The sequence below is a fragment of the Gobius niger genome (assembly GCF_951799975.1).
Source record: "Gobius niger genome assembly, chromosome: 18".
Taxonomy (NCBI): Eukaryota; Metazoa; Chordata; class Actinopteri; order Gobiiformes; family Gobiidae; genus Gobius; species Gobius niger.
The window spans coordinates 11,092,450-11,164,538 of NC_136869.1; the positions used below are offsets into that span (position 1 = coordinate 11,092,450).

Below are 72,089 nucleotides of genomic sequence, written 5' to 3' on the forward strand. Positions count from 1 at the left end.
TTTGGCCCACAAAGTATTAAGCAAACTCTCATTTACTTCTCCAGTATCACGTAAATGGTCAGGGTTTCAGGCCCTGCCTCCTGCCTGAAATCTCCACCCACAAACGGTCAAAGCATCATGGACACCAAACTGTGGCCCATTCTCACCTATCCGCTGCTTGACTGTCTGGACTGCACTACTGGCAAAACCCTCATTTGATTTATCAGTTACCTTGGCTAACCTATTGCTATATGATTTGAACAGTAAAAAAGAGGTTCATTATTCATGTTCCAACAGATGAGTTTCCTTTCCCACCGAAACAAAAAACAAGGTTAAGTTTGCCACAAAACCCCAAACTTTAGCCCTTTCCTGTCCTAGCAGTGTCCATAATCCCAGTCAGTATCTCTCCTCCTCCTCTCGATGGTAGAGTCCAGAGGATCAGATGTCCACCGTTCCTCCCATCACCTGTGAAATTTCAGAGCCGGGCCACGCTGAAAGGGGGTATTGTGTCCCCCTGATGAGGAATGCCCTTGCGTCGCTCCTCAAAGAAAAGGCTTCATTTGGAAAGGAATTTGGAAGCACCTCGAGAAGAAAAGGGAGAGAGAGTTGGTTGACGGGGAAAATGTAAATGTGGAGGAGGATTTTGAATAAAAACGATTTTATAAGGTAAAATTGATTAGAAAACAAAGAAACTTACAATTTGAATAGGATGCATTCTTGCCTAAAAACAAATGCCAATACTTCTTGACAAGTTGAATGTGTTTGTCTACTGAAGTTTAAGAATGAAGATTCATGCATAGTTAAAACATGAGATAACAGTCAAAAAGTTACAAATGAATGAAGCCTGCGGATAGTTAAAACTATTTTGTGAGGTGAGGGTGACATCTGGTGGTCAAATGTTACAACAAAATGTTGGCCCTGTGACAGTAAGGGCCAATAGCAAACTATGTTTTTGTATTTGTCTTACCAGTATAACAACAAAGCCTATATGTAAGTGTATACCGAAAAAGAAACATTTAAAAAGTGCATGGGTCAAAATTACCTCTCCCATTTGTCATATTCTTTCTGTAATTGCATATTAATATTATTATTTATAGTCTGTTTGCTTTTCTTTCTTTTTATACTATATATATAAAAAGGATTATTAGGTGAGTTATGGACATAGACTGTAAAAAAAAAAAAAATGGATTTCAGATTAAAATGTTGGATCTCTCTTGTCCACGTGGTGGCAGTGTTGCGCTTTCTTTACTAAGCAAAGCGGAAGTTGGTTTGTTTTGAAGCCGTGTGTTAGCATCATGGTTAGCTTAGCATAAATCCATTCATCCAGAATTTCCCCTCATCTGCCTTTGATTCAAACTGCAACTTATGCATGAGGTGCAAAATACAGAAAACAGATGTTATTTGTTGTCCAACCCGCTGAAGGTAAGCAAAGGTGGTGCTCGCGCTTGCTGTTTGAGGCGAATACCTGCATCCTCTTGCTTTGACTGTCATTTGTTCAGAATCGCTTCTCTCTAAACTTTTAGATATTTCACTAAAATGGAAACGACTGAAGAGACCAAAGCCAGTCGGACGCTGCTTGTCCGTCACCTTCCCGGTGAACTGAGCAAAGACGAGAAGGAGGACTTGCTGAAGTATTTTGGAGCCGAGTCCGTCCGAGTATTTCCGAGCAGCGGTCGTATGGTAGGATCGTGGATGTGTTATATAAAACGGGAAAGCTAAAATATACAAGCTTGAGTGTCTATTATGCAGGCATCCTTATGATATTTTTCTTTTTATCAGAAACATGCTGCATTTGCAACTTTTAAGAGTGAAAAGTTTGCTGCAAAGGTAAGTCAATGCCTACACGTTTCCCCCTGTAAAATTAAATAATATGTGTATTTCTGAGCTCCTGCATTTCTTTTAGGCACTAACCAGGCTACACCAGCTGGAGGTCCTTGATCAAACACTTGTGGCAGAGTTTGCAAAAGGGCAAGATCGATTCACAGTTTTAAAAGATCCACGTGTAACACTCAGGTAATAAGCAGGTGTAGATGTTATGCATCATATTAAATAGCATTTCATAATCCTGCATTCACACAACATAGTTTCAAAATGCACATTTCATAGTCGTGTAATACATGAAATGCTGATTAATCTTGTCCATTCTTCAAGTTACCAAATCGATATATTTTTGTTAAATGTGGAAAACATTTGTCAAGTATCAACTTTAATAAAAGCTGATACTAAATAAATTCATACGATTCTTATGAGTGGGATGAGGTGGGGGAAAAACTGCTAGTTTTATTGTTCAATACATACATTAATGTTCCTTCAGCAGTGTATTATGCTATACTCTTGTTGTTAGATATCCAATAAGTTTTTAATCTGTCCAGCTTTAATCCACTCGTGCATTTTTTGGTTTAATTTTCCTTTCATTTTTCAGTGACAAAAATACCACACAACAGAAGAAGCAGGAGCCCAAGCAGCCAAATATCCCTCTTATAGACACTGGCATTGCATCAAGCCTTGGGTAAGTGCTGCACAACATTTCACTTGTGTTGATACGCAGTCCTTGTTGCATCGCTCTTACTCAAACCCGCTCACAGAAAGCTCCCCCTGGACGAGCTTCCTTAGACGGATGAGTTTGCATTGCTCTGCCTTGAGGCTCACTGGCAGCCCTAACCTGGTGCAGTGAGAGCGGGTGGTCAGGAGGTGTCAGGCAGCTGCCCCGTGTCCAATTAGACGTGTGGGCTGAGGGGAGCAGCTGACAGGCCGCTGTCTGCTGCTGGAGAGGGGAGCAGGGCCTTTAATACATCTCATTCTAAAACAGACAGCTTCTCAGGCTGTTGCAACCCTCTTTCCTCTTTACAATTTATACATGGCTGTGTTTTTATTGAACTAAAGACCTAAACGACTTTGTAATGAAACAGCATGTAATAGCGATCTGTGCACATGAGTGGGAAAGAAAAACTCACTTCTCTGACTTTTCATATAGTGAGTTGATTACACAGTGGACAAATATACAAAGACAAAGTCAGGTCTCCCCTACTCTGTATTTCATAGAAAAAACCCCAACAACAATTCAAACACCGATAAAAATGGAAGTGTTACATGATACAATATCCCAGTGAGCTACAGTAATAGTCTTTGCTCTGCTCCTTCGCCGGCGCCAGTATGGAGCCTTGTGGCAGGTTAAATTTCATGTGCCCACTCCTTATTAGACTGGAGCACATTCAGATTTGCTCTCCTGTGCCGCGCTCGGTCTTATGAAAGTTATTATGAAGACAAGCCGTGGTGCTGACATGGCAAACTGGTCCCAGTGCCCCTTAATAGCCAGATTTTACATTGTGTTAGCTGGGGCACTTGTCATGTTCGAAATAAGCTGTCCCGCTAACCACTTACTTCGTGAAGCACCTATTCATTATTGTGGCATATGCTGTTAAAGTAAGGGATCATATGTGCTTCAAAAGCAGATTGCAGAGTAATCCTGACCGTGACGTTTTCTTTCTCTTTTTTTTTTTTTTTTCAGATTGAAGTTTCAAGCAAATCCCACTTTAAAATATTTATACCCTCCACCTTCAAACAGCATCCTCACAAATATCGCACATGCCATCATCAGTGTGCCAAAGTTTTATGTTCAGGTAAGTTCGGGAAACAGCTTTGAGCTAAATTGCAAACTTCTAAAAAATATTGTTTTATGTGAGTGTCCAGTGTCTTTATGAGGCCATTAAATATTGTCAATGCCCATACCCGCTATTCTTCAGGGACAGTCTGAACAGGCCACATAGACAAACAAATACATTGACACTGACGAATGAGTTTCCCCTCAAAAGGAGAGCATTCGGGATTAGTCCAACTTGCACCCCAGTAGAGTGAGTGGAGCATGGTGCGAGTGAATAGTTAGTGGTGGTCTGAGGGTCTGTTGGCGCAGATGTGTACAGCAGCGCTTCGGTCAGTCCTGCCCAAGGCCGCTTTATTTATTCACTCTATACTCAGTGGTGGTAAGCTACACATGTGAATAAATAAAATCTAACTCGGTGCTTTGGGAGACTTGTGTCTTGTGAAAGGTGCTTTACAAATAGATGTCCTTCTCAATCGCTACAGACTAAATTATATGACAAATACTGCTTCATGAATAACTTAACATAAACATATGAAAACATGTAAAAATGTCCTCTTCTCAATGGAAAAAAGTTGCCAAAATAGTACCAGTAGTCATTTTGTTGTTTATCTATTTTACGACCAAGTCCGGGCCTGTAAAAGACATACAGACAACAAACTAAAAACATCAGTAGTTATAATTAATTCATTTTAAGTTGCTATTAGAACTTTTTTGTTTCTTCTGTTATTCTTGCAAACTAGGCTCTAAACAATAGCTTTGCAATTTGAAAGAAAGTTGACCACAACCACAAATAGCAACACTATAATGAGTTCATCAATTTGCACCATTCGGGGGTAGGCACACCTATGCCCTACTCCTTCACCTTTTGAGTATCCATTACTGTGTCATGTTGTGCAAACTAAAGAATTAAACTTTTTCAAATAACTACCTGGGAGATAAACCACTGTTTACGGCATTATTCATGAGCTGTCCCTTTTATGTGTAGATGCAGGCCAAGCGGCGTTGTATTGACATTCATACCTTGTTTGAATTGTGGCTGTGAAAAAGGAATTTGTGCAACACATTCTGATTTGCATGCGGTTTTCAAACCCTCACTTATTATATTGTTACTTGAAAAAAAAGAAATTCCGGAGTAAATGTCCCAAGGGGAGTTTGAATTGCATCCAACCTCTGCAAGATCAAACGGCAAACATTTGACTTTTAAATTTCAATTTGGGGCGTTACGCAAGTATTAATAATAAACCATAAGTGGGAGGCATGAGTTATGGGCTTAGCATTTCCCTGAGAGCGGTGAACCTTGGGAGTTTCACCAGTGCTTTCTCCTCCTCTGGCCGCTTGGTGGTGCTAGTGAGCTGTATAGAAGCTGCTTTATTTCTTTGTAGCATTTCACCTCTTTTCTGATCTTACCTTAAAGCCCCTGTTTTATATTCAAATGCACACAGACTGCAATCTGTTTCACATATGGTCTGCAAGTTCACGCTGCCTGTTGGAGACAGCGTGTTTGAGTTTGGATTTTGAGATACTCTTGTCATTATTGTTCCTCGGCACAGGTTCTCCATCTGATGAATAAAATGAATTTGCCCTGTCCCTTTGGCCCCGTCACCGCCAGACCCCCGACAGTAAGTAAAGCTTACGTCCATGGTCCAAACTAATGTTCAGGTATTATACTTGTACTGTGCAGTGTGTGTACGTAGTGAGACACCGTGGTCACACACTCTTAATATTTAATTGGATTGCCTTTAGCTTTGATTGCACCACACATTTGTTGCATTGTTCCAGTAAGCTTCTGCAATGTCAAAAGATCCAGTGTTGCCATAATTTTTCACAAAGTATTGATGATGGGAGAGTGTGACCACTGTGCACAGTCTTCTCCAGCACATCCAAAAGGTCCTCAATAGGGTTGAGATCTGGACATTCACATTTAAAGACATTCGTTGTGTAATAAAACTACATTTTGTAATAATGTGCTGTCTTTTGTAATAAATGCTTCTATTCTGACATGCTGGTCATATTACGTAAATAGTAAAGTACTCAGAAGAAATAAAGTTGCAAGTTGAACACAAGTTGAGTAGCTTTACAAGACAGATATAAGCAAGGCCACTGTTTGTGGTGTTCTTAAGTGCTCTTAAATAGAAAGCTGGTGAATGCTGAATGTTTGAAATACTCTAAACCTTTATGTGTGTGTGGCTTTTTCCACTCAGTATGAGATGGTGCATCCCGCACCTCCCACGGCCGTGCCTCCTCCACTGCCCCCTGGAAAGCCCCCTCAGCCCGGGCAAGAGAGCGGCGAGTCAGAGTATGAAAGCGAAGATGATGAGGAGAAGGAGAGGTGAGCAACCAAATGCTTAATGCTTTCTCAAATAAGGACCACTTCATTGAAATACTGAAAATATGGATGTACCAGAGATCAGACTCGGCAGGTGAAATGAATGTCTAATGAATGAAAAGAAGAACACATTCAACTCCATTGAAAATATATGTATTTAATATATGGTCACATGGCATAAAAGAAAATCCCAATAAAAGGTTTCAACAGGACATTAGATTAATTGTGCCAAAATCATGGCCTTAAATGTCATTATCCTGGTCATTCAGGTCGTCGGCTGATCTCATTCTCTGGGCTCATACCTACAATAGTGTTGCTGATCATAACAGTTAGTTAAATCCAGGTGCTGTTTTTTTTGGTCAGTGTAGTATTTGGGCATTAAAATAGCTTTAAAAAGCGATACATTTGTCTTTCGTCTGCCTGTATAAACCTAGTAATAACAGCTTCAATCGTGTTATTTCAGGCTTGCTCGTGTGACGGGCCTAGCCAACCAGGCGTGCAAGAGACCGCTGAGACAAAAGACATCCTCCAAACGAAAGAAGCCCCGGATCAAGGATCTCCTCTACGCGCCTAAACCAGACTCCCAGAGGTACCACAAGCCAGTCATGCATGTCACTGTCCTCGCAAACAGCTCATCTGCACACCGCATTCAAAAGGCATCCAAAAGGAGAACAGCAATCTCCAGACGATAAGCCGTCATAAAGGCAGTCTTCTGTAGCCCAGAGACTATTTGTCACACCTTAACGATAGACCACAAACTCTTGCCTCTGGACTATAAATGCACAGTAGTCTCAGCTGACTTCCGTGTGCCAGGATGTGTTGGGAAATCTCCTCCCCGCTTGACCAGAGTGAAATATCCCAGGACATAAACGGGCCATAAGGGAAGCTGGCTTTGCAGCGGCATGGTCTCCAGGGAACTAGTGATTTTTGTCTATTTTTGCCCACAGTGCTCCTGTGCTGCAGCCATCAGATGTGTTCGAACAGCCGCAACCAGGCGGCCCCAAGAAAATTGAGTTTAACATTGCGGCTTCAGAAACCAAAGTGGAGACAGGTGGACCAAGTGCAGAGTCTCAATCTCAGCAACAAGGTAAATATGTTATTATTATTAAAGCCTATGGTTTATGCCAAAGGTTACAATGTAGAAAGTAATCCATAAACTTGATGAATAAACTTTCAACATTGTAATCTTTGAGCAGCAAACGTTTCATCTGATATTATGAAAAAGGCAGTAAAAAATGAAACTTACATTTATTTTAACTTTTGACCAATATTATCTCAACTTAAAGCAGTACTAAGTAATTCATGTCCCTAGAGGCCATAAGCGCCACTGCAGGTGTCGTAGCATGTTGCGGTTTTTTACTCATTAATTGTCCGTGAGAGTAAATACTACGCTGATAGAAAAGACAAAGGTGGAGAGGGATATTATACATCCAATTATAATGGAGATCTTATTTTTTCACTCAAACTTGGCTGTAAATACTGTTTTAGTGGTGTTAGCCCACAGTTAGCTTTGCCCGTTAGCCTGTTAGCTTCTTGTTGGTGATTCTATTGGTGTGTATTGGTGACTCTGACCCGGTGCAGGCAAAGTTGCAATTGTGGTTTTCTGGCCAGAGACACCAGGGGGAGATGAAAGACCCCCACAATCATCCCATTAACACTTGTATTACCCCCAGAAGGACTATGGAAAGGATTTATTATTGTAAACAAGTTACTTAGTACTGCTTTAACCCATTTGTTAAATTGCATTTACAATAGTTTTCTCCATATTTGAGGCGAGCAGTCACAAAAGGAAGTAATCTATTACAATGTCTCTCAAACTTTGCCACCTCCACTTTACCAACTCCTTTTTCAAAGAAACGATTCATTATTGAAGTCATGCAAGGTCTTTTCAAACATAAAATACTGTGTTAAAGCTTATCCAGTTGTCAATATGATTTAACTTTGAAATGAAACTTAAATGATTCCCTCTTACAAATCCAGCAATGACATTTGATGATTGATGGACCACATTGACTAAAACATTAAGAAATCCCTTGAAGTATATTATGCAAGCAACTTGTGAAATGTTTAATGCATCAGGTTACAATAAACATTTTAATTCATTGTGAACCTGTACAGCATCGTCCGCACATCTGCAAAACGCAGCCATCTTTCTAGTTTTAGTATGGAGCTTTTTTAGCAATCTGTAGAACTCACATAACCTGACCATTGGCTCAAATAAATCTACAGACAGTATCTACTTATTCATATCGTTTAATGTGGCAGTGAACTTTAAGATCCACCTCTGTGTTTCCATCCAATATTGGCAAGCTTCCCCTTTAGCTTGTGATTTGAATGTGCCCGGATGTGGATAAAACCCTGTGGACCAAGTCTTGTTATTTAATTTCAGCATCACACGCTCATATTCGGCTCTGACGTACTGTATAAGTTATAGCCACTACTACCACAGAAGTCAAAGCGTGTAGTGCTCAGTTCATCAGAGAAGAAAAAACCCGCCGCCAAAAGCCTTCAACTTTATCTCCATGAAAGGATGTCATTGGAGGAGCAGGGGCCGCGTTACTTGTCAGCCGCGCAGGTCCCCATTTGCCTTATCTCTCTTCTCCCTTGCTTCGAACTTCACTCACCGGCAAAACCCCCGAATAGTAAAATAGATCTCAAAGTGCGGCACAAAAGATTCCGTAAAGGCGAGGGGGGGAGATAAACTTTTGACAGGTGGCTTTTTGGATTAGTCTTGTTTTGGGGGGGGGGAAGGAAAGTGGCGCCGCTGCGAGATCCGATAAATAAGCTATTTAAATGAAAAAGGGGCGAAGGGGGAGCGATAAAGGTGCGGGATAATTTCTGGGAGCAGTGATCTAGTAGTTCTGTGTCGTGAGTATCAGGGAAGCTGCACACACACACTTTACGAGGAGGACGAGGCTTTTCTTTGTGTGGATTTGTAGAGGCTCACTGCTCTTGGCAATTCCTTTGACAGTGTGCGCGCAGGCCTGGATCGGCAATACACGAGTCTATTAAAGTCATACAGATATCTTCAATAAACATTTGGATTTTAATCTAGTTATTCTGTTTATTGCAGCCCACAGTTTATTCTAGTACAATATACAGAAATCCATGAATTATGTGATTAAAAATGACTGGAACTATTAATTTGTACCTTCGCTGAAGCCGTGGTCTTCCAGAATGCAAATCCATAAGCATCAATATCTAACCAACCCGTTATGTGACTGAAAGGATTTGCCTCCACTTTTCTCTGTGAGCCCGTGTGGTTTACTGAAGAGGATAAACAATGTGCAAGTGATTATTCAGCCATCTGCTACTACGGGATAGTTAAATAATTCCACCTGCTTAGATGCAGAGAGGGGAAAATATGCTTTTCCTGTCAAGAAGCACAAAGCAGTGCGCTCCGCTGAAACATGGCAGCGTATAAAGAGTGTCACATTCTGAAATCTGTCATGGTTTAGGAAATCTGTTGGATATGGTGCAGAGAAACTATCCGACTACTTGTTTTTAGCAAATTCTTTATTGTTGTAAAATACAACCATTTATTCCAAATTTTAAGATGTAGAAATTTAAATTGGTAGACAACTTTTGAAAATGATGATGGCATTTGCAAACAGATTGTGAATTTACATCCAGAAGCATGAACATTTCAATGAAGACTGAAATATGAACTGTTAAACTAGAATCCCCATTCATATCAAAATATTACTGTGGAGGTCTAAACTACAGAGAGAGACGTTGGATGTTTTGTTCCACTCAGAGGACGTGATAATCCCACAAGCATCAGTCTTTGCTCTTTGCTCCATATTGTATTGCTATTAATCCCTCTGCACTAATGAAATGTCTTCCTCTATACTCTATTAGGAGTGTGACAATTTATTGATTTTTCGATATTTTGCGGGATTCGATAGTTTTTATTCTGATATCAATACTTTTGACGATGTCATGCATATTAATGACCGACGTCATGCATATTAATGAGGTAGCAGTGGTCCACAGATTTTACAGTGAATAGAGGCCAATAATGTCTCACACAGTTATTACTTTTAATGAGTTTTATAATTATAAATAAGATTAATTTGGGGTTGAAGTCACTGACAGAGCTATAGATCATTTATTTATTTATGGAAAAGGGTTACAAGGCACATGGAAACAAATATATATGCTGAAGAATATGTAGTGTTAAATGTATGTTAAATTAAAGGTAAAAAAAAATCGCAATGCATCGTAGATTATGTTTGTGCAGTATATCGATTATCGCAGTATCGGCGTATCGTGAGATTATCGTTATCGAGATTATCGTTATCGTGTATCATATCGAATCGTGAGGTACCCAGCGGTTCCCACCCCTATACCCTATAGTCTATATCAAATTTTAGATATTGTTATTAAATATTGTTGTTTGTGTGTCCCTCCAGGATCCACTATATTAATGTTTATTTCCTCTTAATGTCTCTTAATGTGCCCTGCAGAAGCCGAGGACATAGAGGTCATTTCCAGCACCGCACAGGAGGTTGCGGAGGCTGCAGAGGTAGTGGAAGGCTTTGGAAAGCTCTATCCCAGCACACAGCCTTCTGAAAACCAAGACGAAGACAGCGATGATGAGGAAGAAGATGTGCCCAAAGATGTAATATCCAGGAGGGAGCTGGATAAGGGACGGTTATCCAAAGACGGTGGGTACATACTGGACCTAGACAGTTACATCCAAAATAACCGAAGGTAAACTTCAGTGGAAAATACTTGAAAAAAAAAAAGATTCTATTATGCAATATACGTTTTAAGGAAATGTGCATGTGCAAATGTGTTTTACAGATTGTGGTTAATTTCACTCATTGAGCTAAAACGGGGATACTTTACAACTTCACTGGGTCTTGTCGTTGTGTCTGGAAGTGCATCTGGCCTTAACTTTTTGTGAATCATAATGTTCAAAGCTGTTTTCATCATGTGACTGATGTTGCAAAAATATTTACATGTCACTTTGGCCTCATACTGTACACGCCTTTGAACCTGATCACTTAAAATCCCCAAATATTAATATTACTGTTAGTTTGTGATGACTATAAATACAGGCTATGAGGTTCAGAAAGCATTAGCATTCCCTACTCATACAGTACATTGTCTCCAAAACAAATCCCCTTTTCCCTGCTGCCGCAATGGAAAAGAAAAAAAACAAGCACAACAGTCTTTGAAATGCATATTGCATAAAAAAAACAAAAAGAAAGCTGGCAGTTAGAGTGGGCATGTGAGCCGTGAAAATAGGATGCCGCTGCAAAAAAAAAAAAAGGAAAGAAAAATTAAATACCAAAAGTAGGAGAACAGAAAAATGCAGATCTGAGTGGGGGACTGCAAACCGGTGGACGCACCTGTTGACAATGATGCTGCGTCTTGTGTTCATTCAGTAAATGAGTAAACTTGAATACAAATCAGAAAGAATAAGATTCACTGGTCTTGCAAACATAAAAACTTCACATCCCAACACTAAGATAAGTAGATAAAGCGCTCAATGTGGATCCTATTTATTGAGACGTTCATTGCTTGTCACAGAGCCGCCCTTCAGCCCATTTTAAGTAATACATTCGCGTCTACTCAGAACGACTTTCAATTCCCCTTTTTTGTGTGTACGGGCATTGGTGGAAGCCTTTGTACCTGTTTTTTTTAGTGCACTGGGCTTTATTTGCCTCCTCTCTCCCTCTAAAACAGAGATAAAAAGGATGTCTGTGTTTAAAAATTACGAAGCGGGCGAGCCGACCTGCAGGCTGTACGTGAAGAACATCGCTAAGCAGGTGGAGGAGAAGGTAGGAGCGTCGGCGCAGCTTGACCCACTTGTACAATACCTGTTCCTATTTTTGGTAACTTCAATATTTGTGTCTCAGGATTTGAAGTACATCTATGGGAGGTATATTGATCCTTCATCTGACGCCGAGAGAAACATGTAAGTGGATGTTTTTTTGTGGCACAGAAATATCGAATGAAAATAAGGCTGGATGAATGAGTGTGCTGAGAAAATGCTGACAAACTGGAGAGGCTTAAAGTGATAGTCTGTAAGTTTGCAAAGTAAACAATCAAATTCCTCACCTCTTTAACCAGAAAGCCCTTCTTAGTTTAGTCCAAACTTTTCAGAAGTAAACCATCAAGCTCCTCCCCCCTCCCTCCTGATTGGACCTGACAGGCTGGCTCACAGCAAAAGCTCGTCTCATTGGTCATCGCAGGAGGATACTTGAGTCTGATTAGTTGTGGAGATTCAGGAAGAAGGGTCTTTACAAAAAATAAGACTTCCAGAACGTCACTTTAAGTTAAATTTTAAATAGAGACAATTTGACACACACAAAAAACGGCACAGTATGTAATTGTGTTGGCCACATGAGAGGCCCTTCGTGCTACTTTTTGAATAATATTGGAACTTTGTGGTGCTCCAAATTATAGTAAAATTAGTAAAATTATCTCATTGCTAATATATTGATTGCTCTTAGACTTTCATTTTTAATATATGGTCTACAAGATTATATAGAAATTGCTGTTATTGGAGTTATTAGGTAGCAAAGACAGCGGCTTAAAACACTGTTTTTTCGCACTTTCATCATCTATTCAAGATAATTATCTTTTGAGGGTCAAAGCAATGTAAATTTAGATGTTTGGCAGCGCATTTTTACATATTTCTGATGGTTTGAAAAAATATCACATCATCAAAATATTGAGATATTTTAATTTCTGTCAATATCTCCCACGTTTACTGAAGACTAATTAAGTCTAAATGTAATGGAATCTGAACTGTAATACCTAATAATAGTTACTACACTATTTGGTGGTTTGTTTGAATATTACAACATTATCACACTATCAAAATTTGTGGATTTTTCATCTGCTGATACATTTCTGTGATATTCAGCTGTGTTCATGCTTTCTCATTCAACAGCCATTGTGATTTACTCGTTCCCCCTCCACTGAAGCTTATTGACACAGTTTTCGTGCCACTCCACCACTTTGTATCTTCACAAGCTATTTTTGACTCTGGCAATTTGTCAGCGCCTCCTGGGGATTCTTGGGTAATTCATGCTGACTGCACGTTAGGATATTAATAAGTATCTAACCTGACGCAGAGATCATGAGGGACGTTTTGTGTTTTGTGCATCAGCAGCACTTCAAATGAATTTTCCTCCTGACGCATCAAGCCCCCCGTATGTTGAGTAGACGGGGCCAGAGACTGAACACGTTCAAGTAGGTGGCAGTCGGTGAGGTGCGACTCCGTCAGGGAAACAGCTTGTCCTGGTTAGAAGCAGTTTTGTCCGGGTTTTTTTCCAAGTGGGACAGAATGCGGGGGAAGAAAGCAGTAGGCACTTAGTGAAGAGCTGCAATGTTTGGTCATTGTGGGCAGGACTAAGGATTAAGATTAAGGATTAAGATCTCTTTCTTACCAGGGTGTAAACCAGTTCAGTTAATCATTGCAATTATTAAAAAGCTATTGAATTGCTCTAGCAGTAAGAGTTATGTTTTTGAGGAGGCACTGACCACCTAATCCTCTGTATAGTATAGTCAAGCATCCTGCTCCGTACAACTGCACTGAGCTGTTTCCACTGCTTCCTGCTTTTTGTAACCAACTGGCATGAATAAAAAAATATTAGTCAGCTTTTTTCACTTGTTCTTTTCCAAAAGGAAGAGCAAAGACCGAGCTGCATTATGCTACCCGTTTCTGGACCTTATGGTATATCCATAAAATGCTGTTTGAAACATTGTATTTCAGTCAGTTGGTTTTTAGAGGTTGTTTGATGTTCAATGCTCTCGGTCAGTGGTTCTCAACTGGTGGCTTGCGGAACCATTTTCAGTGGGTCACAAACCTGTCCCAGGAAAATGATCATTCAATATATATCTTCTAAAATATTTCAAAAATACTACTTGAGTCTGTTAATGGCACTGCTGAGATATTTTATCATGATTTTCAGCTCTATCGGTTCATTCATCCATCCATTTTCTTCCACTTGTCCGTTTCCGGGTCGTAGGGGCAGCTGCCCAAATCACATTGCACCAGCCCTTATGGCTCCTCCTGCAGGTGGTGGGTCCACGGGAGGACGGCCTTGTGATAAACCGGGCCTGTTGGTCTCTCATAAGGAGCTTCTGAACCGCTCTTTGTCTGAACTGTCACTTAGGACCTGTTTGCCATGGGAGACCCTACCAGGGGCTCGAAGCCCCCGACAACAGAGCTCCTACGATCATTCGAGTGCTCAAACCCCTCCACCACGTTAAGGTGGCGGTTCCAGAAGGGGTCGGTTCATTCAATGTTTATTCATTTTTTTAAAAGCTGTGTTTTGCGATATACATAACAACTTAAATTCTTATTTAGGTCGTGGTTTGTCATCCTAGGGTAATAGTGGGTCTCAAAGTTCATACCGGGTGAGAACCACTGCGCTAGGTGACCAAGATTAGTTTATAAAACATGAAATGGTCTCCTGACCTTTGAAGCCAATTCTTTTGTTGTGCTTTAATTCCCCAAAATGAAGATGATCAAGCATTTTTCCTTTTGTGACCATCCTATGAAGATCACAGTTGTACGTTTTTGTACTGTATTTTAAATAATATGAATAACTTTTACATCGTGCAGTGACCATACCAAGTCACTATTTAAAATGTCTAATAGATTCCTGTGATCCGGTCTGGCCCTGTGCTCCTGGCCTGCAGTGATAATGATGTGTCTCTTTGCTGTTTTTGTGCCCCAGGTTTGACATCGTGTTAATGAAGGAGGGGCGGATGAAAGGGCAGGCCTTCGTGGGGCTCCCCAGTGAGACGAGTGCACAGAGAGCCCTGCGGGACACCAACGGCTACGTCCTCTATGACAAACCTCTTGTTGTTGTATCCTTTCCTTCTAAGATCAAACAGGGACATGGGGCAGTTTGTTAGTTTCTGCGATTTACACCGTAATCATGAGATGCATCACAAAGGTAAAGTTGAAGCAGGGGCGGTCAATTGAATGCAGCTCAATCTTTGTTCAGTATTAATTTATTGCTCATCCTGTTGGTCCTGACCTATTATGGACCTGATTTAGCCCAAGAGTTGGCAAGGGTTTGCTAAGGTCTTTGAAAGTCTTTTTCCCCTTTGGGGGCACTTGTGTGACAAGAGTACCGTATGCTTATTTGGGCAACTGCGTATATTCAAATATACAAAATGCTGAAGAAGATCAGACCATAGACTGTAGAATTAATAGACATCGTCTGCTCACTCCTCCCCGTTTACCATAATGACGACGTTCGAAAGGGAATCTATGGCGGATTTACAGACTCCTCCTACACAGCTCTGATCGAGCATGTTCCTAAAACGGGCATAAGGGCAAGATCTTCACTGTAGACGGGGCACGTTGTTCGGTCTTAACTATGCCCGCGCCGTTAGTAATCAAAGTCCAGCCCTCATTAGCATACGAGATTTCTAAAATGTTTCTTACGTAAAACAACCTGGTTTCTTTACAGTTGCTTAGAATGTGTGTAAAGTGCAGTGCTTTCTACTGGAAAACTAGCTTGTTTTGCCGCCCATATATGGAGGTACTACAGCAATGGCGATGGTGATGGCGACCCCTATGGTCGCGATCACAAAGGAGAGCAACCAGCGGCCATTGGATCAGACAAATGATTGCATATTCTGGCCCTGGTACAAATGGCTGGTGAAGATACTTAATATCGTCTTAAAATTTGATAAACATTCAGTGTAATCAGTAAGAAGATAGAAACACTAACTGAGGTATTCTATTGGTTATTGAACTTGCCAGGGATGTGGGGCATTTTAAACAAGCACATTTCTCAAATGGACTGTAATCGCCTAAATCGCACTGACAAAACTGTAACAAAATAGCAGCAGTTATGTATTATCTTTCTTTATGTCCTTGAAAACAATAGTTGTGTTTGCTGTTTTTAGTCAGCGCAAATCCATCATGTTCTGCGGGTTAAACGGGCCGCCTTTGGTCCCCGGGCCTTTGTTTGCCCTGCCTTGTTCTGGGCTAAGGCAAATCATTGCTAAAATACAGACTGCATAAAGCCTTTCTGTTACCCAGTAATGATTGGTTGGTAGCATGAATGGAAGATGTTCGAGACACACTGTACTTCCTAAAAAGAGAATACTTTAGGATCTGGCTGAACTGGTAGTAATTAGGAGTCATTGTCTAAAAGTTATTGCCTCTAACATAATAAAAGTTATAAAGCGTGGAAGAATATGATTAGGATTATTATTTAGCCAGCCATCTTTCGCATATGCACATTTGGCTGTCCAACTTTAAATGGACAAGGATTCATTTCTGGCAGCCCAAATAGGCCAGACCACATGCTCTCCCTGTCCCAATAGCATCAAATATAGCTCATTTAAAAAGTTAATGTAGCCACTGCAAGAAGTTAACTATACACGGCCTTTTGTAACAATTGTGAAAAGTGTAGAGTGTAGCACAAACTGTATAGGGCTTCTATAGGGGTTCTTGCGATATTCAAGACCGTTATCAAGTATTGTAATTTTCTTTTATTGTGCAGCCTTTATCTGTTCAAAATGAATATATAGAAAGGCTGCGGTTTCTCCAAAGCCTAAGCAAAGTTCATTGAGGTAAAGATGTTTTGAAGTCGTCCTAGTCAGAGGACAGTGGCTCCCAGCTCGCCTTCCCTTTTTAATGATTATTTTAGTGCCGGTGTGAGACTGCAGTATTTGCACGTAGCGACGAATTTTCTCCGTCTACTACACAAATTAAGAGGACTTTAGTGAGCTACTTTAAATTTTATTAGCCCACACCGTGACAACTCCACATCTGGCTTTCGGGCTGATCTTTAACCTTTACACGGCCAATCATCTCCTCTGTTTGTGTGAATGGCACGAGACTACAGGCCTGTCACTTGAAAATGAGTGAACTTCAGAGAGAGCCAAGCGCCTATGAGGTCCGATTTTTCTTTTTTTTTTTTTTTGGCCACTAGTCTTCTGGCATTTATGAGGGAGCAGCTGCGACCTTTTCTCAAATTAAATTCATATGAAGCAGCGAGTGTCTGAGGGAAGACGGTCCCAGCGGCTTGAAGCTACTGCCGCGGAGAGAGGAAGACGCCCATGGCTGTACTTCTGGGTTTCAGTAATATACCATAGGGTTGGCATAATAACGCAGGGGCTTGACTGTCCACAAAGTCATTTATAGAGTTTTGAATATTATGGGAAAAGTGCTGGCTAATTAATTAGTTCTTGATACAACTGTGGCGACACTTTCCATATGTCACAGGTAGTTAGAATTTAGAAAAAAAAAATAGTAATGATGAGAGTTGTGATCGACACAATGATGACCTTGTGGCTAGCCTGGAAACTTCCATTAGAGATTAGAGGAGACAGGATATACCTGTGGTGCTACACAATGGCCTAATGGTTTTGACAGAATCTCTCCTCATAATTCATCCCTGAAACGTAGACTGGTAACTTTATTTTGAATGTCATGTACAGTATATGTGATGAGTAGGGCTGGGTACCGTTCAATTTTTTTCCAATACAGGTAGTTTAACACGATAGTTGGTTTTCGATACTGATACTGAATTATTTGTCATAGAACCAGAAAACAGATTGATATTGTTAATTTATTCCTTTTCCTTCCATTTAATTTATTTTGCATTTGTATTGTTTGATTTGTTTTGTTTTGTTTTTTGTATACTTTATTGTCCCCGTAGGGAAATTTGTCCTCTGCATTTAACCCATCTTCCTTTAAAGCAGCACTAAGTAACTTGTTTACCTTATTACATCCTTTTCGTAGTCCCTCTGGGGGTAATACAAGTGTTAATGGGATGATTGGGGGTCTTTCATCTCCCCCTGGTGTCTCTGGCCAGAAAACCACAATTTCACAGTCGCTGCCTCCGGGTCGGAGCCACCAATACACACTAGTATAATCACGAAGAAGAACTTTTACAGTATTTACAGCCAAGTTTGAGACACCCATTTTTTCCCAATTCTTCTTGTGTTTCTTTTTTTTTTTCCTCTCCCCCCTCTCCATTTCACCTTCACTTTTTGACAGAAATATTAAATCTTTATTTTCACGTTTTTGTCAGTTCAGTTCCTAACCTGGCTAACACCATGCTGCTGTGTGCGCTCGAATTATTTCGAACTGCACAACAGCCTGGGGACCATGGCCGAAATCTCCGGTGGATTTGGGAACCAATCACAGAACGAGGAGGGACGGCAAGACGATGACGCGCTATTCGATATATGGAAGCTTGTAGTTTATTTACGGATAATAAAAAAAAAACTTTATTTACGGATCCAACGTGACAGCAGCAGACACGATGGTATTTTTTGATCAAGCTTTAGACCTTGTTCTAAATAATTTAGCTCAAAAGTTTACAGCGGGTACGTCATACGTCATCTCATACGATGATACGATTGGCCATGGCTACGTGCAGACGCATGAGACTTTTTTTTTTTTTTTCGTATCGCCCAATAAACGAGTATGGACAATCGTAAACCACACCTCTCCTACGAGAAAATGAATTGGTGGTCCCCAGACTAAATATCACTTGTGATTTTAGTCTGGTGTTAGCCAGGCTAGTCAGTTCCTGCATTTGCTACTTTTTTCAATTCCAGTAGAAACTAAACCTTTTTTTCTTTGATACCAGACTGGTGTCGTTCAACAGTACCCAGCCCTAATGATAAGTATTTTTTTAATTATCTCCAAATGATGTCTGATGAAGTCTGAAAATGCGTTCACTTTCTTCCTACATCGAGTCCTTAACATAACCCCGCAGCAGTTTGCCCGGTCAGCCAAACCTAAGGACGGCGGCGACACAAAGAAAGGATCGAGGCAGCGCTGAGCAAACCAGGTGAGTCTGACAATACAAAAACTGCAGAGCCGCTGCCGAATAATCCTCAAAGACTGGATAATAACACTTTTATCATTGTAATGGGGTTTTCTCTTTGCATTTGTGTTTACACTTTATTTATTCAAGATGCCATGACTTGATACTGTGGCCCAGCGGAAGCTTTTGTATCCTTATTCTGTTTATATCCTTTGAAAAAAAACAGGGCCGTTACTTCGCAGCCCTTTTGCTCAACAATTGGAAGTTTAAACTATTCGACCTGTTTTTGTGTATAACTGTAATGTAAATTTAAGAACTAGGAGCATTTTTTTTTTTAAATCTTTTTTGTACAATGGAAGCTTCTGTTCTCTGCAAAGCCAGTAAATCTGTTATTTTAATGCCAATGTCTTTACAATGCTCTCCACTTTTTGTACTTTTTAGGTGATGGTCATCAGATGCTGGCATCTTTTTTTATCGTCAATAAAATATTGTTTTGAATGTTTTTCTTGTAGCTTCCTTTGTGATCACATGTAGTACACAAATCACAATAGTAATACTGTATGTAGCACTGGGCCTGGAATTGTGAACATTTTTGACTAAAATGATCGTTTATTGGGGCATGTGCAACATTTTTCTTCTGTTGTTTTATCAAAGCGGTTTACAGAATCCCTCAAAAGCCCTCCTGGACTTAAACCTAGATCTAGATCCACACCAGAAATATTGAGTTTGTCTTTCGCCCAAACCCTGACCTTTCTTCCACAGAAAACCAATCAAATTCGGTCTTTTATTAAAGCATTTTTCACAGCTTTTCGATAACTTCTGCTCCATGCAGGCTGCTCCCATTTGAGGGTACACTTCACTCACACTATCACAACTGATTATGTGCGCGGTCCCAAACTTAAAGCTCCGACAGGCGAGTAAATACAGAAGTTATATGAGACAGGGATGGGCTCGGCAGCAGATGGTCGGCTGTCAACACAGAGCGAGGCAAACAAACCCAACAGACTGCAGTCTGCGCAAAATTACAGCCACTGGGTTAGCTTACCTTTACAGTTCCTGGCTGGCCCCATCTGTGTTGTTATGGAAAGCGCAGCTCACAGGTGAACCGCGGCACACATCATATCAGGAGGATCTTGAAATGAAATGGGTTTTGATAGGTTTAAGGTCTGAAAAAGCACTTATAAGCTTGTCGATCACCTAAAACTTGTGTGCACTTCAAAACACTTGACAATTGATTTTAAGCAGGTTTTGACCTTGCAAAGCCAAATGTGCTCCACGTCTGTGCTGATTAGCATGAGTGGCTTTTACAGAATTTGCAATTAACAAAGATGTGAGGCGTTGACATGGGTTGGTGTCAAGTTTCAAAAAGCTATATTGTAGTTTAAAGGAACAGGCCACCGTTTTTCCATTCTGAGATATGTTCTTACCTGAGTTTAGACGAGTTGATGCGTACCTGTCTGGTCTTTGCCCGTGGAAGAGCTTTGTTGCTTCTAACTTCACCCCGTTTGGAGCTATGCACGCACAAAGACCAGACAGGTACGCATCAACTCGTCTAAGCTCAGGTAAGAACATATCTCAGTATATGTAAAAACCATGGCCTGTTCCTTTAAGACATCTTTGCTTTGCACATGACTCGTGGAAACAAACAATCACTCACAGGTGATGTTGACATCTTTATATGAAAGAAAAAAAGAACAAATATAAGACCCCAAAAGAGAAGATTAGTTTGTTCGATGCTTACATTCACTTGTTTGTCTTCACAATTGAGAAAATTGTACTGAATCAGGAATGCTTACCTTTTTTTTTTACCTTCTTAACCCTCACCTGAGCCAATCACATTGCTTCTAGTTTGGCTTTACCCAAATCTGAAAGCTATTTTGGAAAAAAAGTGTCAAAATAGTAACATATGACAAAAACAAGAATGAAAATGCAACGAAAATGTGACCTAAAAAAGCCACAAAAGTGCAACAAAGAAGTGACAAAAACATGACTAAAAAAGTGATGAAAAAACTACAAAAGAGTGACGACAATGCAAGGAAAAATATCAATTTCAGTGAGTTTTGTAGGTTTTAGCTTTCAAATGAGGCGTCACACTGGCGTATAGGCTGTGACCTTGTGTATTTGGGAAAAGCGGGATTGGAGAAAATGCACTGGGTTATTGCGAGGGTGAACAGGTTAAATTATGCAATGTACTTTGTGGAAATGGTATAATAAAACATAACAATCTCTGTATTCAAGACCATTGAATATAGCATGTTTTTTTCCTATTTTCCTGCCTTCATCAGTGTTACAAACACTGTTTTAGAGATGTGTTCATATGGCACTTCAATAATGGAAAATCAGGACTGTTGCCATACCACTTACCAATTCCAAATAAATGGATGGTCTTTAAAATGGCATTCATAACAAGAAAAATGATGAATATTTTTCCACATTCTTGCAACATCTCAATATACATGATCAATAGAGGAGAATTGTTTACTTGCCAAATCAAATGAATCTTCAGTGTAAAACATGCCTTGCTTCATTAAGTCCCATAGTTGCTGCTGATGAGAGCTGCTCCTGGTTGAAGTCCCGGAGTGGGGGATCGATCCATCACACGTGTTGCTCTGGTCTGACTCCGTGGCTCATATGTCACTGCCAGAGAGAGGCTGAGCTCCCATCTGTGCCCCACTCTGCCCGCGCCCCCAACCATGACAAATGTGCCTCCTGCCGCCCAAATATTGAGACTCACCAGGACATTTATCAGCGAGCGTTTGAGCAAAATGAGAGATAACCTTTTGTAAGTGGACGCAGATAGAGATGTATGTTGCGCCGCGGCTCTGTCTCGGCTTAATACCCACAGCGGCCCCCAAGTAATGCCACGATAATGTGTTTCTCATTTAGGGTTCAACCAGGTGTGCAAGAGCTGAGCTGGGTCAGATCTGTTGGAAGTGGAGAACAGTTTAGCGTTGGTGAGCAACACTGAAGGCCACAGAATGACTTAAAACCACACTAACATTTCAGCTGTGACTCCCTATATTGCCATGTATAAATCTACATCTGTATTAGGACAGAATAAGCTCTTTTAAAATCCCCTTTTTTGCGATGTTGTTATATAAACTGCAAGTATGGCTACAACCCCACAGTTTCTCAAAATCCAATGCTGTGAACCTTTTTCGCACAAATCCCAGGCATTTTCCATTGATCTCACCTCACATTTCTGGTGTCTTCTCCTCAACTGGATATTATGTTTACTCTTAGTCGATCTTAAACTGTCAGTGAAAATACCATTCAATCTCAAGACAGCATCAGTTCGCCCCGAGGCTGGAAAGTGTCTCCAAATACCTCCGATGATGACACCGATATGTGATTTTGCTTGTGGGCTTTTTTTTTTTTTTTTAACTGCTATTGTCAGGAGTCTTGTTGGGCCTGATACAACAGTGCACAGGCTGCACAGGCGCTATCCAAACTGAATCCTAATAAGACTGCAAGCCACAAGCCGCCTTAAATCACTCACGCACATGCAGTCTGTAGACACTGGGGAGTCAATGGGGTTCACTGGCACGCTTTACTAAAGAGAGTGCAGTGCAAAGTGAGGTAAACAAGTTGGGAAAGTAAACAATGGGCTTTATCAGTGCCTTCAAGTGATCATCCTTTAGAATTCAGACCTTTTTCATTTTGGTTATACTCTGCCATACCCAAACCAACAATAATTTAAGGTATCTCAAGCTTGTTGTAGAGATAGCAACTTCCGCTTTGTTACAAGACATAGTATTTGAGGGACACAAGCAGAGCCGGCTCTAGCAAATTTGGGGCCCCCGGGCAAGGTTGGGCGTTGGCCCCCCTTGGCCTCCCAAAATTTCCCCCTCAACCTTTTTGACCCCAGTGATGGAAGTGTCCTCTGGTGATGAAAGAAAATATTTGATTTCATTACAAAAAGTTACCACTTCCAACCAGTATTAAGCCTACTGTCAGTGCTAAATGTTGCTTTTCACGCAATTTTGGCTTTAAAATCATAACAAATTCCTTTGAATAGTGTGCATTGTTGTAAGTGGGGGGCCCTGAGAGATTATCAAATTGATAAGGGGGGCCCCAATGTCATTGACCTTTGGAATGGCTGCAATATGTAATTTGGTACCCAATTAAAGTGCCTTGGTGCCATAGGGGAGATGTATATTTTACTCACCTCACACAACTCATAGTCATCATGTGAATGGCAACATCTGCTTTAACTTAGAAAAATAAAAAAAGATCCAGTTTCGAAGAGTTTTGTTTGCAAGTTCTTTCGCATTTAAAAAACAACTATTAAATTAAAACCACATTATGAATATTCTACAGAATTGTTCAAAGCAATAGAGCAGCACTGATATTGCCCATTTGTTTATGGGCTTCCAGTGTCTCATTCATCTTGTAGGTCATGTCTTCTTTCCTTTATTGTGAATACAGCAGGCAATAATCCCCAATTTGCCATCTGCCTCTCCCCCACAGCCACAGCTCCTGCCCCTGACCTCAGCTGCTCTGCATGTAATAAGCAGAGTCATCAAAGCCGTGTGGTACAAAATGGATTTTAGAACTTTTTATTTTTCTTCATTCTGGACCCTTTTTCATTGCCAGAATTTCTATGCTACGGGAAAATGTTCCTCGTGTGCTTGATCTTAATCCGTGACTGTATCAATATAATATCTCAATTTTACAGCTGCACCTCAAGCCAGTGTGACTTTAATGTCAGTTCAAAGCCTGGATAAGGAGGACCTGATGATGTATGTAAAGGATCCACCATACACCGTAACACAGGTTTTTCAAAAATGTTGTAACATTTAACAAACACCTGAACATAGACTGCTAAAATGAGTTATCCATTTTTAAATTCAATCAACTATTTCACATTATGTGCTCAAAGTGCACAGCAGTAATCACAGCACGTTTATGGAAACACTTAAACCCCCTTGACCCTGCGGAGCCTCCAACCACACACGGACATCAATAAACAGCGCGTTTGGAGAATGTCGATGGTTAAAAGATGAATCCTGGTCCTGGGGGGAGTTGTTTCCTGCAGATTGATAATGCAGACAGCCACACAGGTCATCCAGGTGTAATTGTATTCACCGCACGATAGGGATGTGTCGCCATTTGCCAGTATTAGACCAAAATGAGATTCACTGATTGAGTTCCTTTTAGGTGACTTGCATGCAATGAGTAAAATGTGGATGGTGGATGCGTCGCAGGATATAGGCTTTAAAATAAATGAGATCGTGGAAACTTTGACTACATTGCATTGTTCAGGCGTGGACAAAAACAATGCTTGTTAATGCTCATAATAACAAAATAATAAAATGACAAAAAAATAACAAAATGAAAAGCCATATCATATTCATAAGATAGATAAGATATACCGACAATCCTTTTATAGGGTTAATCTTTCTACCCATTCTAATGATTTGACATAAGAGTTTAATTAGGAGTAGGCTATTGAAGAGTGTATTATATTATATTGCTTCTAAAATTGTGATCATAAACAACAAGCATAGAGGTATTGTGCACTTGAAGTCGTGAATCGGATTCAAGTCAGTCTTTTTGTCAGTGATTTGATGACTTGAGATTTGACTTGCTAAAGAACTGGACTTGACTTGAGCCCAATGACCTGAGAAGACGTTATGCACCTCAAAAAATAGGTCTTAAACAACTTCTTTTCACATTAACATGCATTATCTGCATATCTGAGTCGAGAGTTCTTGAGAGTTACCAATGCTAAAATATTTTTGAAGATGGAATAATGTACCTTTACATATAGCATTTGCTTTGTCTGCAAAAAAAACAGAAAAGGGAATCCAACCCAGGACTGTGCAATCTTACTGCTCACTTGAACACGTCCGGAATTTTTTTTGGAACCTGTGACTTGCATAACAAGGACTAGTTTAAGTGAATATTGTAGTTGAGTTTGTAGGGTAGCACTTTATAATAGAGTAACTACACCTTATTTAGCCTTAATAAATGATGAGTTAACCCTTAATTCATCAAGAGCAATTCATTAGTTAAGTGTGACTAAACATTTAACTCCTTAACAATGAATAGTGAAGTATGTGAAGAACTATTCAGTAGTTATGTAGTTATTAAGTGTTTGTCACACTTAAAGGAATATTGAGATATGTTCTTACCTGAGCTTTGACGAGTTGATATGTACCTGTCTGATCTTTGTGCGTGCTTCTAATTTCACCCTGTTTGGAGCTATAGGAATATACTGGGAGAGGCCAAATGCTAGCAACATCTTCGGTCGTTTTGCATGACTGAGGGCACGCACAATGACCAGACAGGTACGCATCAACTCGTCTAAGCTCGGGTGAGAACATATTTCAGTATGTAAAAACAGTGGCCTATTCCTTTAACTAATGTTCATGATGAATTAAGTGTTAACTCATCATTTATTAAGGCTAAATAAGGTGTAGTTATTATAAAGTGTTGCCTTTTTAAGCCGAATATCAGCAAGCATATTTTTGAGTCATATAAAACATTACAAATGTATGATGTATGAACCATTATAATGTTCTATTTCTGGGTGGAAAAGAAAATTGTGCTAATGCAAGGGGGGAAAAAATATGACAAACTACTTAAAAAAAAAAACACAGCACCTAAAAGTCCTCCTCGTGACAGAAAATGTGGGCCACAACATAGCACCGTCAACTTTTGCATCTCTCGCTGACCCCCAAAGTAAAATAAAGGGACATAAGTAGCGCTACTTTCTGCTGACTCTGACGGAGCTGAATCGCAGGAAGAGCCTGAGTGCTTAGTCGACCGGACAGCTACACGTCGCAGTCAGTCACACTTCACTTTAACCACGCCAAATGTGTCAATTCGTAGGTACGCTTATTCATTATAGAGAAAGTGATGGCCTAACTATCTATAATTTATGCTCTGAAACCCTGCAAGTTTTATGAAGTTGTCCGAATGAGTAGCATTTATAACTCCACTGAAGTAATGCACCTGAATTATTGATCACTAATGTCTTTGATTAGAACCACCCCCAAGGTCATCATCGGTTTTACTTACGCTTTTGCAGCTTATTTACTTATTGTTTTCTCATATTTTCACCTTGTAATATTTGATTGGTATATTTGGACTGCTGATAAAAGATTAAAGGAACAGGCTACCGTTTTTTCCATACTGAGATCTGTTCTTACCTGAGCTTAGACGAGTTGACGTGTACCTGTCTCTTTGCGCGTGCCCGTTGAAGAGCCTGGTTGCTTCTAACTTCACCCCTGTTTGGAGCTATAGGAATATACTGGGAGGGGCCAAATGCTAACAACATCTTAGGTCTTTTTGCGTGACTGAGGGCACACAGTTCTTCCATATTGAGATATGTGCTTACCTGAGCTTAGACGAGTTGATGCGTACCTGTCTGGTCTTCATGTGCTTTGTGGATAAAGTATAGGCAGGTGCATATACAGCAGATCCTCCAGTCTAAACTTTTGTCACTACCTACACATGCCGATAAGCTACAGTTACAGCATTGGAGTTTAGATTTAGCTGCATAGCCCCAGCAGACACTGTAAAGGTACGCCCTGCTATAAAGCGCTCATCCAGAAGTGAACCACTGCCTCCCCGCGCTCCCACATTATCCCTCCCCTCTCTCCGCTCCGTCCGGATATCGCCAACTAAATCTCAGCCTCATCGCGTCGGCCCGTAACCTTGTTTATTCCCAGCCGTGGCATTAGCAAAGCTGTAAAAGTATTTATGGAGGTACAAATGCGGGACAGCCAATCTAAGGTAAATCTATAAATCCCGGCGCGTTGATTTCTCAAGGCCGGAGAGGTGTTGCTTGGTGATCAGTGCAAGTCCGAAGTATTCCCCGGGGCGCTCCTATGTGTCCGAGGCGCAGCATGCCAAACAGTGCTAAGGCCATATACAGTGGGGATACTGCGGGGCTTTTATTGTGGCGGGGTTGGTTGGCCTTCGCCTCTCAACTAAAGTGCCACTCTGACGATCCATCTCACCCCGAGCAGGTATCATTAGCCCATATCCCACTGGGAGCTGAGAAAGCACAAAGTCCACCAGTGCGCGTGCATATGTTTCTGTTTGAGAGCTGTTTTTGTCCTTGGTTTGTTTTAGTAATCTGTTTACAAGGGAAGCCGAGAGTTACCATTAAGAAGGGAAAAGTATCAATAAACCAAAGAGAACTATGGCCGATAACTTTATTTTCACAGAAGTTTGGGGAAGAAGGGAAAATGTGTGAGCTCAATATTGTTCTTAAAATGTGAATGCAGCAAAGCTTTAAGGTGGCTGTAAAGAACTTTAACTTCTCTGTCCTTGCGGTTTGTGACATTGGAGAGTGTGGATAGTTTCTGAATCTTAAAATTCTGCTTCTGAATATCAAATACATAACACCTTTCCATGAATATCCGTGTTTTAACTGCCAAAAAGGAAACACTATAAAACACTGTATTCAATAGGGCTGAGACGACGCACTTGTATGTCACAATCTGATCATGATACTCAGGGGCCGATCCGATAGTTATTGTGATAAGTAATTATTATAAGCAATATATTTACCTTAAAATATGTAAATAGAAAACATGTGTCATGTGTTCAAAAGTTATCAACCACATGCCATTTCACATTTATTTAAGTGTTAAGATTGAAAAGTGCAATCAACACAGCAAGAATAAGAGAAAACACACAGCAGCACATAAACGGAGACCTATTGCAAATTACTTAATTTCAACCAAAAGTTAAACTTTGTTTCTCATCGTAAAACTTTTCGAGAAACAAAAGTTTGAGGAATTGCATCTGCACATTGTGACTAGTAGTGCAAAAATGGCAAGTATTTAAGTATCTTACTTGGTATAGCGGCAAAAAAGCATTAATATATATTGCAAAATGATATTTTGTCTCTCCTAAAGACTCATTATGTAATCTTTTTCTCTGCTTCTGCTCTTAACATGAGAAAGCATGGGTGTCTTTTGAATTATGAGTCTTATTTTTCATGGCAAATAGTAGGTAGTTGTATTGGGGGGCCTGGGAAACTTTTTTGCCCCAGGCCTTGGCAAGTCTATTCAAGGCCCTGCTAGTAGATATTTTTATGATGTACAATGTGGACTGAATAATATTTTTGAAAACAATAGCAATTGCAAAAATCAAAAAAGCAATTAGAAAATCACACACCCCTTGTCCAGTGATTGATATTTGGTGTAGAATTTGGCTCTCTGTCCTCAGAAAAAGCATTTATTGGGACTTAATCAGTACCTTCTTTAATAAGCATTATATAGAGAATTTTTTTTCTTCATCAAAATTTGGAATAAGCTTTTGCTTTTACTGTCGGCATTTCTGTTCTCAAATGTTTCCCAAACCTTGGGTAACATCGCTTACATTAGGGATGTGTTAAACATGCGCTACATCTTGTTCATCTTTCATGTCTCCTTCTGAATAACACAAGTACAATGAAGGCTCCATCTTTCATCTGCGCTCAAACTTCTTTTAACCTTGCGCACTTCTCGGATCCGTGTCAGAGAGCGGCTCGCGTCTTTAATAAGATTTACTGAGAGCATGGGAGTGTGAGGATAGGCGATATGTCTCTGGAGCTCTATCCTCAATATTGGCAGGGAAATCAATGCGGTGAATAAACCTTACCAGCGCAGTTTGCAATCAGCTGCTAGGCCAAAAGTAATCATTGCATTGAGATAATCCTGAGAGGTTCTCCCCACAGTAGCAAAGTTAATAAGAAAAGAGTCATGCAGACCTACACCTTGAATTAGATATTAATCCTTGTATCAAGAATAATTACAGGGAGAGTTCCCAAAGCGTGACCTTGCTGCGTCTCTTCTTCAGTGTCTCAACAGGCATCTGGCTTTGGGCTCTGAATGACTCATGTATGTTTTAGTACAGTGAAGAGGTCTCTGACAAAACATTACTGTTTTGATGATCCACCGCTCTGTTCTTTTCTCATGGGTATTTTTCACTATCTTGCCTATAACATTATGAAGAGCACACCATTAAAGACGTGCATCACACTCAGGGCCAAACTGAGGGAAACGTGACCACATATCACTGACTAGAACCTTTCTGATGCCTCCAATCACACTGTCACACACACTGATAATCAGACATCAGAACTCTGGAGCGAAATACTGTTATCAGAGTAAATCTGCTACAACAGGACCAAACTGCATATCGTTTTATCATAGGTTTCATTTAATAATTTCTATTTGTGTGACAGTTTGACAACCACTGTTTTGGTTCATACATACAGATAGACATGGAGGAAAATCACACTGCGACTGAGAATCGCTTTCTCAGTGGAGTCCTGACCCCAGAGAACATACCTTTTGTATGTCGGAAATAACAGCCCCCAAGGAAATATGTGCAGGCATGGGGAGAACATGTAAACACCGCACAGCCCCATCATCCCAGTAACAAACCCAGACCGAACCAGGGATAATTTCTTGGGTGGGAACACATTTCACTATGTTGAATGTTTATAGCGGGGGTTCGCGGGTTTTGCTTGATCGCGAGGCAATTTTTCCATTTAGATGCAGGTTGAGCCTCCCAAAATGATATACAAATAGTTGCATTGTCCATAATATAAGCAGGGGGTTTCTAACTCAGGTAAAATGTAAACTTTTCTTTAAAAAAAATTAAAAAAAGGTTCTAGAGCAGACGTGAGACATTACAGCTGGGGTAGCAAGACCTTGTGCCACCCCTCTAGATCCACCCCTGTCACCTGAATATAGGTGGTGTGATGTATTTCAACCTGAAAAGACTCACAGAAACAGAATCTTTTATGGAACATGAATCTTAATTGGGGCTCAGACCCTGGTGGAAAGTTGCATTAACAATATGAAATACATGGCGATGGTGAATGATTGACAGGATCTTCCCCCGGAGCCTGGACACTGGTGGTGGATGAGACCCAAGGTGGCCAGCTGACAACCAAGCGGAGGAGAGGCGGAAGCGGGTCGCAGCACAGCTGGGAAGCGGCTGAATTATGGACGAGGAAGCTTAAGAAGGGGATGAATGGCTGAAGCATGAATGAGCAGCTGTTGCGAAGGCGGCTTGAGATGGGACTGTGATTGGATGATTAAAGAGCTGTCAGCGGTGAGGCAATGAATGAATGCTGCAGGTAAGGCTTCCAGGTTGAATTTGCGCTGAAGCTTCATTCCCACTAAATAAAGTTTAGCAATACATTGTGCATTCTGTTCTCATATAGCTTCAGTTATTATGTGCACCCCCTTCGGTAAAAAACACCAGAAATGATTAGAGAGATGGACTGGGCATGAGATCTATGGATCCACCTCTGTGCCACCTGCTCATCACAGCAGCAGTCTCCGTACCCCCCGTTTGGTTTAACACTGTGTGCATACTACATAGACAACACTGAAAAGGTCCACGGATGCTCGGGGAAGCTCTCAGCAGTGGGTCCCCGTGTGCTGTTCCATAATGACCTGTCAGAAATGCAGGCCTCGGAAAACAGGGATAATCCACAGAGGGCGATCGGACTAAATGAAGCCAAGCCACCTCCTGAGAACAAGCATAATTTATTCTACTGGTCCGCTATCAAAACTGACAGAAAAAAAAAAAAAAACTGAAATAGCACAAGCCTGGCTGAAGCTGGCTCTCTGCAGTGGAGTATGATGTCATTTCAGCTGTGCAAACCCTTTTTAGACACCAGACATTTTGGAACCGTTCAAAATATAGCGAATAAAGCTTAGTGGTATAGGTAACATTTAAAAATAAGGCGCATCTAAGTAACACGTGTCAAAAAAAGGTTTCAGCTCTCAACAATTTCTTCTTTAGTTTGTGGATTTTTGATGATGGACATGAATGGAAATTTGAGCGCACTGATTATACAAAGTAGCAAGATGCAAATTTGCAGTCTTTTTGGAAAACAACAAAATAATAAAACATGAATTTGGAAGGCTAAACAACACAACATTTTAAAAACCAAAGTACTATTTTTTATTTTCTTTTGCAGCAACCTTGAATATACAAAAATACAAAATTGGTTGTATCAGTTTTCTCAATTTTTCAGTTTCTTCATTGCTTTTTATTGTTTTGTTGTGCAAACATAGATGTCTAATGGGAAACGCTGCTCGGGTCGGCCCTACAGCAGTAATTACAAGAAGGCCATGGGATTTTGTTGCACAGATATTGAATTGTCTAAGATCAAACATGAACAATAAACATCACAGGCTACACATCAGCAAACAATGGAACTGGTTCAGGGAGATGTTTTCCCCCCAATAATTTTACAGCAAAAAAGGTACATTGCTTAAGTTGAATTTCTCAGAATCATAGATTGCATAAAAGTGGCACAATGGGTAAAATACATCAAGCATAGAATGGTGGACACAGCAGGCATTTTGCTTTTTTTTTTTGGCACATTAGCACAGATGTTTCATGTTAATGCCTGTGTGGAACAGACACTTTATCAGCAAGGACTCTGCTGGTCTTGATCTCGATGTGAAGTCTGAACACCTTTTACAGGTAACAGTGGGAAAAATCAGTATTTTGAACACTATACAAGCACTTATTTTTGGCTTACACCGTGCTAATAAATCAATGATACCATTTAAAATGCAGTTTGAGTGTGCAATTGCTCAGAACGGCTACAGTCATAACTTTAAAATGATGAGACACTTCACACTTCATGCAAATCAAAGCATTTCAGCAGTTGGACAAATAACTTCCAGAGCAAATGCATGATTAAAGGTGCACTATGCAACTTTTTTATGTTTAAAAAAAAAGAAAAGTTGATTTTAGTGCATATTTGATTCAGTGACCCAGTGGCTGGCTGCTTGGCGCCATCACTTGCCCTCCCGGTGACCCAAAAGACGCTCCATGATAAGTTGTTTTTAGGGTTTCTGGTAGGTTTTCACTTCTGATTGAACCGTCTCCATAGTTACGCATATACATTTAATTCTGAAATCCTCATCATAAGGGTCACCAGGACAGAAAGTAAAGGCGCCACCCATACAGCCACTAGCCTAGCTCACTGAACGGTCAAATACTCACTAATATGAAGGGGTGTTTTTTACATAAAAAGTTACATAGTGCACCTTTAAATCAAAATACTTAATGAGGGTTCAGGGAATTTATGTCTCCCTACAATTTTACAGTTTTATATTTTGTATTGATACCATAACTTGTAATTTAGGCATGCGCAACAGAACATCTGAGCTCACTGTGTGAATAATTGTAAAATAAATCACAAAGTAATCAAAAAACATTGAACTTGACGTGGGTTCCAAAATAAAATGGCCCTTGATACATACTGTTTGTGACTGGGCAGATACAAAATAGCTTTACATTTAAGAACATTTTGTTTTTTGCAATTATGTGACACAGGCATTACTGAGTTTAGTTAAAGAGACTAGATATAAGTTGGTCATTTTATGCTCACTACTGCCACCTCAGGTCTTACGTGTAACTGCAGCTTCTATATTAAGCTTGTGCATGACGGCACTTCGGACCCGAAGTAACAACTTTCTGAGTGACAGTGCAGGATTTTAGAGGCAGTTGTGGAGGTCTGGGCTCATTCTACACATTAGGACATGGCTGGAACATGTAGGGGGAAGAAAATACTTGGTTTTTAACATTTTTAAACAACATTTGGTCCATTTAAGTACTGTGAGTTAAAAGTTCCCTGCTGCTTCCATTCAACACTGCTGTCACTGTCACAGCAAAACAACTATAAAAGTGCCCCTTTGTCCCTCTTTCAAAATGAATTCTTTACTCCTTTAGTAGCCCTTCACCCAAATACCCCTCTTTAGATTTAACATCCCGACTTAAACTGTCAGCTTTCAGTTAGACTCCGATTTTGATCTCCCAGCGCTCCGAACTTGTCAGGGCGAATAATACAGCCATCAGGCCCAGAGGTGCTCGGACTGAGACCTATTGTTTGGGGGGGAGTGACAGGGGCTTGATGCAAGAGGCAGTGCTCATTCAATCCCACTCTCTCCGTCTCGACACACTCCAAGCCTCCTTCACCATCCTCTTCCCGTGCTCCCCCGAGACTATATTTTTCATGCTTTCAAACCAGCCGCCGGTGACAAGCCACTGACAGACCCCTCTTACGGTGACACCTTTGAGGGTCCAGAGGTGGTTCCCGGCACAAGGCAACCGCACACTGCTCTCCTTGACGGGCATTTGGTGAGAGCAAACACATTATGCCGCCATGACGCCCTCCCGCCACCGGTGATTGGCAGAGGCGGAAACTTTCCGGAGCGAGAGAGACGTCAGGCCCTGAAGGCTTTGACTGATTTATTTATTTCAAATGCAGACAAGAGGGGGAATGGATGCAGAGATTTGTAAATGGAGGGGTAACTCTGAGTGTGTATTTGAAATTACTTCACGTTTTCCTATTACTTCAGGATAGGTTTTCTGACATGACCTGCCCGCCGTAGACGAGCAGAGTTTGACTTTCTACTTTTAACACATTTAACTCAATGATCAGAACAGAAGGAATAGCCTAATCCTCGAAATACAATGAATTTTATCCATGTTGTATTGTTTTGTTTGTGTTTTATGCCTTTATATGGACCTAGAGTCTGATAAATAAAGATGATGATGATGATGATGATGATGGAAGCTTTCCCAAGCCAGAAGTTTGTTTAAAACATTAGGAGAACATGTGGACTCCACGCATTCTGCTAATGGGCTATAAGCACGTGAGTGTCATGTGACTTCCGAGTGGATCCTCAGGAGGTGCTGCTCTTCTCGCTTGTTATTTCCTTATGAGTTAGTAGCAGTGTCTTGCCCCCCCCAAAAAAAAAAAATAGTTCAAGATTACATAGGAGATACTGATGGACAATAGCATCATGTAAAAATATCGTGTCAGGAGCGAAGAATTCACTGGGTGAACACAAATACAACAAAATATTTTTTTTATACTCTAGCCATTAGCCCTGAGATTAAAAAAAAGTCCTACCAATAAACACAAACGTTTTCTTCAGTGAAGTATTTAGATCCAATTCCAAAGTAAAGTTTTTATGGTAACACTTTATCAACGTTTTAACCCTAACCCTTTATTTTACAGTACCCTTGATACATTGTACCAAACTAAATTTTGTACAATGTAATGTGCTCTGCAACAATGTGTAAGAACTTGTACCTATGGGTTAGATACAAAATGGAACAATATATGTATTTAAATGTAAATAATGTATTTGTAGTTCGTAGGTACATAATATAAGACAACTCTCACCCTAACTTTAAGCCCTAACCCTAAAGGGTCTCGTGTCCTGTTACATTATGTGCCTACAAAGTACTAATACAGCTATTCCATTGTGTATCTAACCCATAGGTACAAACACATACATTGTACTAAATTTAGTTAGGTACATTGTATCAAGGTACTGTAAAATAAAGTGACACTGTTTTTAGCATGTAGCCAGTCACCTTCCATCAGTATCTCACATTTCTTGAACTGCTTGCGGATTTGTGCAAGACGTCGCTAATTCTAATCTCTCAGCACTCGCACCAACAAAATGTTGCCATTGTTTGCAAGTGGAAAGACTTTGAGGCACAACATTAATGTGAATGCCCACTAGAGAACAGCTTCTGGAACAACACTGGCCTCTGCCCGGAGATTTTGACATGATTTAAATCTACATAATATGAACACAACCATAAACTCATTTTGCAGGTAAATATTCTTTTGAACAAAACTATTCATTATAAAACGCACCTTTTATTTTACTTATCCATCCTCTGCCTCTGGGTCACTGAGGTTACAGCCCTGTCCTCCCTGTTACCTGCGGCGTACACTGGAGAGCTGTTGTTTGAGTCACAGGGCAGAACCTTTCCTTCACAAAAGAGGCAGCGCTGGTCTCGGCTGGCTGCAGCTGTGGCACTCTGCACTCGCGGCTGGGGGATTGAAGACTCCCACATACACTCACTGAAACCTCCCCCTGTCCAGCCCCTGCACTGCCAAAACCAGGCAACACAGCAGTATATTATAAGGCCAACAGCCAAGGTCAGCAGGGTTGTTTTTTGATTCCTACAACAATCACATTTTTAAACACCTCACAACTATACAATAATATGCAGGGATTAGGTTAAATTATTATAATAGAAATGTAACTTTGATTAATACTATTTCCCAGTGACACTTACTTGAGTAGAATCCCCAATACTTCCCCCTGATGAGTACCCTCCCTGTACAAAGCAGTCGTGAGGATTTTATGACAGTGCGGAGGAAGGACAAGGGTGAAAAGCTGCCATGACATTCTAATTTGTTGTCATGGAAACCTTGAGTCGTGACGAGGAACCTGCAGCAGAACAATATCACATGTTAATTTAGAGATTTTAAATCACCCGAGAGGAGGAAAGTCTGAATAAAACAGAGTCTCCTCACAAAAAAAAGTGCAACTTCAAAGTGCCAGCTTTTATACAAATCGTTAAAAGCAGTCATCCAAAAATTCAAATCCATTCTCAACTGATGACTGAAGGACCCAAAAGTGAGTCACAAGACCTTTTTCTGTCCATTGTGAGCCTTTGCCCCAAATCACTGTTGATAAAAGGCTTCAATCATATCTTGACATTAGATGAGGTTAAACTGCTAAATGTTTTTTTTAATCAGTTTATCATTAGTTTTGTTTGAGTCAGCGCTTGACAATCTAGCCTGTGGATTCAAACGTTTCTCAAAATTGCACACATAGCATTCAGAATAGAATGTGATTGTTCTGGCCAAAATCTGCTATTTTGCCTGTAAAAAGCAAAAGCCAATGCAACCGAACAACTTGATTAACAGCTGAGTCACTACTTATAATCATAGCAATCAAAGTTCTTTTTTACATCATAACATTTCCATTTGTTTACCTGATAGTATGATGTTGTTATGACCAGATCCTGATCTTTACCTGGTCACTTTGCAGAGAGCCAAATGGATGCTGCCTTCGCAATTTAGCTAAACACATTCACATTTCTCAAGTTTAGTAGCATTCCCCTAAGTTTCACCTATAGCCAGCAGTAACTACCTGTACTATTACCACAATATATTGCACCTATTCAATTATTCAGCTGCAGTTTTGTGGTTGGGTTCCTCAGCCACGGCGAAGGACTGTACCTATCGATTAGAGCTGGGCTGGTCACAGGAGCTGCCTAAAATCTCAGTCTCTGGCGCTGCCTGGAAAAAGGAGACAGAAGTAAGGGGGGAAAAAAAGCTTTTACACATATTACACAAAGGTCATTTTAGAAACGGTGACTTATTTATGTTTCTTGCCTTTTTTTGTCCAGCTTTTTTTTTTTACTTGTTGCTCCTTTCCAGTGCAATGATCTCATAGAACATGTTGAAAGCCCTACCATCAGCACCAGTAGGGGGCAATGTTGAAGCAAATACCGGCCTCTTAACATCTCATCTGCCTGCTCTGCTCCACCAAGCATTGCACTTTATTTATTTATCTTTTCTACCCCCTTCTATTTGGGATACTTCTTCTTTAACTTGTATTTGTTCCGGGAAGGGCTGCGTGCAGTGCCAAGGTCTCTGTTTTCCCAAGCCTTTTGCGCTTGGTCAGGGAATTAAGGCAGAAAAGGATTTTATGTGAAGAACTTTTAAGGTATTTTGGAGGGGTCTGGTGCGAATGAGATTGGACCGCGGTCACTTGTGCGAGATTTGACCTAAGCATACTCCGTTTTTTTATTTTTTTATCCCCTTTTCCTTTAGGGATTGGTCTGCACAACAACTACAAGACTGTATACGCGCACTTGAATGTCCTCAATTTCAGCCATAGATATGCAAATCGCAGGGGAGTTATTAATCGGAGTGTCGCGGGGATTATGCAAATCAATATGTAAAGAGACAGAGAAAAGAGGAGAAATACGGACGTCAGCAAACCCGTGTTGGCATTCAGCGGCAGGAGATAGTTTTGTTTGAAGGATAGGGCTGGTTTGTAAAGCTGTGATCGTCATTCGTCTCCGTCTGTGGTGACCCGGAGAAGGCAGTCCCAGAGGTTAGCGGAGAGACACGGGGGAGAAGACAAGCATTATACATGAGTACGGCTTACAATATATCATGTCAGTATTAGACACGATCGGAGATGAAATCAAATATTTTAATGCACAGAAAAGTATTATTTTTGACACTGCTCTACTAATTTGTTTTATAATAATAATGATAATATGCCAAACAATTATAAGGGCTTGTGTTGAGTGGCTATGAATGTGGTTTGTGAGTGATCGGTGGTAGTATATGGGGATGATGGCACAGATTGGCAGCCTCGCTTTTAACCCCCACCTGAACCAAGCACGTTTTCTCCAGTTGTGCATTACCAAATCTAAGATCTTAAAGGAAGAGGCCACCCTTTTTCCATACTGAGATATGTTCTTACCTGAGCTTAGATGAGTTGATGCGTACCTGCCAGGTCTTTGTGTGTGTCCGTGGAAGCGCGTGGTAGCTTCCAACTACACCCCCGTTTGGAGCTATAGGAATACACTGGGAGAGGTCAAATGCTGACAATATCTTTGGTCGCTTTGCGTGACTGAGGGCACGCACAAAGACCAGACAGGTACGTATCAACTCGTCTAAGCTCAGGTAAGAACATATCTCAGTATGAAAAAATGGTGGCCCGTTCCTTTAAAGAAGCATCAAAATAGCAACGAAAACAAGGATGAAAGTGGAACAAAAACCAACAAAAACATGACAAAAAAGAGGGAAAAACACATCTACCGAGCAGTGAAAAAAAGCTATGAAAAAGCAACAAAAAAAGCCACAAAACGTGACAAAAACACAATACGAAGGCAATGAAAAAATGACAAAAACAGGACAAAAACAAAGAAACAAGGTGATGAAAAAGCAGCGAAAAAGCCACAAAAAGAGACAAAAAATGTGACGAAGCCAGTGCAAAACATTACAAAAACCGTGACAGCAATGTGGCGACAAAGTGACAAAAAAGTTCTGATCATTTTTGTAAGTCTTAGCTTTCTAATGAGGCGCTACACTGTTGCTCTCCAGTCAAGAATCGTTTCGAATTTTTGTAAACCTGGAGAAAATGTGCTTGGTTCAGGCAGGGGGTAAGAGCTGAATTTGTAATGACACATCCTGTAATTATATGGGGTACCTGCTTTTGATTCATTTTTTTTCTTTTGATAGCAGTAGTACTAAAACTTTTTTTCCAATAGCATACTTATATTGTTTAACCAGCCCTATACGTGAGTGCCAGCAGGTCCCTCGCATTTAGTAGATTCCCGTTGCTGTGGCCTAAACCCTGCCTCCACTTGTGCCTAATCAACCTGTCGGACGATCCAGATTGAAAAGAGATCACATGGGGGGGGTGACTGAGAAACCTTCAGTGATTTTTTCCCACCTCGCTCGGCCATTATTGGCAGGTTTTGGAAGGCCCCGGCGCACAGGGCGAACCAATGCATTTCTGCAGATGACTGTGAGGCAAGGACAGATTGAATTCTCGCTTTCTTTCTTCCTGTCGGCGTCTGAGCAAGTGTGTGTGCGAGCCCGTGTGTGTGGTGCGTGAATCGGTGACTATCCCCGAAATAGGCAGTGATGTATGAGCTACATGGGAGAAGACAGCTCCCCTTGCTCACCGGGCCGGCTGAATCAGGAAACTGTCTGCCAGCTAAACGCTCTACCCCCTCCCTTTACCAAACTCATTATCATTTCTTCTCCTTTCCTCTCGCTCTGCTTGCGAATCAATGGTTTTGTTACTAGTGTGTGCGCCGTCATCTGTGGTCATTACGAGATTGGGCCTTAGTATCATGGCTTAATGAGCACCACAGTCACAGCAATACTTTCAGGTAGTGTCTCGTGGTCAAAGAAGCAGGACATTTTAGTCTAATTTGAAACAGTGAATGTGTATGACATATGGCTTAAATGACAGATACAATGATTCCATTTGAACTTTAATGCATCGGCTAAACCATGGTCCGACCAAACCAATAGGTCCAGATCCATGGCTCCTGAGATGGTTGCCCCATTGGCATAGAAGGATGGATCATATGCAGAGTGCACATATTGTTCCTTTTACTTCATAATTTACTTTTACACTTCTTAGAAACATGTGAAATTTACCTAATCAGTGTGATAGTGATGTGGATGAAAGTTTAGCACTTAGCACTGAGATATGTTCTTACATGAGTTTAGACGAGTTGATGCGTAACTGTCTAGTCTTTACACGTGCGCTCAGTCATGCCAAAAGACCAAAGATGTTGTTAGCATTTAGCCTCGCCTTCTCTCTTTTATGGGACCTAGCGGGGGTGAAGTTTAAAGCGATCAAAACAGATTTATAAATCAACATTAAAGCTCGTGGGCTAAAAGATATTTCTTTTCTTTTTTTTTTATTACTTTATTTTTAAAGAAGTTTTCCAAATAAAAAAGAACAGAGAACACAACTCTTACACTCGGCAGAAATCTACATTGGATATTCTTTGTTTACAGATTCAACAGGGGTACAATTTGCATATTAAACATTTTGAAAATATTTTGTCCATTTGTCCCACCTCGAGAAATAAAGTTTAGCCTGTAGCCTCAGCATAAAAGTCAATCTTTCCATTTGGTGGGTCTCCTCAACCACCTTCAGCCAGTCTTCGACCGTTGGTGAAGCAACTTGAAGCCATTTCCTTGTAATTGCCTTTTTCACTGTGACAATTAAAATTTGTATTAAATATTTATCCTTGGTTGTCAAGTCAATCGGAAGATCTCCAAAGTATAATACTAACATTGTTTGAGGAATCCTAAAACCTACAATTTCTTCTATTTTTTGACCAACTTCAGTCCAAAACTGTCTTAATTGGGCTAAAAGATATTTCATGTTGTTTTTGTGTCGCTCTTCTTAGCTGCATATGGTCTTCAATGCCTGAGCTGGTATCCAATGGAGGGGGCCTGAGTCATTAAGGTGTGCAGAGGAGAGGAACTGTCCTTCAGGATATTCTGGAGGGTCTGCAGTGTGGCCATGTCCCGCCTCTTACTCAGAGATTGGATGTGTTTTTGCTTCCAGGAAGAGGTATGTCGTAAATTAGCGACACTTTGGGGATAAAGTACCACTTTTTATCTGCTTAGAAAATGTTTCATTTTGTGTAACTAGACTTGGATCGTGTAACTACTCACGTAACTGTATTTAAATAGGGGAAACATGGAAGAGCTTGGTCTGAAAAGGAAATGTTTTGACTGCTCTTACCTCCAAGTCTTGCTCTTCTATTGACCTTCATGCTTCTGGCCTTGGCTCAGAGAGAGAGAAACCCTGTGGACAAAATATGGATATAGTTATCACTGTATTCCAACCTGTCACCTTCCATTTCACTGGATAACGTTCAACGAGCCGAGCCAAAAGTCAAGTGCCGCCGCGTTGACATCAATTGTGACCCCCGACCTTTCAAAAGGCCCTTGTCCAAGCCGCGGGCCCCCACTCCTACAGAAAGGTAAATGTTGTATTGCTCCTTTCAGCGATGGCTTTGGCCTCTCCTCTTATTCCCGGCCGCCAGTGCTTCTTTATTCATTGCCTGGATGAAAGTACATGACCCCTTAAAATAACAGGAGCAGGCCCCGGAGGGCACACTTGAGTGATGTGACATTCTGGCTAACCTGAGATGACTTTTACAGGATGGATATGTGAAGGACAGTAGGAGACGGCGGCGAATAAGAAAATGGGCAAAATCAAATCAGCGTAATCAGAAAAGGTTAGAGACAAAAGATGAGACCAATGATGCAGCTTTACATTGTAAATTGGGACTGGGTTAGGCATAACTTTCAGAAAATACATGTTACATAGGCTTTCACATGAGCACTTCTATATTTCACTCCTTCAGCTTCCATACAATGTAAATAAAGGTAATGGGTTCCAGCACTCAGATGCCCCTTTAATCAGTGGAAGTTAATGCTTTACAAACAGCCTGGTTAAAGCAGAGTTCTAATTAGCCTATTGCACGTTCATAATCTCGTCAGAAATAAACGAAGCCGTAAGTTTGAAAGAGCTAATGGCCTGTTAGAGCTAAAGCCCTCTCCTGCTGTAGCTGTCATGTTCAAAGGGCCCCTGATGAAGAGCTTTCACTGTAGACATAACCTGTGCGCTCAAGTCTGCGCATGAATAATCCAGGGATGATCAGAGGTGGGAAAAGTCTGAAATTCAATGAAAATTACTCCTAGTTGATATTGGGCGGACTGTTTTCTGTGCCTGCTAGAAATAGTATGTAGGCCTACCCAATACCCCCATGGTCATGATTTAGATTAACTTTATTCATCAGCTAGTGAAAATGCGTTGTGAAAGTTGCTCAAATTAAATCTTTTGGTAGGTATAGATAGAGTAACAATAACCAAGATTTTACTGACTATCCAAATTTTACAAGCACTTTTAAATCTGACCACTAGGGGTCGAAATGGTCGACGCTGGGCCACTGCTTTCCGTATGCAACTTCATCATATGCCTCTCTAAAAATAAAGCGTAGCCTAAGAATCAAACACACTTCTCTAACCTGTGATGTGCAGACTACAGTAGATATAATACACTTACTTGATGTGTACTATGTCCTTGCCAGGCTGCAGGGTCAAGAAGTCACCATCGTTAGCAGCGCGAGCGCCTGTTCCATGTGCTCCAGCCTCCACGTGCTCCAGCCTCCACTCGGTAAGAATATCTTCGTTTAGCTAGAGCTTTCATCTGATTATATTTATTGCCATGATGTAGTCTACCTGCCGTATGATTATGTTTTGTTTTAATTACCTTTAACAATAAATAAATAAATGAATAAATAAATACAAATATATATAAATAAATAAATAAATAAATAAATAAATAAATAAATAAATAAATAAATAAATAAATAAATAAAGTCAATTAAAATGCATGTTACTCCCTAATCTCGTAACCCCCAACTGAACCGTGCACATTTTCTCCAATTTGGCATTACCCTATGAATCTAAGCTTGTTGAAGAAAGCGTCAAAGTAGCGACAAAAAAGCCACAAAAAAGGAGAAAAAAGTCAGCAAAACGGCAACAAAATGGCGAAAACGAAGATGAAATCGCAACAGAAGAGTGACAAAAAAAAGTGATAAATACGCAATGAAAAATTGGCCAAAATGGCTGAAAAAATACATATAAAATGACAACAATATGGCAATAACGCGAGGAAAAAGATCTGTTTATATCAGTCTTAGCTTTCAAATGAGGTGTTACTCTGGCTGGACTGTAAAGCTCCAGTCGAGAAGCTTTTAGGTTTGGGTAAAGCTGAGCTGGATAAAATGCATCGCTTGGTTAAGGCGGAGGGTGAGAGGTAAATAACTACACAATAACTACAAAAGATAAAAATGTGTGGAGACAGCGATGTTTCCTGTCAGCTGTAAAGGCCAGTGTAACAGATGCATTAAAGCCTTGGCTCAGAAACAGTTGCCTTTTTCTCTGCCATTTCCTCATTAATTTACATGGGCGCCATAGTAAACACTTTGATTAGCTGCAGCGGGGATCCCTCTGTTGTCCGGCCATGTCATTGGCATCACTTGTTTTGGGCTTTTGGCCTGACAGAAAAGCAATTGCGATTCAGCTTTCATCTATCAAAGAATCCCATAGATTTTGGTTTCTGATTTTTGTTCCATTTCTAATGATCCAAATTAAAATGCGCTGGCATGAATGTCACAGGCTCATTTACTCCATAACTCCATTCTCAATTCAAGGTGAAATCAAACATTTACGGTTTTGTCAGAACTTCGTCACAATCCTTCGTTGCTCCAACTAATAATTAATTCTTTTTCACCACATTAATAAATCCCCTTCTTGTTGGCCCCATCACTGTTTTATGCACTAGTCCATCTTAGCCTGACTGCCTAAGTTCTTGGATTTGTTGTTTATGTAAAAAAATATGATTTATCTTGATGTGACTGGCAGGTGTTCAAGTCTTGTTTAAAGCACCTGGATTCGATCACACTGACCGGCCACAATGAAGTAAGCCTGTTACTGCTATTTTATCATTGTTATAAACGCTCCACATCACGTCACCTGCTTAAAAAGATAATTTGATTGACACTGAAGTAGTTGAGGAGGACTTGCAACTCAACAAGTGCCGTCACGATGCAGATGATAATCAATCTCAAATCAATTAGGCCGTAATTGCTGAGTCAATGGCGGAGGCTGGTTAAATATTGATAAGTGTCTAAGAGGCCCATCAGGAGATATTGACAGCTGAAGAGACAGACAGTGCTGTTGAGCCCAGAGCGAAGTGAGACTGATGCCACAAACCGCTTTGGGCTGCGGGTTATATTTTCTTCTTGAACTGGCCACTTTGCAAATCAATGCGAACCTCCTCCTGCACCAGCTGAAATCTCTGCCCAACAAACAGGGAAGTGATAGATCTACAGGAGTGTGGACAGTGATTTAAAATTTGTAAGAGTAAACACACAAATAAGTGAAAATAAATAAAGAATAATAAGTGTTGTCTTGTTTGGAAAAGTGACAATAGTCTGTCCACTAGTTTGGCATTTCGTGTGAAACTCTTGAGGAGATGACCAAGGACTTTGGCCCTAATTATCCTGCAGCTAAACATGCTGTGTCTGTTAAATGTGTTTGCAACAAGCGCAACCTCAAGCTGCTTATAGCAGCTACTTCCTGACACTCTGCATCAGCCTGACTGATTGGATCCAGAACCACTCCCAAACCCTGAGTGGCAGTTTAATGACAAGGATGGAGAAGAGCGGCAGGGCTGCGGGTTGTTTGGATACTCAGGAATCTAAAGTTGTTTTGTCTTAAAGTCTGTGTGTGCTGGCCGGCGCTTGAGTTGTTTGTCTGCAGTAACACTGTGGTACACTGGGAAATATTCATCCGTAATAATCTGTCGGCCTTTTCTTCGGCTCCCCCAAAACAGCCACATCCATCATGATTAGGCGCCTGGTACCGCCCAGTTCTTCTTTAGAATGAATCAATCTGAGTGAGCGCTGCAGCCGCCCCAGACGACTGTCCGGGAAACACAGGCTGTAACCAACTCTGACAAATATTCAGGCTCATAGCAAACCTCTGATTACAGCAGGCAGTGATCTGTCTTCTGCAGACAGTGTGCGCATCCATCTGCATTCACTTGTATTGGTCTTTAACGGCATTAGCCTTTGGAGAGGGGCTTTTATCTCATAGCTCCTGGATATGTACAGTCTACCCTCAATTATGATTCATAATGAAGAGGCAGCTTCCGCGCTGCGCTGCTTGTAAACCACCTGAAGACGTCTGATATTGACTATGTTTATCAGTGAACACACACTCATCTATTGTTTATTTTCTGAATGATTTGTTTTATGATTCGTTGGCGCTCAATCATTATTTATCAAGCAGCACTCGGCTTCCTAATAGAGCTAATTGTTTGTAATCAGATAATTAAAAGAGCTTTTAATCCTAGAGGCTTGTCTCGTGGAATAGCTTTGATGTGCGCTAATTGAGTATGAATGTTACCTCGGGGTGCAGAGAATGTAGATGGAGGTTAGGATAAGACGGAGCTTTAAGAGAGAGCAGGAAGTGAGCACACGGCATCATTCTGCTGGAAAATACTGATGTGATTTTAATGAATATTTCAGTAGACATTTTGAACACTGAAGCACATATCAGTTTATCAAAAATATTGTTTAAAAGTAAATGTTGAATTGTGTTTGTTTCAGTCTTCTCGTAAATGATGATTCTCCTGGATATATTTACATAGGCACAATCTGATTTGGATTTGGGAAGTTTTTTGCAAGATCATTCATATTCCTGACTGCGATCCGGCCGTGCAGACAGAGGCTGCATTGCAAATATATATGTAGTAGATTTAGGACCACATATCCAAGTGGCCTATCGGTCAAATTTGCCCAGCAGTCTTATATATTTTTCCTAAAATGTTCAGCCCAAAGAACCATTGCTTTAAAATAGCCTATCATGAACAAAATGCGGTTGATTAAAATAGATAAACCTTGAAAAGGAGATGTCCTGTGGGGGCTGAGGGGAAAGGTAGCATGTAACATTACCCGGGCAGATTGACTTGTACAAGACCTAGCGTTAGGTCCAATTCTAATTAATCCGCCGAGTCTCGCAGGGACTGCTGCTGTTCGCTCGGAGAAACTTAACTTGGCCAAGGACACCAGCGAAGAGCAGTTTAATCAATGTGACGGATAACATTTGTCTTGGTAAATCTTGCGGCATTTCCACTGTTAACTGTATAAGGCACTGCAGAGGTTTTTACTATTCTTGGACAATTGGGCCGGAAAAAGTCCATGTAAAGGAAGGTTATAGGAAGATTTCAAAAGGGTGTAATCTAATGTTCATCTGTTGAAGCTTAATATAACGATAGTAATACTTAAGTGTATTGATTGATGATAAAATGAAGTAATATTAAAGCCACACTGTGTAACATTTTGGACTATACTGTTGCCATCAGTACAAAACGTGCTCCTAATGACCAGCTCAACACAGAAACTACTGTAGGTAATCAAAGAATGGATTTTGATGAGAACCTAACCTATCTAAATCTGAAATTCAGCTGACTTTAGTCGCCATCTCCATGGAGACGAGCTGGAGAAGTACTCACTCCTGATCAAGTTACAGTCATATCTTAGGAGAGGTGAGCCCCTCACAGCAAAAGCACATGTTTGTTTATACATTTATGAGGTATTTTTCAATGATGAAAACATCTGTCATAAAATAAATGCTTGTATTTCAATTTATTTATTGGGTAAAATTCTACGCGTTATTGCTTTAAAGTTTTGATTATTTGTGTACAATGTCTATGATCGACAGTGATCAACAGTGAACATTTTTTTTCAAAAGATTGTTGTGTATAGAAGGAAACACCATAATATCCTCTTTATGTTGTCGTGACAAGATTATTTAAAAGATCAAATTTTAACCTTCCAGCTTGATAAGCCTGACCAAATCTATAGATCAGGATCTGGAGACGCATCTCCAGGCACTAAAACATAAACAAGCTTGCTCAACTTTATACTTTTTAGCTTATACTTGTATCTCTAATAATATTTTTGTTTACATCTCTGGTTCGCTGAGGAAATACTAATGCAGTAACGGTGTCTGCACTCATTGGCATCGCGCTGTAATAAAAGCCAGTGTGTGGGCCATATGTTGACTTTGTGCCGTCGCACAGGAGCAGTAACAGTGGAGGAGGCGGGGGGCTGTGTTCATCAAACCCAACTCCAGACTCCAGCTGTTGCTCCCTGGGCGACTGGCTCAGCGTCTCCCGAACCGACAGAGTTACTGTGCGTCAGCTCATCTGTAGAACTGTAGGCAGCGTTCACGGAGCGGTAACAAGGCTCTGTATTGTGTGTAATCATGGGAGCTGACTACACTCTTTTACTAACATAGTCTGCACAATCCTAAAACACGCCTGAATTGCTTTATCACAGGTTGCTCTGTCTTCAAGTAGTGGTGGCAGAGTGGTTAGACGGTGGGTTCAATCCTCAGCTTCTTATGGGGTTAGCAGTTAGGGAAAATACATATCGTTTTAGTTTTTTCTTTACAATGCATTAAATGTCTTTTCAACCTCTTAACCGACCACATTTTCTCCAGGTCGGCTTTACTTATATCTAAAAGCTGAAAAAAGCATTAAAACAGCAACAAAAAGCGGTGAAAAATTGACAAAAAAAACCATACAATTCAACAGTTAAGTTGCAAAAAATGCGATGAAGAGGTGACAAAAAAGTGTCAAAAAAGCCACAGAAGAGCGACAAAAATGTGACAAAAAATGACAAAAAAGGTCATGAAAAACTGACAAAAACACAACAATAAAGTTACCAAAGAGCAAGTAACAATTAAGACCAATACAGGACAAAAAAGCGCTGAAAAATGTATGTGATAAAAATGCAAAGAAAGTTTTAAAAAAAGTGACAGACATGGCAACAATGCGAGGAAAAAGATCTGTTTAGATACATTTTGTAGCTTTCAAATCAGGCATTGCACTGGCCTGTAACCTTTTAGATTTCAAGCTGAATGGAAAAAGATTTGTGATTAGAAAATAAACTTTCTAATCAAATATGTATCATCTATATAGTACACTGGCATGAACCATCAGTGTTAGAAGCGTTATGCCGCTGTGCCAGTGATCGAGTCAGGTGATCACTCAGCGTCTACTAAATGTCTAGGGCGGAGCAAACATGAGCAATCAGGAAGTGGAATAAACCAATCAGTGAAGGGCAGGCGTGTGTTGTTGGGCTAAAGTAACAACAACTCTTCTGTCAATGTGTTTTTGGTCATTTATGCCGATGATATCCTCCGTGGATTGTTTTCTGTCATACGTTACTTTTGAAGCACCTGTTCCGTGTTCCCGTGTTCTACAGTCAGTGTCATGCTGCTCTGATGGAGCTGAGTGTAACATAAATTATGTCGTCTCCACAATGATATCAAAATTTACAACAATATCAAAATGTTTTACCGCGATAACGATACACGATACGATATGGTCCAGCACTAGTAGAGACTCATATCCCCATTTAAAAATTGATCATTCTGGACTTGCCTCTAACTTACTGATTTCTGACCTCTCAGTGACCCCCATTTTATCAGTGGATACACCAGTGAACAAACCTTTGCATTTAGGGTAATCCAGAACAATAATCAATACAATTTACATAAAGCACAATCCCTTCATTTCATGGCCAAACCGCCTTTGCTCTGCTCGATCCTGTCAGACCTTGGAAGCTAAGCAGAGAAGGGCCTGGTCGGTACTTGGATGGGAGACCGTTTGGTCACACCAGGAAGCCTGGGTGAATGTGTTGTGCGAGTGAGTATTATAATAATGCAATGTAAAGCGTCTGAGTATCCAGAAAAGCGCTATATTAAACCGATACATTATTATTATTCATTACAGTTTGAATAATCAAAACCAAACTTAATTTGTGTGAATAATGTGACAATATCTCATATCAAACATAATGAGCTTAATAAGTCAGCAGTCAACAGCGGCCCCATTTTACTAACAGCCAAACCCAACCTTGAGCTGATGATATTCAGCTGTGACTTGACAGAATCTGCTGGAGAACAAGGGAAAACCAAACGCAGGCCTGTCGTGAATATTCATAATAGTAATTGTGGTCTCGGCCGGTGACTGACAGCTGGATGGCACACTCTCACTCAGCCGTTTGAATGAGCGGTGTTCCCCAAACCATATGCTTCTGGACCCGCACCGTTCTGCCTTGTTTATCTTTGCACTTGAAAAACTGAGACCAACCGAGTGCAGGCTTCACTGGGGCTGAATATTCAGAGGAAATGTTAATGCGGCGCTTCATTGAAATTAGGCACGGAGCTAGAGGCAGCCGCTTCCGACGCACCTGACCACCAACACCACTCGACATTACATGAGAATATACGGAAAATTCAAAACAATTAAAATGATGGAAATACAAAAACTGTCACACGTTTAATCCCCTAAACTTACTGGGATGGATGATTATCTTCTTCAACTGGAAACATCGTAAGGGTTAAACACTGTGGTGGTCAGTCTACATTTGTGAAAGTCATCTTGTATTACGATTGTTCTTAAAATAACATATTTCTGAACTGTAATGGGAATGCTAATTAAATGACAGTTGTTGATACTAAAGAGCAGACACTAATGAATCATAAATGAATGTGAGAAAAAGTTTTTTTTTTTTTTTGGGGGGGTAAGTGAAAAAAATTATGTATCCAGTTAATCAACACCTTGAAATGGAGCTTAATATCAAAGTGAAATATTAAATTAACACCAAAGATAAAAGAAAGCACCCTTCTTTCAGCTTAAATAGTGGACACTTTTTGTTCTTGTTATGAAATTACCAACTCCGCACTACTTCAACTACCTATTTTGCACATAGTAATAAAGGCTAAAACCAATCTTCTTTTTTATTTCTTTTTTTTTTTTTTTTAATAAATAATAGATTTGGAATTGTGGTCCCAAGAAGTTAAGGTGCTATAACATGTTTGTAACATTTTATATGGCTGATTAGATAGATTAGTGGCACTATTGTACAGCGGTCAGCGAGAAGGTCCCGGGTTTGCATGTTCTCCCCGTGTCTGCATAGGTTTCCTGTGGGTACTCCGGTTCCCCCACCAGCCTGGCTCCACATCAGAAGATGGGTCCCCGGGCGCCCACTGCTCCCTATGGGTCGAGGAATGGGTCAAATGCAAATGAGGACAGATTTCGTTGTACAGTTGATGTATAATGACAAGTAAGCCATTATTATTATCATTGACCTCAGACTTCATGATCAAGACAGAAATATTCATATACAGTGCTGCTGATGCTTAATACTAAAACATAGAAACATGCACGTAGTTACATGGTCTGGAATTATAATGTATTATTTCCCGCCCTCTTCTCTGCACTTTTTCTTTTTGTTTTGTTTTTCAAATCAGTGACAAATGCAAGGATATGTAGCGGACGGAGGAGGAAGGAGAAGTGTAGCTTCAGTGCAGATTTCCCTGTAGACCGCAGAACCAGTCACACTGCTCTCTCACTTAATTGCACCTCACTGTTGGGTTATTTTCTCACATACAGAAATGGCACTGGACTTGATTTCCTCTTAACAGCCCCTTCAGTCTGCCACTTTCTGCAGACACGGCTATATCAAACTTTAATTAATTCTGCGCTAGCAAATGCTCAAAGGTAATGATAGTGGGAACATGTGCTATACAGGCCAACAGCGTCCAGATGCATGTAAAGAGCAGGTCCCAGTTGAATTGGCACTTAACAAGTTATTTCTGCCTTTCTTTGAGGATGTTAGACTTCAGCTTTGGGTTATAGTCTTTACAGCTGTGGTCGCCAGTCTGCAATTCTGTAGTTTTGATGCTTTTCCGCAAATAAATTATAGAAGTGACAGCTTGACGCAACATTGTAACATTTTGGTTGGATGGATCATTCATCCACACGGATTAGCCCCTTCTAAACAGCCTGACGGTCAATAAGGCTTCATTGTTGCAAAGTTTGGCTATTAGTGATGGCTGAGACAATCCGTCACAAATGGCTTGAAAAGTGCTGAGACAAGCACTTTTCCAGTTTTGATTCTTGGGCCAGGTGGGGCTTGCATGCTCTCCCCATGTGGGTTTACGCTGTGAACTCTGGTATAACCTAAAGAAAAAAAGCACAATAGGCTGATTCTTGTACAAGGTCCTCCTAACAAGATCATAGCTTTAGATGTAGAAATGTGTTCCTGCACAGCGGACGCCCGGTCCTCCTGAAAGGCTGCCCTGTGGCACTGGTTGGATGAGTCAAATGCCAAGGACAATAGGAGACAATAAAACTTTGCGTAATTAAAGTATATATGTTTTGTTTCAAATTCTTTCAAATCAAATGTATTTCCACAGCAGTTTCTCGCCAGAACACATCTCACGAAATGAGACACTCATTATACAAAGCACATTCCGCTAACACGTATTTGTATTCAAAGGTTTACCCATAAGGCCATGTGGACATGCATCCACATGCACCAAACCTCTCTCTCGTTACAGAGATAGTGTTATTGATGCAATGGGTCACATTGCAATTTAGAGGCAATTAAAAGGTAATGAATGTGCTCAAATGAAACCTATGTCTGGAGGGCATGGACTGTGTGGTCATGTTGATATTGTGGGAGTCTGTTTCCTGGACACAAGATGTGTTTTAGAAAAGTGCCTTTGGTGTGACGTCTTTGAAGTCTATTCTGGTTTAATTAAAGGAACAGTCCACCGTTTTTACATACTGAGATATGTTCTTACCTGAGCTTAGACAAGTTGATATGTACCTGTCTAGTCTTTGTGTGTGCCCGTGGAAGAGCTTGGTCACTTCCAACTTCACCCCGTTTGGAGCTATAGGAATACATTGGGAGAGGCCAAATGCCAACAACATCTTTGGTCGTTTTGTGTGACTGAGGGCACACACAAAGACCAGACAGTTACGCATCAACTCGTCGAAGCTCAGGCAAGAACATGTCTCAGTATGTAAAAATAGTGGCCTGTTCCTTTAAAATTCATACCTCTTCACTCTCTTAACTTAAAATTCATACCCCTTCACTCTCTTAACTTAGATGGTACACAATTGTCCTTTACTCTGCATTTCAGCGACATAAACTTGATGAAGCTTACAAATCTCACGAATACTCCCCCGCAATTTTATGTACACAAATACCACATTATGTCAAAACTCATTTAGCATTTGTCGAATAGAAGAACCTTAGATTCATGTTAAAAATAGTGGTAAATTACTTGTACTGTCCTTTAACACAAAGTCTGAAATTCTTGCCATTTAAGTCACATAAAGAAAAAAAACACTGTTGGATGTGACTTTTCCAACACAATACTCACCAGATGAAGAAGGAAGCGTATTACCGCCGTTTCCGATATCCCTCTCATTAGCCGTCCCTCACCCCACAAACCCAACCGGATATTACTGCCTATAAGTGCTCTCCTAGGTGTTTTTAATTAGTGAGGAACGCTCGTTATGTGAGGCAGATGGCACAATCCGCTGTCTTTTGTTAAAGTCTCACTAATTGAGATTCTCGGAGAAGGAGCGTCCGACCTGCATGCCTAATAAGTACGGAGAAGCTTCCCCGTCTCCACACCAGCGCTCACCTTGAAACTCGCGATCCGCGCACAGATCTGTGACTCTGTGCGTTTGTTCTGCAGCTGTTTGTTTGTCGCAGTCGGGTGTGAGGAGGTGAAGGTGGTTAGTGCTCGTCCCTCGTGGTTTAGTGAATGCACACGGTGTTCAGGGCGTGTTGTTGTGGTTTGACTCTGTGACCGAGCCGTGACGAGTTCAAGTATCCGGCTTTTCCATTTTCCTCCTGTATCGGTGTAGCTCACTTTCCTACTTTCTGTTGTTAAATTAGCCTCAACCTCATGTTTTTGACCTTGAAAATCTTCTAACAAACGTCTTTTTTTTTTTTTTTTTAGGGTCGCTTCACCAAACATCACGCTGTGTCTCAGAAGGAAGCAACAAGAAGCAAGATAGTCCTGTGTTTGATCCTGGGCCAGGTGAGTGGATGTTATCCCTGCGTCTGTGGAGGTTTCTTCAAGGTGATTCTGTTTACGCGCCACTAAAATCATGTACAATAGGGTTCCTTCTGGGGCCAGGACTCACTGTCCTGGTTAAATAAATGTCAAATAGAATTAATAAAAGAGTCTTGAAATGTCAGGAAACACTATGGTAGCCCAAGCTTCCATACCTTGTGTATTTTTACCTACTCTCTTGTACAGCGCTTTGTGATTTTATCTGTGAAAAAAACATATGTACACTTAAAGGAACAGGCCACCGTTTTTCCATACTGTGAGCTTAGACGAGTTGATGCGTACCTGTCTGGTCTTTATGCGTGCCCGTGGAATTTTGGTCACAATAACCGTGAGGTAAAATTTTCAGGCCGTGACAACCCTACTTCCAACTTCACCCCCGTTTGGAGCTATAGGAATACATTGGGAGAGGCCAAATGCTAACAACATCTTTGGTCGTTTTGCATGACTGAGGGCACACACAAAGACCAGACAGGTACGCATGAACTCGACTAAGCTCAGGCAAGAACACATCTCAGTGTGGAAAAACGGTGGCCTGTTCCTTTAAATTTCAATTTGAATTGAATTTAAAATTGAAATGAATTGGAAACGTTTCTCAATGCGCTACACTGTCGTTATTCCTTCACTCCATACTTGGGAGATGGTAAACTATACTTTTGTAGCCACAGCTGCCCTAGAAAAGCACTTTAGAATAAACTTTACTTACTTACTTCAATTTTCAAATTATGTGCAAGCTCTTACTGATAAAGGAATTTTCTCATAATAAAAAGTTTAACCAAAAGTTTTTCAACCATCTGTACTGGATTGTTTTGACTTGAACATTTCAATTAAAGCCTTCCAATTGGCATTAGCTCCACCTTAAAAATGATGTCTTAAATTTCCATATTGTTCTCCGCCCATGCTTGTGTTTTTCTTTCTTCATTTTTTGTATTCATTTATTTATTTGCTCTGCATCTTATCTTTGGTCTCTTGTTTCTATGCAGACAGTTAACATGTCGTTTTCAGCTTCTTCAAACCATCACCTATTTCAGTACATGCTTTAATGCGCCTAGACTACATAGCCTGCTTTATATTTATGTGTCCCTGAAAATAAATGATTATTTTATGTATACTCCATGTTTGAGCATATAAACTCATCAGTAGCTGTTAGGCCTTGGAATGTGCAGTTTAAAACAACACTTCAGTCTCCATCCATTCATTAAATCTGCACTTATCCAGGTCACTGATCTGCTCCCACACAGTGGCTTTTGGCTGCCCGTGTGATCACTGTCTGACATACTGTCTACAGACTGGAGCTCCTCTCTGCTGTTCCCTCTTGTACTGCGGCTTGTCCGGGTAATCTGAGCGGAGAGCTACTCAAAAACCAAAGTCTCTTTGAGAGGTTAAAAAAAAACTGAAAGTAACTTGCAAAATAGTGTTGTGGTAATGGACACATGACCAATGATAAAGACAGAGAAAGAGACAGAAATGTAAAAAATTGGTTTGGTGCCAATGCTGCAGAAGGAAAAGACCAGTGGAGACAGTACACTTAGTTGAGAGCGTTCTTCTGAAGCATTTCAATGTAATATGTCCAATTAAATTCGAATAAGTTGCTGAGTTAGGAAAAACATTACTGAAGATAAACTTTTGCACATTTTTAGGTTAAGTTTTCGTTGTGCTGCATCTTTGTTTTGGTTGTGTTTGTAAAAAAAAAAATCATTTTCATTCACATGGAGGACCTCAGTTATTAAAGGGACTATACAGAGTTTAAACATGTTAAAATTAAGTATTTTCTTCCCCCTACATGTTCCAGCCATGTCCTAATGTGTAGAATGAGCTGTTCACCACAACTGCCTTTAAAAACCTGCACTGTCTGTCACTCAAAGAATTGTTACTTCGGGTCCAAAATGCTGTCATGCACGAGCTTCATATAGAAGCTGCAGTTACACATATGACCAGAGGTGGCAGTAGTGAGTATAAAATTGCCAACTTGCATCTAGCCAGTTTAAGCGATGTATTCTGGCTTCTTGCAATATGGATACTGCATCACCTAATATTGCAATAACAATAATTTGCAAAGATATTGTCTATATAGCCTTAGTTACACATTACACAGTTGTGATGTCTAAATTTATGGAATTTTTCAATTTACAACTCTCTTTAAACACACATATGATGATGCTGATCCATGTTAATAGGTCTAGTTCTACATTATGTCGGGATCATTTTCCTTTTAGAGTTCATGGATGACAAAGAAAGTGAAGATATGCATCCTTCATAACAGATGTAGTAACAATTCCTTGCTCTGTTGTTATTGGTTGCTTACTTTGGTAAACGACATAGAACATAAATCACCTGTTTTTCCAAGTCTGCGATCGATACTGGCTCAGTACATGTGCTCTTCTCCTGTGTGCTAATGACCAGTGCTGGCCTTCAGGTACAAACAGGACTTGGCTGAGAAGTGCAAGTCTACAGTGAGTCTCTGTTCTCAATGATGTGATTTTTTACTTATATCTATTGATTGATTTTTTTCCCATTTGGTCAGGAGGCTTTGTGCCGGCCGTTTCCTTTGTGTTTGGCATCAGACGTTTCCTACAAAAGAACTAATATGGACAGCGTAATTAGAGAGAATAATGCAGCACTTAATTCAATTTGCTTTGTAAAATGGCATTAATAATAGGACGTTGAATGGAAATTTCCTCCCAAATCATTTTCATAAATCTCTATAATGAAGTTCAGTTCCTTGTTGGCTCTAAATGTCACAGCTTGAACTCAGAGACGTGGTACCTTTCCCTCAAACCAATTAATCTCAGGATGAACCTTCCCTTTTCCAATAACAAGCCCTCGATTAAAGTCACTCACATTTTTGACAACTTTCCTCCCTCGCCTCTGATACCATCTTCATTTTACGTTATTATATTCTCCTCAATGCATTGTCGGGTTCGGCTTATATATCAGCATGCTGCAATGACAGGCCATGAATTAAACGATTTTAAAATTTACGCCTGAGACTTAGAATAAAAGGAGAAAAAATACATAACTTTAAGTAGATTCTCTTATTCCTGAAACTTCGTACTCATATTTAAAACTGGAATATATAATGCATATAAAACAATAGTCCGACCCTGCTCTGTAAATTAGGGCTACATACATTATTCCATTATTCCGTCTTTCCTTTTCTTCCCTCCCTTCCTTTTTTGCTTTTGTCCTGTCTTTCTTTCCATCTTTCCTTCCTTAATTCTGTCCTTAATTCCTTCCTTCCTTCCCTCCTTTCCTTCCTTTCTTTCTTCCCTTCCTTCTTTCCTTCCTTAATTCCTTTCTTTCCTTCTCTGTCTTTTCTTTCTTTCCTTCCTTCCTTTAGTTCTTTAGTTACTTACTTAGTTACTTCCTTAATTCCTTCGTCCTTCTAAACTTCCTTTCCTTTTTTGCTTTTGTCCTTTCTTTCTTTCTTTCTTTCTTTCTTTCTTTCTTTCTTTCTTTCTTTCTTTCTTTCTTTCTTTCTTTCTTTCTTTCTTTCTTTCTTTCTTTCTTTCTTTCTTCTTTCCTTTATGCCTTCCTTCCTTCCTTTCTAGCTTTTGTTCTGTTTGTCTTTCTTTCCTTCCTTCCCTCCTTTCCTCCTTTCCTTTCTTTCTTTCCTTCCTTCCTTCCTTCCTTCCTTCCTTCCTTCCTTCCTTCTTTCCTTCCGTCTTTCCTTTATTCCCCCTCCCTCCTTTTTTTGCTTTTGTCCTGTCTTTCTGTCTTTCATTCCTTCTTTCCTTCCTTAATTCCTTTCTTTCTTCTTTCTTTCCTTCCTTCCTTCCCCCCTTTCCTTCCTTATTTTTCTTTCTTTCTTTCTTTCTTTCTTAGTTCCTTAGTTACTTGTAGTAAAACAAGACCTCAAGTTTGTGCTTAGTTCTGAAAGTCTGCCTTGTAACATTGGGAAACTGGCCTTGAATTCAGATTCCTCGCCGATAATGGTCGCATTAAGTAGACAAGTGTAGCCGGTGTCACCTTGAGCAGCCACTTGCCCTGCCTATGGAGGCCATTTATTTTTAGGTAATTAAGACTCGAGCTGAAATAAGTTGGTGGCGCAAAAATGCTTACGGGCATTGCGGGAAACAAAAGAATCCACAAATATATATTTTTCTCTGTCCCAAGAATAAATTAACCACAATAGCAGAACGCCAATGCGCAGATAGCCTGCCTCACCCGGAGTTCAGCCACAATAAATAGCCCGGGCCGCCACCACATTTGTCATATTGATTTCTCTTTAATGATATGCACAGGAAAGTAATTTCCTTGTCTCTGCGTTGTCAGCGGTGACTAATCAGATTTCCCTGAGACACCCAATTCCATAGCTCAAGGAAATGCCCGGCTACAGATACTGGCGGCCTAAGTGACACAGGCGTCACCTATAACAGCTTGTACAGGAGCAATCTCTCTGAGCGCTCGACCCGCGAATACTAAGTGTGTACCGTGCCCTTGGATTGGAATGTGCCTTCGGAGGAAAGGAGTTTAACCAAGACCTGACACCAGCACAAGTTCGGACAGATAGACTTTAATAAGAGCTGGGAAGGAAAGTCTGATCTTTGCAAAAACTATTTTCTGTGGCGGAAAGTAACAAAGCCCTTTTCCTCAAGTGAGTTGTCCCTGCACTTGTAAGCGTGTTTATCATTTAGCGTGTTTTCTCTACCATCTGAAAGTCTTATTTATCGACTAGTTTGCTTTGTGACTAAATGTAACAATAGTGTGAGTTGTGAACTTGACTACCTTCACCTTTTTAAAGTCGCTGAAAAGTTCATTCGTAGATCTTACTTTTAATTATTCAGTAAATTCAGTAACTTCAGAGCATGTTTTTATTGACTATAAGCGGTGTAAAAGGCCAACCCTCAAGTCCAGTGTTATTTGTGGGTTTATCATTAGGTTTCCTGTGATACTTAACCTTGGCCCGCTGAAATCTGAATATCTAATCAATCTGACCGTATTAAAGTTGAATGCAAATCGCCGTGGGCTCATTACTATTTCATGAAGCGGCTCCATTTATGAAATGTCACTCAAAATAGTGTACCCACGAGTCAATCGATCGCAGCCGTCGTTGCGTCTGGATGTTTCATTTGCTGTAAATACAGAAAGAGAGTGATATGGATTGGGGGGCAGGCAGTTGGGACGGCCACATGCGGTTTGAGAGCCGGGTGGGGCCACGGTGAAGCCGCATTGATCAGCGGTGCAGTCCAGGGTGTAGTTTTCTGAAGCTCGGTCTGAAGCTGCGACTGGAGTCTACTGGGGCCAAGAGCGTTCGGAGTCAACCCGTGACCTTTGCGGTTGCTCCCAGACCGGTCTATTGACACAGGAGCAGATAGGGTTCCCGTTACTGCGGGAAGTTGTCATTTTTCAGTTACTGACAAGTCTCTCTACAACATCCTGAGGACACTGTATGGATTTGAACACATTGTTTCATCTGAGTATTCTTTTTCAAATTGTTGGTTGGGAACAAAATGTAGTTCAAATGCCTTTTTTGGGAGTTTTCTGATTGGGTTTGACAGGGTTTCCTCTAGGCATTAAACACATATTAAAGTTCATTTAATTGTCTTTAATGGTCTTAAATGTCATTAAAAAAGGATTAAATTGGATTCAAGCTGCCATTAAATCTAAATTTCTCTGAAAATTTGGACATTGCTTCACAATTTTTATTGCATGTTTATCGAAAATACCAAATTTATGGTCTAAAACACGTGTCAAGGTCAAGGCCCATGCGGCCCGCAAGATGATTTAATGTGGCCCTTTGAGAAGCATGACTTTCTGAGCATGTAAAAAAAAAAGTAAGTCTAGCCTGTGCGGAGTTACTGATATTTAAAGAAATAACCAGTTTGCTCACTCCAGCCACTAGGGGGCAGCTTAAATTTAAAAAAGGAAAGAATTCCACACGTGTCCAGCAGAGGGCACTGACATAATAAGAGATCAAGATATAAACAAAATATTATAGCCCTGTGGTAAATGGTCAGTCTGCCCCAGGGCGGCTGTGGCTACATAGTAACTTACTTACTTACTTATATGCGGCCCGTCAGTTTTAGTCAGTTTTGTCCAATTTGTCTTTCCTCTGTTTGATGAAATGTTTGCAAATCTCAAGAAATATAAAATGCCCAGATTTTGTTTGCTTGTGGCATTAAAATATAGTATTTGGGCATTAAATATAGTATGTATAAAGCACATACAGAGAATCTAAACTACTTAGTCTCAGACCCTTGGTGCCAGAAGTTAACACTACAGTAGTTATAGATAGTTTGTCAATTGCAAAAGACTTCGCTTCCTGACAGTATTATTTTAATTACAACCATTCAAATAATACTGTAATTTTGAGAGTAATTGCGTCGCTCTATTAAGTGGTCGATCTGACATCGCCAAGTAATTAAGAGTCCAGGGCAGTGCTTAATTTGTGAATTAGTAGTTTCAGAAACACTTTTAGTCTGAAGTGATGGATTCAGGGAACAGGCCAAAACGATTGCTGGAACACTCTCATTAAACACCATTAGATCAGATCAAATCTTTTCCAGATACTTCCTAAATATTTCCCGGATCCTTTACCCTGAAAAACTGAAAGGTGGGGGAATGCGGGGGAAAACGGGGGATCAAATTAAGCACTGGTCCAGGTCCAATGTAAAGTTGTTTGCCCAGGACATATGTTACAGCCAGCCAATCAGCCTAACCATAACCATAACCCTGACATTGGTCCTGGGCAAACAACTTAACATTGGCCCTGGACTCTTAATTACTTGGTGATATCAGATCCACCCTGTTAAGTCAAGTCCAGACTATGTGGGAAATGAAAGGTCATTAAAGTGAATCAGAGAGTCATGTCATTGTGGTATCATAGTTTTTGCCAGAGAGAATAAACAATTGTATTTAGCATTCAAAGAATTGTAGCAAGAGTTATCTGATGGTATGACTATATCTACAGAATTTGAATTACAAACATGTTTGTCAGGTGCTTCATGACTGTAGCACAGCATAAATCAGGAGGGGAGCTCACTGTGTATTTTTTTATGCATGTTTAAAGTCACCACCCACTTCTGCATGCTGGCTAGCTCTCCCCTTCCACTTTGTTGGCCTGGCTTTGGTGGATTTCAGTGGAAAACACACATTCACCACTGCCACGGGCATAAACAATTATCAATCAGCTCTAATCCAGTGTTGTGCATAAATAAGAGCTTCATGCTGTTTACAGGCCTCCACTGTCACTGTCTGAATAATAAAACTCAGCTTGGCAGAAAGAACTCAACAAGATCGAGGAACTTTCACAGCATCGCGTAGCAGATATTTGTTTAGCACATTGCACACGGCACTGTTCCATATTATCGAATCATGAAGACACTATACATTTATATATTTATAGTGGCCCAGAAAAGGCTCTCTTTCTCTCTATTTCCCCATGCTTTACAATTAGATGCAACCACTGGGTTACACTGGGTCAAGCCATAGTCGCCCTTGGGCAACCTGATTGACCAATAGTAGGTCCCTGACAATATCATCTGGTTATCACTTCTGGTTTGCAATGACAACATATATATTGGGAACATGCCAACCTTTTGTTATGGGGTTTTGCTCTGGATTCTTGTATTTCTGTATACCGCAATGGGCAATGAATGCGTTTTCCTCATTATAAACTGTACTGTAAAATAGTTATGCCACTTCAGATGGGTGCCAACAGTAAGCATTACACACAGTTATAGACGGAGTGCATAATTGTCTTTCTGCGTCATCCTTCAGGCATTGTTTCAGTCACAAACTATAAAACAGCCTGAAGGCAACTGCTGCTGCGTGTCTAACTCCCAGATACAACAAGTGAAAGTGATTAGCCTCCAAAGGCCCGTGAACGCTCGGCACCGCAGGGCATTTGTTTACCATGCATATTGTTTGTTTTGTTTTTACCGTATGGACTCATCAATAATGCAGAGCGACTTAACCAGCAATTACAAAGATGAAGACATCAACATGCACAACAGAGAAGGCTCTGTGAGCTCTCCATTCCAATAAGAGTTGTGTGTGCGAAGCAAAAATTCAGACTGGACAGACTTTTAATTAGAGGGCTTTGTGTCCCGGCCAGGAACAGCAGATTGGCTGCTTGCTCTTTCTTGTCGTCACAGCCATAGAAACCAAGGATTGGGAACAAAACCGCTGAATTGATTTGGTGTGACTGACAAAGCGTCATGGGTGGAAAGCTTTTAACCAACTTGACAGAAAGATTGACAGGAAAAGGATATCTTCAATATTTCATCCTCAAAGTTGCTTTTTGCCGTAGTGATTTATCTGGTTGTTACAGCATTTAGGTTTTATCTGTTTTGTCTTTATTTTACTGATTACATTTTTAAGCATGTCATTTCTTTTCATCAAATCTGACTTTTGTGCATTGTTTTCTTGCATTTCACTGTACAAAAGAGCGACAACTCAACACCAACAGTGCCCATCAGCCACAAGGCAGTGTCATGACCTTTAAAGAACAACTAACCCCAAAATCAACTTTTTTTTCTAGCTAAGTTGTATAAATGGGTATCTTATAGTGTTGTCTACATGTATCTGTCACTATTTTAACAATTTAGTGCATATTTGTTGAAATCCTGTCTTTGTGTCCAAAACCGTCTGTGTGGCGCCATCTGCACCTTATCGAGTGCATTACATGCTTTACTGTTGGTTTCCTTCGTGATTAGCTCTGAGCGGGGCGCTTACGTCAGCAGGAGGGCGCCGACGTCAGCGGCCTCTCTTCTGTGGAGTATAAAAGCAGCCCACTCCGCACACGCCCCCGTAGCGAGTTGGAGTTTGGAATAGCGAGTGTCTTTATATCGATTTTCAGGTTTGCGATTTATTAGCGTAGCTTTTAGTTAGATTTATTACATAGCTTTTAGTTAGATTTATTAGCATAGCTTTTAGTTAGATTTATTAGTTTGTCGTAGTTTAGATAGTTATTAGATTTAGTTGTAGTTTAGTCTTAGTGAGAGATTAGTAGCATTTAGCATAAGAATTAGCTAGGTTAGCTGTATTTAGTGTTCTGTATTGTGTAATATTAGGTGTAGTGTTGTAGTCTTGTTTGTTAGGATGGGGAGAAAGTGTAGTGTTGTAGGTTGTCATAGTTCTGTAGGTTTACATTACTTTCCTCAGGACTTAGAAATTAGGCGCCAGTGGCTGCGCGCAATTGGCCTGGGGGAAAACTGCGAACTCCCGCCTCGTGCTGGAGTTTGCAACCAACATTTTGCTTGCGATTCCTTCGCCAACTCCTTGGAGTTTGAGCTGGGCTACAGTAAGGTTCTTCGTTTGAAGAATGAGGCAGTCCCCACCCTTGCTCTTCCACGACTGAGCCCACCGACACTGCTGCCCCGCCAGCAGGACGATTTCAGGCGCCAATCTGAGGTGAGTGAGAATAACAACAACCTAAAACTGCTACTAATGTCATGTAAGTAGAATTTCGATAGTGCACGTTGAAATAGATTGTAGTAGTGTCTCAAACAATGCGGGATCTGGCGTGTAAATAAACTATGCACTGGGTGAGGCTTGTGGCTGCGTGTGCTCCAAGCGGTGCGCCCCGCACTCGTTCACTTGACTTGGGCAGAGGAACAGCAGTCTGCATCCATCAGCTGTCTGGCAACTCTCTAACCCCGCTCAAACAGAGAGCTATGAACCGCATGAGACGGTGAGCTGACAGTTACACCGCTGTATATTATGACATGTGAACTTTTATAGCCTTTTGTAGCTAGCGGGAGTGGCTAATGCATCAGTCTGCACAACAAAGTTACGCTGAGACCGCGCGTAATTGTGCTTGAGACTGAGCACCAAACTAGTCTACATTTTCGCGATGACAGTAGCTTTCATATTTGACAACAGCTGCGCAAAACGTGAGTGCATCTACAAGCTAACCTATAAAGCTAACGGATAGCTATCATCTAATGTGTGGCTAAACTGACCGGGCAGGTGCCCGTGGCTCCGCGCGCGCTCGTGTGATATGTGATCGTGGTCAGTGAGGGGCGAGAGGGCTGACCACTCCAGGTGGACCGTATGGTTATTGGGTGCTCTGGTGCTGGGATCCATATGTTGGCTTACGTTCACTAATCTGCATTAGACAACAATTAAATGCACTAAGGAAATGTAACACATTACCCTTCTTCTGTAGTGTACATTTTAAAAATAATATGTATTTTTACGTTTTCAGCCAGTGACCAGAGAATTTGGCTGCCAGACTGATCCAGTCATTGTAAGGCATGCAAGTGTCCAGGCCAATGTGAAGCCGAGCAGGCGAAGCAAAGGTGATATCTCTTTTTATTGTTTATACAGTCATTTTATTTCTAAAAACACTCTGTTTTGTGTAAATGATAATTACGGCCATTTTTAACATGTTTGTTTATTTTGTTTGTGTTTTGTACAGCTACTCAAGCCCGGACCGCTTACACAAGCGTCGGTTGTGGTACTGAGGACCTGATGGAAATCCCTCTTCCTGACAGTCCCAGAGCAGCCTCTACACCTTTAAAAAGGAGAAGGTGTGAGGTGTCAGCGTCTGACCCCAGCTTCCACATCGATGACAGTGCCAGCACTGTGAACTGTTCAAGGTACAAAGGAAATCTAGCTTTTTAATAGAAAAAATATATACAGCTTCCTGTTTTTTTGAGGGATGAAATATCCTTTATTTTATATAGCATTCCCACTGAAGTCCCTCCACACAAGGACAAAAAATATATTGTTCACGAGGACCAACTGCTGGAGCTGTTCAGGCGCTGTCCTGTCTGCACTGGTCGCTGTGCTGTGGACACCATCACAGTCGGCACACTGCTTCGGGTCAGTCAACAGTGTCCTCGCTGTGAGTTCTCCAGTCAGTGGTCCAGTCAGCCCATGGTGAACAACATCCCAGCTGGAAACCTACAGCTCTGTGCTGCTGTGCTGTTCACCGGCTCATCGTTTAGTCAGATTTCAAAGGTACAGCACAAATTATTTTGTTTGGATTTTGTTTCCATCTATTATCAGTTGATAACCTATTTTTTCCTTTTATAGTTCTTGAGGGCCTTCAATATTCAGGGACTGTCAGAGCAGTGCTTCTACAGGCATCAGGCAAAGCTCCTCATCCCTACGGTCAACTGGCAGTGGAAGTTGGAGCAGGAGGACCTCATCAGGGAGGCTCTTGAAAGCGGCTCTGTGTCACTGGGCGGGGACATGCGGGCAGATTCACCTGGTAAATACATTTCATTAACATTTATCAGAAGTAAAAGTCAGCTAACGTACAACTTGCATTCGTGTAGGACATTCGGCCAAATATGGCAGTTACACCATGATGAATCTCAGTAATAACAAAGTCATTGACATCCAGCTAGTCCAGGTAATGGAATTCAAGGAATGTTTCAATATGTAATTTGGGATCACTCTGTGCATTTCAGCACCTAATTTATTTTTTGTCTTATTAGAGCAATGAGGTTGGAAACAGCGTGCGCATGGAGAAGGAGGGCTTTGTGCGGAGTCTGACTATGCTGGAAGAGAGGGGTGTCAATGTGGAGGCCATTGTGACGGACCGACACACCGGCGTGCAAAAGTTTTTAAGGGAGGAAAAGAAGGAAATCAGGCACTACTTTGACCCATGGCACATGGGAAAGGGTATGCATTTGGGGAATGCTGTGTAATATTATGGTTATTCTGCATTTAGTAAATATGTATTTTAAACTCTAGGAATTGGGAAAAAAATTGATGAGCTCGCAAAGAGAAAGAGCACCCAGGACGCTGGCCAGTGGAGAAAAAGCGTGGTAAATCACCTCTATTGGGCAGCTTCGACTTCCACCTCGGGACAGGAGGCTGTCGCTAAGTGGACGTCTGTGGCCAACCACATGCAGAATGTGCACACGCACGACAATGCCCTGTTCCCTCGGTGCCTACACGGGCCTCTGGTTGGGGAAGGGTCAAGAGTGTGGCTCAAACCAAGTAAGTTTTGCATTTGTTATCAGTAATACTGGCCCTCTACTCATTGTATTTTATGTACATTTCAAAAATGTAAGGTTGGCATTGTCATTCGAAACAAAAATTGCTTTACAATTATGTCATGGTAATTTACTCTGTAGGCACAGCAGCATGTGAGAGGCTCAGTGACATTGTGTTGGCTCCACGCTTTGTGAAGGATGTGGAGAAAATCAGCCCGGTGTACCACACGTCAACCCTTGAGGCCTTCCACAGCCTGATAATTAGGTTCTCCCCCAAAAGTGCAGGCTTCTCCTTCAGAGGAATGTTAGCAAGGTAATACATACATACATTTAAAAAAAAAAAAATGTTGTGTGAATCTGTACCTAAAAATGTTGTAGGTTGCAAATTGCTGCCCTGCACTACAATGAAAATGCTACAAGGTCACATGCTACAACACTTGAAGGTGTACTGCGGTATGCGATAGTGTACCCAAAGTACAAACGTGGCGACTACACCGTGCGAGCCTTGAAGACCAGAGCTACCTCAGGTATGTCACATTAAAAACAACACAACCAATGCTTTTACAAAGACAAATGTTTTGTGCTTTGTTTACAGTCTATATTGACCAACTAATGGCCCTGCTGTTTGAAAGTGTGGTTGAGGATCCTCTCCCATACCAGGAGCACACAGACAAAGTACCTGTGCCTGAACCACTCTGTGCCCAGTATGAGAGGCCAGACAAGCAGGAGGCTGTGAGCAGGCACAGGTCCAGATTTTTCAAGAGGACATAAGGTGAGCATGTTAAGTTTTGGCTTGATAATTTTGTGTGGCAAATATATTACGTAGATTACATAGCTAGTTTATAATGCTAGACTATAGTGCTAGTTTAGCAAATGTAGAATAAGTAAGGATTAAACAACAAGAAGCTGTGTATTACACAGGTTTACTGCACAACGCAGAGTCAGTTTTTTCAGATGATTTATCTAAAGCGACTTCCACAACAATAGTAGCTTAATTTTTAATCATTACTGTGGAAATTGCTGCAGTGGAGTGATATAGAAGATGATTTTCAGACGAACTGTGCGATTACAGGGAAATAATGCACCAGTTACCATTAGAATTCTCAGATGATTATGGATTGACTGTGGAATATGCATTATTATATTTTCAGACTGGCCTGGCAGTATGGAACAAAATCTTTTCAGAATGCAGACTGTGTTGCCTGAGAGCAGTGGCTAACCATGAACCAAAGTCCAGTGGATGAAAAAAGCCCGTGTATGAGTGGTTTTCTGGATTTTCCAGCTTGAGGTGTGTGCAAGACAGGACTGGCCACTCATTTGAACTGTCATAAGTACCTGTAGGTGAGCACATCACAATATTGCTCAACTCGCATTAAAATTCTAACAAATGTAGCATAGGAGTATTGTATTTTACACCAGTAAGTGGGAGAATCGTTTTTAGTGTTGACCAATAAATGCATTTGTTGACACCTATCATTTTGTTTATATTACTATTTCCCCAAGTGGTTTATATTTCTTCTCATTGAAAACAGTTTTTTGCCTTATTGAGGACTATATTTTACATGTAAATTAGAATGATGCTAACACATCTTGCACGCAAAAATGTATGCTGAGTTGTAACAGACTTTTCTTGTCCATGCAGAGTCAGAGGTGGAGAAAGAGGTGGAGAAAATGCATGCAAACCATTCTTCATGTCCACTGTATGTATCGGATCACACGGTGATGCATTTGATCAGTATATTGATGACAGACTTCCCTTTTAAAGTAATTCATGTCTTTGTGTGTTTTTTAATTTTTTTTATAGCATTTCAATTCACATTTTCAGACGACCTCTCTATCGGGCAAAGAAAGAATGTTTCTGGAAATGGAGGCACATTGGACAAGGACAGTCGCCAACCACATATAGAACGATGGGAGTAAACATGGCAATATGAAGAATTCTATAAGCTGACATGCCACTGGACAACATAGTAGATGAAATCAATGTTCCATGCAAGATTTAATTGTAGACACTGATCAGCAATCCAAGAACAAAATGAAGCCTTTAGCTGTTTCTGTCAGATATTTCACAGGATGGTTTGGTGAGGTAGAACCAGCACCACTTTGTCTCTAGAAGCTGAAAACTTAATGGTGCATGTGTAATTATTTTAGTTGGTATTGCTGGGTTGCAGGTTCTAAAATGTGATGTCACACTCCCCAGTGGGGAGGCAGGAGCCAGTTTTTCATATTAACTGCATTACACTTTCACAAGTTGCAGCCAAAAAAATAAATGTATGAATTACAAAAATGATCACTAATTTCAGTCACTGGGTCCATTATCTTTCTTATACAAGACCAAACATTTCCTCAAAAATGAAATAATTGTACCTCTATATAACATTATAGGCCTTTAGAACACTAACCTGCAACCCAACAACTGTATAGCCATAAGAAGTCAACTTTGTCTCCCGTGCATTGAGAAGACCTGCATGTATGCATGCAGCATACTGTACATGAGCTACTGCTACTTGGTTAATTTAAGCCATCCTGTAGCTCAACTGTGGATGCAAGAATTCAGCTTTACTGCTATGTTTTTAATGCCTTTTCCCCTCAAAACTGTAATTATATCAATCTAAAAGGCGTATCAAAGTTTGATGGATGATCGAGCCACATTTAAAAATTCAGTTCAGTGTGTTCTAGTTCTGATTCCATAAATTAAGTATTAAACAGTCAAGTTCGATATTGTATGGCAAGTATTAATTTAAATTGTATTTGTTCAATTTGTTTATTGCACACATCTAGGTAGACTAAGTGAATAGAGTACCACATGCAGCTTGATCCTCAAATGAAATATAAACTGTCATTATTGATTGATTGATATTGTCGTAGTAAGATTAACAAAAGAAAAATTGCATTGGGTAATTGCAATGTTGTAAAAGCCAGGAAGTACAAAATTAAGTAAGAAAACTTACCAAAAAAATAAGATCTATCATTTTCACTATTTCAACTAAATAAGCATACGTGTAAAGACTTTATTATAGCCTTTACTCATCATTTAGTGGTAGTTCAGTGCGTGTGTTACATTGGTTAAACCTGTAATTCACTAAATGTAGTAATAGAAATGACTTTGTGGACCCAAGAGCCTAATGTTACAGACCCTTAGTTAAGCCTTTAGATAAACATGGATGATTTATCTGCTTTATCTTCAATGACCAACCGAAAACTATTTCTAGGACAGTGTTCTTGCACAATATTTTTTTTTTTATGTGACATGTTTTGTGCACTTTGCTGTGAGAGAAATAAAATAAAGCTTTGTAATACATATAATCAAGTCTCTATACCTCACACATTCTCTGCTTGGGACACTGAGATACATCTGCAATGTTTATGTAGACCACAGTGAAAAGTCTACATCTAAAATAGATCGGTAGATTCTGAAAGTAGCCAGGACAGTTACGTTTGGTCCCTTAGCTGCGATGCTAACATCGATCTTGCTCAATGCTAAGCCGTTAGCTTTGTAAATGACAGCGGAATCACTAATAAAATAACCCCGCGCCTCAGAGCAGTCTCGGGTACAAGGCCGCTGTCTGCCACGATGCCTGTCCTGTGTAAAGAGAGCTGTAGAGCTGTCTCACCATGTTGCTAAATAAGTTAGCTCGCTGTGCTCGAACTTTGTTTACGAGGAGCGTTGCGAGTGCATCGTTAGTCAAATGACTCAGGCCTGTCAATCAGACCCCGAAACCCCTCCCACCCCTCACCCCTCCCGCGTGCCCCTTAGTCCTCCAGGCAACGCCCCTTTTCTGTTGAGATTTTCAAATCTGACACTCTCAGACTGAGCCTCTGGAAGGGGGGGTTAGATACCCTTTAAGTGGTTCTTGCACTGGATCCAGTGACCTTGTCAGAAGTGGTTTACCAGATAATAACAGGTTTCGGTCTAGCGTGATTTAAGCCAATACCATTCACGCTAGCGACACTATAGTCACGCTGTTGGGTGACGGTGGCTTTGTGGTTAGAGCGTTTGTCCATGGATCCATAAGGTTGGCAGTTCAATCACTGCCCCGACTGGTACTGTCATTACATCCATGGGCTTGACAGTTCAATCACACAATTAACAACCTGCTAATAGCCTTGTACGATGATGCCTCTGATTTGCACCTGCCACAGCCTGCTTCTTGTTCCGATGCTGTTTTTAATGAGGACAGGTCTTGACCCTGTTCAGCATTGTAACCCTGGCTTTAAGCTCGTATGTGATCACGGCTCTAATACCTGCTTTAATCAGGGCTGTCCGGGCGGAGGCGTTCGGAGGGCATTTGTCTCACCTGGGCAGCGACACTCTCTGGCAGACACTTTGCATATCAGACCTGCTGGATCAATATGTTATTAGAGAACAACCTCTCGCGGGCATGTCAATTAATTCAGCTCTGTCAGCCGCCTCCCTCTGCTGTTCGCCGGGGGTTTGGGGAGGGGGGGGACAAGTCTGGAGCCATTTCACTTTACTTGCTAAGCCCCTATTTGTTTACAATATCAGGTTAATGTTTATCTTCATTATTCAAGGGGAAGTTTGCCATTTTAGCTCATTCATGGGATAACTCAATAGACCTAAGCATATATATATATAAAAAAAATCATTTTTTCCTGTCGGGTTGCCCTATGTTATCCATTGCGCTAATGCATTAAGTACAATAAATCACTGTGCACATTCAATACTGTTAAACTTAGCTATAGATGCCAGTCTGTGTCGATCTATTTGAGGCTAATGCTTTGGCCTGTGTGCTCTCTCTGGATTCCACCACGCACAGACGGACCGCTGTTTGCCCAGACGGACAAGATTGAGATAACCTCCGTGACTCATAGCACTTTCATACAAGTCCTCACTCTCTTCAAATCAATGCTGCACCATCGATAATGTTGACCCAGGCTTTGTGCGCCTCTTACCTCAGCCCTCACACCGCGGGGAGCACCCAGGGACCTCTTTCCCTACCAGTGAAACCTCCAAGACCACCTGTCTGGCAGCCTTTCATAGAGATTGACCCCTGAATGCAGTGCGCTACAGATTTCTCTCCAGACATTTGAAGTAAAGTCATTCTGCCGGCACCGCACGACAAAGATGGAGGGACCATTGTTTAAAAAGTGAGTGATGGTTTCCCTGTCGCTGCGCTCAGAGAGAGATGGTATTGATAGATGGAGCCAGCCACTTCAAAGTCGTTCTTCTTTAGCTTTAGCTCTCTCTGTGTTATGATTCAGTTCCTCTCACCGGGCGCCGACATTTCACATTTCACAGCGACAGAGCGGTTATTTTCTGTGGGTTTGTTGCCTTTCTATGCTTAATATGAAATTCACTTAAGTATTATTCATTGCCACTTCCATTCAAATACATTAATTGAATAGAAAAAAATAGTTTGTTGGTATATGCACTGCTGAAAATATAGGGGCACATTTTTAAAAATGTCTCGTCGATAACATGTAGGGCTAATACTTTTTATGTTGAATATGAAAGTATGTTGAATATGTTCAGAAAGCATTGATAGTCCTACACAAACTGGTGTTGATCGTTTCAAGGGTATTACATGTACTAATTATAGTGCCAGAAAAGTGATATATTTTCGGACAACTAAATAAACCCTCGATATCAGGAAAATATTGTCCTCAGTTTATGTCCTTCCAATGTGCTTTGCAGATTTGGGAAAATGTCATCAGACAGTAATCATTGTTAAATTCATAATAATGTGGCGAGAGTGAATCTATTGCAATCTGCCAACTGAGAGCCTCGTAATGCATTGTGCCATATCAATATGGAGGTATCCGCGACACGACTTATATCCTGGCGATGGGCGCTGCATATGCACTATGGGGTGACTCGTTGCATTCTCCCTCAACCCAAACTCCCCACATCATGCATTTCAGCTAAAACGCTAACGTTACTTGCATTGGCTATAGCGTTGTGGATGACGGTCACGCAGGTGAGTCATGAGGTTCCAAGTATTGCTGCCTTTAGCAGACACTTTTTCCTGCATGTTCTGCAAACGGATAACTGTCTTTTATCAACTGTCCCTCGGCCTTCTTAAAATACCCAAAATATGCCCAGACTTGGTCCTCTTTGAAGGCTGATAGATGTCCTGAATGCTGTCGTCTCCTGCCTTGGACATGAGCTTCGAGAAAGTGCAGGTTTTTTTTTTTTAGCAGATGAGACGGTGGCCCCATCCTGGAACTCCCATGGCAAACAGGTCCTAGGTGACGGGTCAGACAAAGAGAGGTTCAGAAGCCCCTTATGAGAGACCAACAGGCCCAGTTTGAATCGTGAGGCCGTCCTTCTGTGGACCCACCATTGGGGCTAGTGCAAAGTGATTTGGGCAGCTCCAACAGCTGTCCCCACGACCCGGCAACGGACAAGTGGAAGAAAATGGATGGATTGATGGATGAGACGGTGGCGGTAATCCAAATAATATATCTTTTAAAAACTGAAACGGTAATTGTTATAGTCAACATTTTTATCGAGGTTCACCGCTAAACCGGTAACCATGACATCCCTACAAACGTGTCAGTGTTAAACTGTGACGGTGCTGTATATTCATGTTTAGTAGGTTCTTCAGAGGGAGCTTGTTTGAAAGATAAAAATCTATAGATTCCAAAACAAATCTCTGTCTTTTATGGTTCCAAAATGATATGCAAAAGTCTACAACATAAAATGTGTAAAAAGGTGTGCAAACTTGTGACCGATTTCCCTGAGGCCTATAGGAAGTCGTGGGATGGCTAATTTTTAAGCTCTGACTGCACTCTTTCCAGTGCAAAAACGTCTCCATATTCTATATTCTGGCGATATATCGGTCGGGCCCCACTCTGATTATGCAGATGTGATGATTAACTTGTCTTCTGCGTTACCTGCTTTGTGAAAACTGTCTGTAATTGTTTTTCCCTCTCTGACAGGGACGCTCTTTGCATTTTCCTCCCGCACAACATCCTTCTCTCCACAAATCTTTGCTCCCATGTGCCCGACTGACCATCCCCTGGGAATGCTGCTACCTGTTGGTATGCAGAGCGCCTCTATGTCCAATCAGTGCTTGTGAAAGATGGTTACTAATGCTCCCAGAGGAGGGGAACCAACCTTGAATACATACAAGACTTCAACCCTCTGCTGGAGATTTGCAGGTGTTTTGGCCGCTGAGGTTTTCGCCAGAGCCAGCTTCTCTCTTCTGTCAAGGTTCAGTCGTAGTATATTGTCTGTGAAGTGGAAATGTGGCCAATCCATCTGCTTTTATAGTCCCTCTGGAGCTCCCCGAATGACAAAAAACACAACGCCAATTTTGCTCTCTACAAACTGTCGGATCATATTGTGTTTAGGAACATGATGTTATTACAAAAAAGCTTTAATTTTTGACTGGAGTGATTCAAGAAATGGCCAAAGCTGGTTTTGCCAAGCACGACTATCCATATGGGAAATTTGTGAAAGTGGGCGAGACGTCCGTATGTTTATGGTAAAAAAAAACAATTTTGCTGAGATTCAGACTTGGGCAGAAAGAGCTGACAGCGCTCATCTATACCTCTTTGGAAAAGCAGAGGCAGGCAATAATCGAACAATAATTATGGGGTATAAAACATGTCACCCAGTCATTACACCAATAGCTCGTAACCAATCAATGTGACATTAATGGGAGGAACTGAGTGCGTTTTTTTTTTAGCTCATTTAACAACGCAAGTATGTTTCATTACATGCTTTCATAACTCGTTTAGATTGGAAAGCATGTCAAGTGCATTTAGGATTATGCACATTATTGTTAAAACTTTTTGTTTTATTTGATTTAATCAGTGTTTAACAAACCACATAATTTGCATTTATGTGCATTTTCTATGAATTCTTATTTGCTGAGTGTCAGACAATTAGCAGATCTAAAAGAAACTCCAGGCACCTTATTCATAGGGAAACTAAAAAGGCAAATGTTGACGCCAACATGGAGTTGAGAATTAATAAGTTACTACAGAATTACTAATGCATTTTCTGCTTTTGGGGGAATAAATATTGCTCCGACTTAGCATAGATTATCTCAGTTCCCATCTGAGAAAGCTCGATGTTCGCATCTTTGTTGCCAGCAAACTATAAGCGGCTTTACGTTCACGTGTTTTGATGAATTGATTTTACACATCTTGGCTTTGTCTTTTGTGCGTAATGGTGCACTTGGAAGGATTGTATGTTTACTCAGCAAATGATCACAGAAGAAATTACTCTTAATGGATAGTATGGATCCTTCCCAACCCAATCTACGCATGGACGAGACTTAAAGATCCACGCCTGAAGACAGTCACTGACCACAGCACATTTTGCCGTCTGTTGGACCGAGGCCAGAGGCAGCACCGGACGAGCTGAGAGTGGAGTTCAAACATGTTTAAGTGAGTCCTGTCTGCAGGCCTTTGGATAGGAAACTAAATGTAGTGAACCTGGTCTTCTATCTTGTGGTGGTAAATTAGACTTTGTGAAAAATCAAAACAAAAACAGGAGCACACCTAGAGACCTCAGGGCATAGTGCGAGTTACCAAGGTAGTCAAAATAGCCATATTGAGGCGCGTCAGTGCTTCAGGTCCAGCTGCTGTGAGAGGAGTGATTGTGAAAACTGGCACCTGTCATGTCCAGGATGTTGCAATGCAGAGAAAGTAAGCC

General features: G+C 40.8%; 1 protein-coding gene across 1 annotated transcript; it reads left to right on the forward strand.

The window, feature by feature from the left end:
• Positions 1 to 1,389: 1,389 nt before the first annotated feature.
• rnpc3 (RNA-binding region (RNP1, RRM) containing 3) lies at positions 1,390 to 19,098 on the forward strand. Its single transcript, XM_079576037.1, has 16 exons — positions 1,390 to 1,401; positions 1,503 to 1,659; positions 1,759 to 1,806; positions 1,883 to 1,992; positions 2,402 to 2,488; positions 3,488 to 3,599; positions 5,131 to 5,199; positions 5,782 to 5,909; positions 6,370 to 6,495; positions 6,854 to 6,993; positions 10,379 to 10,576; positions 11,604 to 11,698; positions 11,777 to 11,835; positions 14,612 to 14,744; positions 18,629 to 18,703; positions 18,830 to 19,098. Exons 2-15 carry the CDS (start codon positions 1,516 to 1,518, stop codon positions 18,692 to 18,694), a joined length of 1,515 nt encoding a protein of 504 aa, XP_079432163.1. The 5' UTR covers positions 1,390 to 1,401; positions 1,503 to 1,515; the 3' UTR covers positions 18,695 to 18,703; positions 18,830 to 19,098.
• The last annotated feature ends 52,991 nt before the right edge of the window (positions 19,099 to 72,089 follow it).

Coding starts and splice junctions, on each gene's coding strand:
- rnpc3 (XM_079576037.1), top strand. CDS start 1,516: ATGGAAACGACTGAAGAGACCAAAGCCAGTCGGACGCTGCTTGTCCGT. Junction 1,660..1,758: donor TTCCGAGCAGCGGTCGTATG/GTAGGATCGTGG, acceptor TCTTTTTATCAG/AAACATGCTGCATTTGCAAC. Junction 6,496..6,853: donor CCTAAACCAGACTCCCAGAG/GTACCACAAGCC, acceptor TTTTGCCCACAG/TGCTCCTGTGCTGCAGCCAT.